A 72089-nucleotide genomic window follows, 5' to 3' on the forward strand; every position below is an offset into this window, starting at 1 on the left:
AAGAAGACTTGTCGTTGCTTGTTGTTGATGCTGCTCGTGGCTGCCGCCACCATCGTTGAATCTGGTGTGTGTCGCTAGATCTGCTGCTACTGCTGCTTGTCGTCGTACCTGCCACCATCACTGGTGTGTTATCTGTTGCTACTACTCGTCGACGTCACTGTTGCAGTCACCTGTAACTTATCTTCTCCAACTGAACAAAGCTCCCACATCTAGTTCTTTCTTCTCGCCTTGAGCAGCTGGGGGTGGGGAAGAGATAGCGAGAAGAATTCAATCGCAAACATTAATGAGGCATTTCAAGGTTGTCAAAAATTTAGTGAAGACAAATAACGATAAAGAGCTCTACTGGAGTCCAATTTCTGGAACATTCTCGCCACAAATAGCTTTGGCAAGCTGAAGATGGCTATGCTAAAGATAGCCTAATAACTAAGGAAATAAAGAGAGAGAGAGAGGGCACACAATGGGTAAAAAAGAATGGGGTTTATTGGAGGTCGTGCCTTTCCTAAAAATCTAATAATTAATAAACATTTAACAATTAATGATGAATGATGGGTTTTTTAAAGGGCCTCTAAACTAAAAATTTAATACATAATAATAAAAGATGATATATGTATGTATATGTATGTATATGTATTTATGTTTAAATAATATATTTATAATAATAATTAAATTTATTAATATAATTATGAATAAGTTTGTTTTGGTGAATTAATTGTGAACCTTTAATTGGTCTATTTGCGAGCCTCCAATCAATATAGCTTGCAAGTTAACGAATTGAGTTTTACTGAATTCAAGTTTAATTCTGTAACGCCCTATTTTTCAAATATATAATGAAACTATATGATGTTCATTATACGCTAATAACAATCTCAAACGTTATTGAAAATCCTTTATCAACGGAAGTAAGGATCGAACCTATAATGCTAATTAGCTAGGATTTCCACTAAGTAATATAAACATCACATCTTTTTCTTGTTATTTGTAGTACAATTGTAGAACGCACCCATATCCATATATTCTCTCATTATGTATCGTAGTTGCTAATTAAAATATAACTCTTTAGATTACAAGTTCGTACAAATGAATCCAAGAAAAGAAAACTAAACGTCCGCCATCTCTTCGTCTTTGCTTGCGTTAAAACTTGGAATACCTATCACGTTTTGACATATCTGAAACGTTGAATATTCCAAGGGTATTAAACACCCAAGTTAGATAGTTATATCTAAGTGAGTGGTACAAGAAAGGAAATAATGTATGTGAGAGTAATATGCAGTTATACCAAGAAATATGCAGAAATAAGTACGAAATCTCTCAAAATCATGTTAATATAAAACCTCCTATGTGGTAGCCATGCTAGGATGTTGCCATGTTCGAACCTCTCGGCCTTCTTACACAGGCACAAGATAACTTCCTTACTTGCCATGTTTGGACCCCTTAACGCCCTTACACAAGCTCGAGGTAGCCCCCTTACTCAAGCCCACGTGGTCAACCCTCTTACACAGGCCATCATGGTAGTTCACACATGACAAGCCACCAACTAGCCATAGTCACCAAGACGACAAGATATATGAAAAAGTAGAAAAAATATGATATGCAAGTCACAAGCCACACACGAAGATTATCGTGTTCAAACCCAATGCAACAAAATAAAAAGGATATGCTCGAAATAAAGAAAACATGAGACGTAAGCAACAAACTATCCACAAATGAAATCAAGAGTGATCAAGAGGAAGCAAGAAGCATGCATAAACCACTCACCTTGACAGTTTACCTTTCCGGTGTACTGTTCGCGCTCGTCGGGTTAGGTTTTCTATACAAAACACGTATTTTCTTAAACCAAAATCCAAATATTTTACATAAGGTTGTAGAACATTAAATTAGGAGTAAGTTTGAAAATTTTCGTGGAAAAATAGTGTTTCATGCGTGGCCCCTTCTCGGCGCGTGAGCCTCATGCGTCGTTCTTATTTTTCGGCTAACTTTGAGCAATTTTTCGTATTTCAGCCATAACTCCCTCGTTTTAGCTTCGATTCGATCTCCGTTTTTTTCCTACATGCTTCTCTTTCATCCCCCTACAAGAATATAAAGTTATACCAGACTTACCTTGTAGATTTCCTAATTATTCGGCATGATCTTCGAGGAAGATCCGAAAACTCCAGCAAAATTTGTTCTCCCTCGTTTCTCCATTGATTCCGCTCCTTCTTTTTGCAGAAGTTCCTCCCCGCTCTCAAGAACAAGATCCTCACATTTGATTCTCTCAAAACCACCCTAATCTAGTTCAAAACTCATTTTGAATGCTTTGAAACCTTTCCCCCAAAGCCTTTATTTATAAAACTCGTCGATGAATCATCTTGTGCCACGTGTCACCTCGAGATTTGAGCCCACCATTACTTTTTCCACTTGTTAAGCCACTTGGACCTTTGGGATGCGTGCAGAACCAATAGTTTTTAGCCACGTTGAGGGGTTATTTATGAGGTTTTATCACGACTTTTCAAATAACCAATAGTTTTATGACACCTAATCACCCTCATCGTGACTTCCCCATATGCAACTAATCAAAAGCTTCCAAATTTACACTCTTATTATGACCTCCCATGTGTAACCAATCAAAAGTTTCCAAATATTATGCCAACTCAAGCCTTGGTTTGTGTGCCTAATCATTACTTTTTATGTGTGGCCAAATCGTCTTATGCCATATGTCCCAAAACTAAATTGAAATGTAATTTAAAATGCAAATCTATATTGGAATGTGATTTGAAATCCAATGCTACATCTAAATGTGATTTGGAATCCAAAGCTATATTTAAATGTGATTTGAAATTTAAAACAATCCAAAACTATATAAAGCTTCACATCCGCAACCTTTGTGTTATTGCTCTTTACCCCGCACCTTTCAAATATTGCACTTTCACCATGAACCTTTCGGTAATTGCACTTAGACCCTTTGCAACTTAGTCCCCAAGTTGTCCTAAAATTTTCTTTATGCCCCTAGATAGAGAAAGGGTTTATTACATTAATACCCTAAAATTTTAGTAAATTACACTTGTACTTCGAGGTTTTCAAAAATTGTACTTTTACCTTAACTTCAATAATTACGATTTTGTTCTTAATTTAAAAATTGAACTTCTATTTCAAGGCTTTCATAATCATTTGAAATGTCCTATTTCTTCAAATATTTAAACTTAAAAATCTCAGGTATTACAAATTTGTTTATAAATTAATATTTAAAATTATGATTAATTTTGATTTATTTATCTTAATAAACAAAAAATCAAATCGCTCACAAACTACTGACTAATTTACGATGCTAGATAAATGGACGGAGCAAGTCAAGGTTGCCATGCACATTAATATTAATCTATGCACATATATATCTGTGCGCGTGCGCATCATCTAGTGGAATGGAATAAGGAAGCTGTTGGACGCATTTTTATATAAAAATTATGCTATTAGTACATTATTTATGTACTTTGGGCTACACAATATATAGAAATGACATAAATATCTCTTGTTTCACCGTCTTAAATTAGGGCATTTTAGACATTAATATCTATATAATAAGGGATAACAGTTTTTGAATTGTCTCAAATTATAGACATTTGGACAGTTGAGATTAGTTTATGATAGATTAATGGTTATAATTAAAAATTTTCTCGCCCAACAGCAACCATTAAAAATCTCACTTGTCTCTTTCTCTCTCCCTCTGTCTTTCTTTCTCTCCCTCCCACCCACCCATCCCCGTCTCCAGGCCTCTTTTCTCTCTCTCTTCCTCCCACCCACTCATCCCCGTCTCCAGGCCCCCTTATCTCTTTCTCTCTCTCTCTCTCCCTCCCACCCACCTACTGATTAGTGGTTAATTTTATAAAAATTTTGTTATAATTATACCCTTCTTTTGATCTTAAAAATAGTTTAAATTAGATATTAATATATATTTTATGGTTATATGCAAGTTTAAATTGAAAAATGAATGAAATGAAATTTTAAAGTAAAATTTAATAATAATAATAATAATATATAAAATTATATATAATACATATACATCATTATATGCATTCATGTAATATATATAATATAATATAATATATATATGTGCCATGTCTAATACATATATATAATATATAATTTATTAATAATATTAAATTATTTTTATTTTTTTTAGGCATGAAGAATTAAAGCCCATGAAGACTTAAAGTCCATGAAGAATTCAAGTCCATGAAGAAATCAAACCCATGGAGAAATCAAGCCCATGAAGAATTCAAGTCCATGAAGAAATCAAGCACATGAAAAATTAAAGTCCATGAAGAATTTAAGCCCATGAAGAATTAAGGCCCAATTTGAGCAACCCATGGAAGATATTATTTGGAGAAGGCCCAAGGATTATTTTTAATCCTAATGAAGATTAAAAATCAATTTATAGAAATCTATTTTTATTTTTTATGTGAGAGCTTTATTAGGTGTGTTTTTTTAGCTAAAATCCACTTAACTATTAGGTGGATATTATAGCTAAAATCCATTTAACTTTATGAATGCTTTATTAGGTATGTATTTTAGCTAAAATCCATTTAATATTAGGTGTGTATTATAGCTAAAATCCATTTAACTTTAAGTGTGTGAGTGCCCATTAGATATAATTATGTCTAGTTGAATAATTGAAATTGTGTGGTTTGTATTGCATCTTGTGGCCTATAAATAGATCACTTGATTGCATTTGTAAGTGTGATTATTATTCTTGAATCAAAGTTTAGTTATTTCCTTAGAATTCTCTCTTTGAGAATTGCTTTTGTTCTCTCTCATTTTCTTTAGTATTTTCTCTTGTGATCTTACTTTCTTCCTTTCTTCCTTTCTTCCTTTCTTCCTTTCTTCTTTTAAATTCTTATGTCATTTATTATTACTTTATTATTCACCGCCTAAATGGACGGTTAGTTTATGCCTTTAAATTCTTGCAATTTTAATTCTTGTATTTTAATTGTTCACCGCCTAAATGGACGGTTAGTTTCTTGCCTTTAAATTCTTGCAATTTTAATTCTTGTATTTTAATTATCTACCGCCTAAATGGCCGGTTAGTTTCTTCTATTTTAATTCCTGTCATTTAAATTCTGTTATTTAAATTATGTCATTTAAATTGTTGTCAATTAATTTAATAGAGATGAGTAGCTAAATCTAATCTTGGGTTAAGGCAAGGACAGTGTCTAACGCCAATGATTCCCAAAGAAAGCTACGCTTTAAATGAGTAACATTGGTTTAAACTTCAATATGAGTGTGTTTTGATTATTGAAAAATCACTAGGTTTGGATTGGAGCGTAAGCCTAAGAGCTTTCATGTCACGCATGAGAGTTACTAGAACTGGAAACGCTATCATACCCAAACCCGGATGATTAATTTAGTTGTTTTGTGTATTAATTGTAATTGAATTTATGGTAGTTTCTTAAATTAGAATCCTGCATATCATGTATGGGGATTGCTTAAACTAGAGCTATCATTATCTTTAATTGCATTTAATAACAAATCCTCATATCTGAAATTAAATTAATGTTGCTAATCTTTTATGCTAATATTTGGGAATCAACGGGTTGGCACTGAAATTGTCTTAACTCAAGTACTTTCCAATTTCATATTCTCACGTTTAGTATTTATTTCAACTTCTGTCTTGCTTTATTTTCTAGTATTTGTTATCTAAAAAAATCATAAAAAAATCATGTTATCAATCCATCTAAATGCGTGTGCGTGTGTGTGACATTCTTTTTTTCTTTTGCCATAAATAAATCTCTCAGTGGACGACCTGGACTTATCCAGAAAGTATAAATTTAAATTTGAACTACAACTGCACTCGTACACTGACGAGTATAAACCTCTCGCCTAAATAAATAAATAAAATATAAAATTTTTATTGTGTTTTGTTTTGTGTTTTAATTGCAGGGTGAGAGTGCAGCCAAATTTTGGCGCCGTTGCCGGGGAGATTGAGGCAAAAACAAAAAGAAAAAAAAAAAAAAGAGAAAGAAGAAGCATCTCCTGATAAATTCGGTAACTCTGTTTCTTTTTACTTTATTTTTGTTTGTCCATTGTGTATGATACTTAGGTCTGGTAGAACTGTAGAAAATCAATCGCTCATGTCTCAACACAATGAGAACATACCACTTGCACACAACATGTCTGCACGTGGTAGTGACCACGGTGACCCTGATCCCATTGATCAGGAGATGATCAGACCCCTCAGAGAGTATCTTCATCCTCCTAGGCAGACAACCCCCTCTTGTATTATTCTTCCCATCAACCACCATAGGTTTAACTTCAAACCTGGCACAATCCAATTGTTGCCAACTTTTCATGGCATGGATTCTGAAAATCCATATACTCATATGAAAGAATTTGAGGAAGTATGTAGCACTTGCATGGACCATACAGTAAATGAGGATGTCATCAGATTAAAACTCTTTCCATTCTCACTGAAAGATAAGGCAAAAATATGGTTAAGCACTCTCTCACCTAGATCTATAGGAACTTGGAGAGAAATGCAAACAACTTTCTTAAAAAAATACTTCCCTGCCAACAGAACTGCTACTCTTCAAAGACAAATCATGAACTTTGCCTGTAAACCAAATGAGAATTTTGCTCAAGCGTGGGAAAGGTTTAAAGACCTTCTTCACACTTGTCCGCACCATGCTTTTGAGCAATGGAGAGTGGTCAGTTTCTTTCATGATTCACTCACTCCACAATTGAAAATGCTAGTTTCTACAATGTGCAATGGAGAATTCTATGAGAAGACTCCAGAAGAAGCTTTCCACTTCTTTGACACATTGGCTGAGAATACAAGAAACTGGGAAGTTGGTCCAACATCTGCTCTTGATTCAAGAGAAAATCCACAACCTAGAGGGAGATACCAACTAAGTGAGAGTGATGATTTAAATGCAAGACTAACTGCTTTAACAAAGAAAGTTGAAAACATGCAACCCAAAAAGGTGCAATCTGTTAATCAAGTGGAAGTAAAGTGTGTTGTGTGTGATGCAATAGATCATTCAACTGAAGAATGTCCTACCCTACCTGCTTTCAAGGAGGTATTGTATGGGCAGACTAATAACAATCATTCACACAACTTTGAGGGGAGACAAAATCAAAATCAGAGTGGAGCCTATTATGGGAATAATCAGAACTACAATTCATACCATCCCAATAATAGAAATCACCCCAATTTTTCTTGGAGAAATGATTTTGGAAATCATTCTCAACCTCCCTTCCCTGCACAACAGCACACTTTCCAACAAAATCAAGGTTCTTCATCCAATACTTACCAACCTCCTCATAGGAGATCTTTGGAAGATACCTTGCACCAGTTCATCCAAAGTCAAACAGGTATCAATAATCAGGTTGCTCAGCTTGTCAAAAATCAAGACCAAACAAATAGAGCTGTAGAAGACATTAGGAGCCAGTTGACCAAGATAACACAAACATTGAGTGTGAGAGAACCCGGAAGGTTTCCATCCCAAACTAATCCTAACCCAATTAGACAAACCAACCAGGTAGAAGTTTCAAATAGTGAAACCAACACTCATGAACAAGTGCAAGCAGTGACTGCCCTAAGAAGTGGAAGAATAATTGAGAAACCAACTGATCCTAGGATAAACCAACATGCTGATGAAGAAAAAGAACCAAAAGATTATGAATCCACCGTGGAAAAAAATGAAAAAAATGAGAAAAATGAGAAAAATGAAAAAAATGAGAAAAATGAAAAACAAAAAGAAGATGAGAAAGAAATTCAATACAGGCCCAAACCACCTTTTCCACAAAGGTTGAATCATTTGAAAAAAGAGCAACAAAATGCAGATATATATGAAGTGTTTAAGCAAGTGAGAATCAACATCCCGCTGTTGGATGCAATCAAACAAACACCTTCATATGCAAAGTTTTTGAAAGATCTGTGCACTGTAAAAAGGAAAACAAATGTGCATGAAAAGGCATTCTTAACTGAACAAGTCAGCGCCATTCTCCAATTGAAAACTCCTCCCAAATACAAAGATCCAGGCTGTCCAACCATTACATGCATCATAGGAAGTCAAAAGGTTGATCGGGCACTCTTGGATTTAGGAGCTAGTGTCAATTTGTTGCCATACAGTGTGTATCAACAGTTGGGATTAGGTGAGCTTAAACCCACTAGAGTGACCCTTCAGCTGGCTGATCGATCAGTCAAAGTTCCACGAGGAATTGTGGAGGATGTTCTGGTACAAATCGATAAGTTCTACTTTCCAGTAGACTTCATCGTTTTGGACACCCAGCCACATCAGGGTCCTCAACCTCCTGTGCCAGTCATCTTAGGTCGACCATTCCTTGCCACATCAAATGCCATCATCAACTGTAGGAATGGTGTGTTAAAGCTATCTTTTGGGAACATGACTGTAGAAATGAATATCTTCAGGGTAGCCAAACATCAGGACACTGAGAGTGAAGTGGAGGAGGTAGACTTGATCCAAACACTGACCAATGACTGTTTTGAAGAGTTCATGAGAAGACCCAAAGAAGGAAATCAAGATCTTGAAGAAATAAAAGAAGTGGAAGTCATAAGCAAAGAAAGTGAGAAGCCTACATGGATGCCTGGTTTAGAGCCATTAAGAAACTTGGACAGTAAGCTCATGGCTCCTGATAGCCATCAGTCCACGCCTGAGAGAAAGCCATTACCCAGTGATTTGAAGTATGTCTTTCTAGGAGAAGGGGAAGCATTCCCAGTGGTGATATCTTCAAGTTTGACACCTCAGCAAGAGCAACAATTGATAGAAGTTCTAAAAGCACACAGGAAGTCATTAGGATGGACCATTTCAGATTTGCAAGGTATTAGCCCTTTGATATGTACTCATAAGATATTCTTGGAAGAAGGAGCAAAACCAGTTAGGCAAATGCAAAGGAGATTAAATCCCAACATGAAAGAAGTTGTCAGAAAAGAAGTGCTTAAGCTATTGGATGCTGGAATAATTTACCCAATCTCTGATTCTAAGTGGGTAAGTCCAACACAGGTAGTACCCAAAAAGTCTGGAGTCACTGTTGTAAAAAATGAGAACAATGAACTGATTCCCACGCGCATCCAGACAGGATGGCGTATGTGCATTGATTATAGAAAGCTCAATTCTGTGACAAGGAAAGATCATTTTCCTTTGCCTTTCTTGGATCAAGTTCTGGAGAGAATAGCAGGCCAAGCCTACTATTGTTTCTTAGATGGGTACTCAGGGTACAATCAGATAGAAATTGCACTAGAAGATCAAGAGAAGACAACTTTCACATGTCCATTTGGGACATTTGCATACAGGCGCATGCCATTTGGGTTATGCAATGCTCCAGCCACCTTTCAAAGGTGTATGATGAGCATTTTCAGTGAAATGGTTGAGCAAATTGTTGAAGTGTTTATGGATGACTTTTCTGTTTATGGAAGTAACTTTGAGGCCTGTTTGGAGAATCTGAAAAAGGTTTTAGCAAGATGTGAGGAAACAAATCTGATACTCAATTGGGAAAAATGTCACTTCATGGTGAAACAGGGCATAGTCTTGGGGCACATCGTTTCATCTAGGGGGATGGAGGTAGACAGGTCAAAAATTGAAACAATTCAAAAACTCCCCATCCCTAGGAATGTGAAAGACATCAGAAGTTTTTTGGGACATGCAGGGTTTTATAGGAGATTCATTGCTTCCTTTAGCACCATAACAAGACCCTTGTGCCATTTGTTGTCTCAAGATGTTCCGTTTGAATGGAGTCCTGCCTGTCAAAATGCTTTTGATAAATTGAAAGATGCACTCATTTCAGCACCTATCATTCAGTCCCCTGATTGGTCCCTCCCGTTTGAACTTATGTGCGATGCTAGTGATTATGCGATAGGAGCTGTGTTAGGGCAGAGGAAGGATAAGAAACCTCATGTGATATATTATGCTAGCAAAACTCTTAATGAGGCACAAAAGAATTACACCACTACAGAGAAAGAGTTACTAGCAGTTGTCTTTGCCCTGGACAAGTTTCGATCTTACCTCGTAGGGTCACTAGTGATCATTTTTACTGATCACGCTGCTCTGAAGTATTTGTTCACAAAGCAAGATGCAAAACCCCGTCTGCTCCGATGGATCTTACTCCTGCAAGAGTTCAACATTGAAATCAGAGACAAGAAGGGAGTAGAAAATGTGGTGGCTGACCATTTGTCAAGGATTCCAAGTCAAGATCTCACACAATTTGATGAACCAATTCATGACAATTTCCCTGATGAGCAACTGTTTAAAGTGAATGTTATTCGTGCATCATCTGTTGTCCCTTGGTATGCTGACATTGCGAACTACCTGGCAACTGGTCTGATCCCAGACCATTGGAGTAAGCAAGATAGGCATAAATTTTTCAGAAAAGTCAGAACCTTCTTTTGGGATGAGCCCTACCTCTTCAAGTATTGTCCTGATCAAATCATCCGTAGATGCATACCCGATCATGAGCAACAAAGTGTCATCAATTTCTGTCATACTCTTGCATGTGGAGGCCATTTTTCTGTCAAGAAAACAGTTGCAAAAATTTTTCAGAGTGGATTTTATTGGCCGACATTGTTCAAGGATGTGTACAAGTTCTGTTCAAATTGTGATCGATGTCAAAGGATAGGAAGTCTGTCAAGGAGAAACATGATGCCATTACATCCGATCCAAGTTTTAGAAGTTTTTGACTGTTGGGGTATGGATTTTATGGGCCCATTTGTCAATTCATTTGGTCATGAATATATCTTACTTGCTGTTGACTATGTGTCCAAATGGGTAGAAGCAATCCCGGCCAAAACAAATGACCATAGGACTGTCGTGAAATTTTTGAAAGAAAACATATTCAGTCGATTTGGGATGCCACGAGCAATCATCAGTGATGGGGGTTCCCATTTTTGTAATAAAGTTGTGGCAGGATTAATGAAGAAATATGGTGTACTGCATAAGGTTGCAACACCATACCATCCCCAAACCAATGGTCAAGCCGAGCTAGCCAATAGGGAGATTAAGCGCATATTGGAAAAGACTGTTGCTGCTAATCGTAAGGATTGGTCCTTAAGACTAGTAGACGCTCTTTGGGCATACAGGACAGCTTACAAAACAATTTTGGGAATGTCTCCCTATAGGCTAGTATACGGTAAATCTTGTCATCTGCCGGTGGAAATTGAGCATAAAGCATATTGGGCAATTCATAAGATCAACAAGAGTCTAACTGAAGCAGGCTTATCCAGGAAGCTCCAATTGAATGAACTTGAGGAAATTCGGAATGAAGCATTTGAAAATGCACGATTGGCCAAGGTTCGCATGAAAGAGTTACATGATCGGCACATCATTCGAAAAAGCTTTCAGGTAGGGCAACAGGTACTCTTGTACGATTCTCGATTGCATCTATTCCCAGGAAAATTGAAGTCTCGATGGGTCGGCCCTTTTGTAATCAAGTTCATCTCAGGATATGGGTCATTTGAGATAGAAAATCCGGAGTCAGGACAGCTTCTAACAGTCAATGGTCATAGGTTGAAACCATACCAGGGTAGTGTTGAGGAGAATGAAGGAGTTATGGATTTGGATGATCCACCATCATCTGATGAATAAGGGAAGTTTCATGTCGTCTGGGAATCTGACGTTAAAAGACCACCTTTCCATTTAGGTTAAATGGATGTTTATAGATCTGAAAAAAAAATAAAATAAAAAAAAAAATAAAATAAAAAAAAAATAATAATAATAATAATAATAATAAAGAAGTATATATATAAGTTGTTCATTTTCTGCATTACTTAATTAACTTTGATTCAAATAGTGTTTCTCTGTATGCAGTCTAAATAAAAATTTTTCCATACGAGTTCATGTATTGAAGACCGTCAGGTATGCCTATCTTCTATCCTTTTATTGCCGATTGAGGACAATGCGCAATTTAAGTTGGGGGGTAAGGTGTACTTATTGATTTATTAGTGAAATAATTTTGATTGACTTGATAATATTGTCTTGTGTGATATATATGATTTTATTGGGCCCCTACTAAAAAAAAAATAAAAAAAAAAATAAAAATTTACCACAAAAAAAAAAAAAAATTAAAAAAAAAAAAAAAAAATTTGAATTGAGAGAGACAGAATTGACGCTGGTGGTAGCTATCTTTTCTTAGGCAGTGCAATCACACTGCCCTATAAAGGATAAGGCACACTGCCAAATGTTGAAAAATGAGGCACCAAGCGTTGAAAAAGAGACGCCAAGCCTGACCCTGTAATTGTGACATGTCTCGACTCGAGTGTAGAATAGTGATGACCGTTGCTCTATAAGAGACTCCATATCTGTATGAGGCAAGTCACCCTTCTTGAGCTCAATCTTCTCTCCTTTGTGTTATCCTCCGATCAGGTACTCTCATCCCTTTTGCAAAGTTTATAGTTCTTTACTTTTTTTTTCTTAGTATAGTTAAAAAAAAAAAAAAAAAAAAATGGATCTTTATCTCTCAAAAATTCACAAGTACTATCCATCTCTCCCGCAGAATGATTTGAAAAAAATTTATGTTGCTAGGTGTGAAAGACTTAGGTTGTTGATGCTTAATAACATCCCTGAAGATATTCGTTGGCTGATCGAAGCAAAAGTTCGATTAGCTGGTGAAACTTCACCTAGTTTTAAGCATTTTCCAGGCTTAGGGAAGAGTAGTTTTGCGAAGAAAAGAAGAGCGAAAAGAGTGAATGGTTGTTACAAATGTGCTCGATGGACCTGTAACACACGATGCAAATCTGTGGGGTTTACGTCCATAAATCGAGAAGATAAAATTAGTTTCATAAAGGATGGACTGAGTAAGGAGTCTCTGGATGATATCCGATTGACTCTTGAGACGCATCCGTGTGGAATAGTGCAAAGAGAACTTCTTGCTTTATGGACCCAGTTTAGAAGTGACCACCAACGCTATAGTCTTGGGAATCTGACTAAAAACGACCCTGTTTGCCAATCTATAAGAAAATTGGATGGGAAGCTTATCCCCGCTTCATAAAAAGTGTTTAAGCCGTTTCTGGACGTAAAACCAGAGGAAGATGTGAGCCACAATCACAACTACTTATACATACGCATGATTTTTGTTTGTATTTATTTCTTGTTGAATTGTTGTATAGCTACTTTTGATCGCTAAATCTCTTTCCAGGGCATACAAAAGGAACAAACATGGAAGGTCAGTTAGTTCGTCGAATCAAAACCATATGTGTACTTTGTGGCTCTCAACTTGGGAGTGATATTTGTTACGCACTTGCAGCAAGCGAACTAGGCAAAAAATTAGGAGAGAAAAAAATTAATTTGGTATATGGAGGGGGAAGTCGTGGATTGAATGGTTATGTTTCACAAGCTGTACATCTTGGAAATTCATCTGTGGTAGGTGTAATGCCATTCCCTTTAGCTGAACCACATATTTCTGGGATTACACGCGGTCAACTTATAGAAACGACTTCTATGTCTGAGCGTATGGCTTGTAAGATTTATCAGTCAGACGCCTTCATTGCTTTACCAGGAGGTTTTGGAACACTTGAAGAAATGTTTTGTATAATCTCCTGGGCCAAGAGTAATCTCCATACCAAACCAATTGGACTTTTAAATGTTAACCATTTTTTTGATGGGTTGCTCTCTTTTCTTGATCAGGCTGTGGATCAAAAGTTCATTTCTCTTTCAGCAAGAAAGATTCTCATTTCCGCATCCACCATTGATGAGCTGCTAGAAAAATTACACACTTATGTTCCACAGCACGATCCTTATGAGCCTTGGATAGACTGGTCTAAGGCAATTAGTAACAAGCGCCAAAGGGGTCCGATTAATTTAGATTTATCACTGTGAGAAATGCTCTTTATTAAGATGGCTGAGTAAGGAGTACTTTTTGTACTCTTGAGACGCATTTTAAGTATTGAACAACTTGCAGGATTTTTCTTGGTTGTGTTCTTAAAAAAAAAAAAAAAAAAAAAAAAAAAAAAAAAAAAAACTGTGGAATGTTGTTAGGCAAAGTCTTTGATAAGATGGCTGAGTAAGGAGTACTTTTTGTACTCTTGAGACGCATTTTTTTATCTTATGACTTGCATGGAATTTTTATTTTGGTGTGAAAATATAAATATATATATATATGGTATGCTCATTTGTTGTTTAAGTTTTAGCAGTTCACAGCAAATCTATGGACTTGTGGAGTTACAGGTATTCCTAACAACCCTAGTTTATTACTGCAATTCAAGTTGGGGGGTGTAAGGTCTAATTATGAATTATCTGGTTCATATTTAACTGTGAGTTTGCTATTGCTAGTTTGTAGTATTGTGTGATTTTGATTATCTTTATCTGCTCTTATTAAAAAAATAAAAAATAATAATAATAAAAAAAAAAATTATGTGTTTTAAATAATGCTATTCCTAAAGCTTGAAGTTATGCACTGATAGCCGGTTAAGTTTGCAATACAAAACATGAATGCATTGATTTCTTATTTGAAAACGTATATGCATTAGAATAAGTAATTTGCATTCATCGGGGATTCAAAATTTAAAAATTAGTTATCGGTCATAAAGTCAAAGGTAACAGTAATTAGCTGATTAGTACACTGTATGATCTCTCAACAAAAGTGGAGACTATTACCCAAGTGAGTGTTTGAGCCTAATAACCGTTAATTCTGAGTGAAATAACACTTACTCTAAATATGCTTTATTGTTTATCTTATCTTTTCAATGGCTTCAAAACATCAATTCGCATTGAATGTCTAGTATGATAACGGATAAGTTTGACTGGTTTCAAACTCTGAATTAGATGACTGAGTATCATCGTTTTGTAGAAGCATGATAAGGGGATCAATTTCTTTCATTTTGAGCTTATTAAACCTTTTTCTTTCTTTAAATTAACCTCCTTTGGTAGCCCTTTTGAGCCATTTGTAGTACAACTTTCTTCGCTACCTTCGTTTTACCCAAAACAATATGAATTTTGACCAACCTGGTGTGTTTTTGGGAATTAATCTGTCTATCTATTTTCATATTTAAAGAGAAAGAAAAAGAGAAAAAGAGAAAAAAAAAAAAAAAAAAAGAGAGAAAAAAAAAAAGAAAGAAAAAAAAAAAAAGTGAAAAAAAAATGGGGCAACTTCTCTTAGCTATTCAGCATAACTGCTTAAAAAAAAAAAAAAAAAAAAAAAAAAAAAAAAAATCCCGACACACACACTTTCCATAATTTACCTTTTCTTTGACAACCCGTATTAACCTCATAGCCCCATTACAACCCAGTCTGGTCCCATTTTATGCTATAAATCATGTGATCTCAGAATTCGAGTTTGGAGTAGGGAATCATGTTTAAATTCAGAAGTTACTCATCTAGAGCATTATTCCAATCATGAAGCTATATCAATTTCCTTATTCTTTCATGAAAATACGTTCCTTGTATTTGGGATGACACTGAGTTTTGAACTTGTTCTGCATTTACTCTTATAACGGTGCACCCCCTTGTGTGTACACCTGAGAAATCCTTTTTATTGGAGGGAAAATCCATAGTGAGATTTGAGTCAAAACTTCAAGAGAGTAAGTCTGTGTGTTGGTCATCCTAATTGCTATTCCTGAGATTGTATGATCTTTAACCAAAAATCTGATTTAGAATGCTAAATTATTTATTCAATTTTATGCATTTCGATTTCAAATTTGAAATTTTTACATTCATACAGTTATTAAAACTTGGCATGTGTATAGTCTGATTGCTAAGGGACTAGCAATGTTTAAGTTGGGGGGTGTGATTAGTGGTTAATTTTATAAAAATTTTGTTATTATTATACCCTTCTTTTGATCTTAAAAATAGTTTAAATTAGATATTAATATATATTTTATGGTTATATGCAAGTTTAAATTGAAAAATGAATGAAATGAAATTTTAAAGTAAAATTTAATAATAATAATAATAATATATAAAATTATATATAATACATATACATCATTATATGCATTCATGTAATATATATAATATAATATAATATATATATATGTGCCATGTCTAATACATATATATAATATATAATTTATTAATAATATTAAATTATTTTTATTTTTTTTAGGCATGAAGAATTAAAGCCCATGAAGACTTAAAGTCCATGAAGAATTCAAGTCCATGAAGAAATCAAACCCATGGAGAAATCAAGCCCATGAAGAATTCAAGTCCATGAAGAAATCAAGCACATGAAAAATTAAAGTCCATGAAGAATTTAAGCCCATGAAGAATTAAGGCCCAATTTGAGCAACCCATGGAAGATATTATTTGGAGAAGGCCCAAGGATTATTTTTAATCCTAATGAAGATTAAAAATCAATTTATAGAAATCTATTTTTATTTTTTATGTGAGAGCTTTATTAGGTGTGTTTTTTTAGCTAAAATCCACTTAACTATTAGGTGGATATTATAGCTAAAATCCATTTAACTTTATGAATGCTTTATTAGGTATGTATTTTAGCTAAAATCCATTTAATATTAGGTGTGTATTATAGCTAAAATCCATTTAACTTTAAGTGTGTGAGTGCCCATTAGATATAATTATGTCTAGTTGAATAATTGAAATTGTGTGGTTTGTATTGCATCTTGTGGCCTATAAATAGATCACTTGATTGCATTTGTAAGTGTGATTATTATTCTTGAATCAAAGTTTAGTTATTTCCTTAGAATTCTCTCTTTGAGAATTGCTTTTGTTCTCTCTCATTTTCTTTAGTATTTTCTCTTGTGATCTTACTTTCTTCCTTTCTTCCTTTCTTCCTTTCTTCCTTTCTTCTTTTAAATTCTTATGTCATTTATTATTACTTTATTATTCACCGCCTAAATGGACGGTTAGTTTATGCCTTTAAATTCTTGCAATTTTAATTCTTGTATTTTAATTGTTCACCGCCTAAATGGACGGTTAGTTTCTTGCCTTTAAATTCTTGCAATTTTAATTCTTGTATTTTAATTATCTACCGCCTAAATGGCCGGTTAGTTTCTTCTATTTTAATTCCTGTCATTTAAATTCTGTTATTTAAATTATGTCATTTAAATTGTTGTCAATTAATTTAATAGAGATGAGTAGCTAAATCTAATCTTGGGTTAAGGCAAGGACAGTGTCTAACGCCAATGATTCCCAAAGAAAGCTACGCTTTAAATGAGTAACATTGGTTTAAACTTCAATATGAGTGTGTTTTGATTATTGAAAAATCACTAGGTTTGGATTGGAGCGTAAGCCTAAGAGCTTTCATGTCACGCATGAGAGTTACTAGAACTGGAAACGCTATCATACCCAAACCCGGATGATTAATTTAGTTGTTTTGTGTATTAATTGTAATTGAATTTATGGTAGTTTCTTAAATTAGAATCCTGCATATCATGTATGGGGATTGCTTAAACTAGAGCTATCATTATCTTTAATTGCATTTAATAACAAATCCTCATATCTGAAATTAAATTAATGTTGCTAATCTTTTATGCTAATATTTGGGAATCAACGGGTTGGCACTGAAATTGTCTTAACTCAAGTACTTTCCAATTTCATATTCTCACGTTTAGTATTTATTTCAACTTCTGTCTTGCTTTATTTTCTAGTATTTGTTATCTAAAAAAATCATAAAAAAATCATGTTATCAATCCATCTAAATGCGTGTGCGTGTGTGTGACATTCTTTTTTTCTTTTGCCATAAATAAATCTCTCAGTGGACGACCTGGACTTATCCAGAAAGTATAAATTTAAATTTGAACTACAACTGCACTCGTACACTGACGAGTATAAACCTCTCGCCTAAATAAATAAATAAAATATAAAATTTTTATTGTGTTTTGTTTTGTGTTTTAATTGCAGGGTGAGAGTGCAGCCACCTACCCATCCCTCTTTCATACACACAGGCAAACCCCCTCTGTCTATCTATATATATATATATATATACAGTACAGAGAGCAATGGAGCCTGAAGCATGCAGTGAACTGGGTGCGACGGTCGAAGGCACGACCAATGGCGGTCGAATGCGGCGAACGACGATGGTAGTTCGTGCGGGCAGGCAGATGCGCGGGAGGTGCCCCGCAGCAGCGAACGGCTGATGGTGGCGGTGGGGCGTTGGCCGTGCGTTGCTGGAAGAAGAAGCGGGAGGAAGAAGATGAAGGGAGAAGGAGAAAAAAATAAAAGAAAAATAAAAGGAAAGAAAAGGAATGTTGTGCTGAAAATACTTAATAGACTAATACCCTGCTCTGCTGAACCGAACTTAGTTGATTATAATTTCTAGTTAATGTGCTGAAAATTCTGTTGGAAGCTTCAGAATTTGGTCAATGTCTCATAGAAAAGAGAGAATGCGAGATCCTGAAATGAAAAGTTGGTTTGTGGTTTATGTATGTATATGTTGTAAATTTGGGTTTGGGTCTAATTGAATGGTTGATCCATGGAGGCTTCAGTATTCATTCATCCTTTGGGTTTAGGTTGCATTTTGTTGTAGGGAAATGAGCCCGCTGCATATCAATGCATTCTGAAGTCATTCCTCTCAACGATGGAATTGAAATTTTTTTGGATTTTTGATTTTTAAAAGCAATGTTGGTATTGCAGCAAGCAAGCACATGTGATCACTCAATGTGATAGTTAAAATTTATATAATCGATTATAATGGAAGAATTGAAGAGTTAAATTTTTTTATTTTAAAGACATAATTAAGTTATTAAGAGTAATTATATATATTTTTATTTTTTTGCTCATTCATTATTTTTATATTTTAAATAAGTCTTCACTAAAGTATAAAAATGCATAAATTCATTTTATATAGAATTTGGGTGGTAGTAAATATTATATTGGATAAATGTATTATATATAAATTTTTTAGAATTTTATTTTCAAAATAAATATAAATGATGTCTTTTCTTAGAATTATATTTTTATTAAATTCAAAATAAAGATAAATATAGTTATAATAACTATTTTTTTCTTTTATATATACTAGCGTATATCCTTGCCTGAAGGCATAGTGTAAATAATATTAACGGTGAGGGAAGGTGGTCGTCAATGGCGGGCCAGGGGGGGCATTGGCGGCCGCCCATGACGGTCGTTGGGTTCGAGAAACGTTGATAGGTGAGGAGGGGTTGGTGGCAGCCATCAACGACTGACGGGCGAGGGGAGGGGGCGTTGGCGACCGCCCATGGCAGACGCTGGGTTTCGGGGAACCTGGGTTCCTCGAACCCCGAAAGTCATGTAGGACGATTGTAAACAACTAAAAACAGTCTTATATTTTTATTTATATAAGACGATTTCTTATTTTAAAATGTCATTATATTCTATAAAATTTTCTATACTTATCTATCCTCATATATTTTAAAAACTTCAAACCCAAAACCAAGCAAATCATTTGCTCAGAATATGTTAGTAATAAAGCAAAGAAAATGAGTATGGCACTGAGTTCAGTTATGATTTATTGTTTAATAAAAAATTAAATTTATCATATAGGACGATTGTAAATAACTAAAAACAGTCTTTTCATAAAATAAAGATAAAATTAAATATAAAAAACCCTTATAATTTATCTAGGACGATTTCTCTATTTTTTGATTTCTTATTCCAAATTTAAAATGTCACTATTTTATGTTAAAAATAAAATTATTATTATAATTGTCATCTATATAATAAAGCAGGAGAATATTTAAAAATATGTAAAAATATTTAAAAATTAAATTTATCAATGGCTCAGATGAATTTTAAATATATATCAATGGTTGAGATTGGCTAAGATGAATGATGTTCCCGCCCATTCACTCTCTCACACACTACCTTTCTCTCTACCTTTGTCTTTCTCTCTCTCATAGATCCACCCACCCATCCCTTACTTACTGCCTCTCTTTGTCCCTCTCCATTTCTCTCTCTCACAAACCTACCCGCCCATGCCATTGGCAGGTGCAACGACGGTGGGGGAAGGGAGGCCCGACGGGTACAACAACCACTCACTCCCTCACTCATTGTCTCTCACTCTCTCACTCACAGACCTACTTACCCACGCCATCGACAGGTGCGACAACAGTGGGGGAATGGAGGGTCGACAGTGAGTAGATGTGATGGCGGTGAGAGGGGTGGGAGGGACGACGGCAAGTGGAGGGCCTACGGGTGCGACGACCACTCACTCACTACTTCTCTCTCCCCTTCTATTGCACCATTTCTCCCTACTACCTCACTCATTGCCCCCCTTCTCTCTCTCCTCTCTCTCTCTCTCTCTCTCTCGCATACCCACTCACCCACGCCATCGGTAAGTGTGATAGCGTAAGGGGGGAAGAGAGGGTCGACGGCGGGTGAGGAGGCATGCGGATGGGGGCAAGGCGTTGCGAGGGTTGGCAGGGGCGCAATGGCGGTCTGAGATGACCTGCGGGCCCCCAACTGGCTGCTCTTGGGGGCTCCAAAGGTCCCCGACGATGGCTGGTATATATTGTTTGATATTTAATTTTTAATTTAATTTATTCAATAGAGCACTTACTAATGTGCTTTATTATATAGATTTAGTAATTTTTTTTATTTTAAAACGTTAATAAGTATATAATAATTTTAATTTCTATTTTTTGTTCAATCTTTATAATTGTTTTTTGTAATATTAACAAACATTATTATATTTTAATTTTAATATTATTTACAAAGTCACATGTATACACTAGTACTAAATATGGTAAAATATATATTTTAAATTTTTTAATTGCACCATTTTTTTAATCTAGATACTTGAAATTTTTTTTTTTTTTGTTGTTGTTTTGAAGACAGAAGTTACAATTTGATTCAATTTTAAATTAATTACACTTCTAATTTTTTTTTATTTTAATTATACTTTTAAATTATATAATTTTGAATTAATTATACATTTGATAAATTTTTTTAAAATATAATTGAAAGAATAAAAAATTTAGAGATGTAATTGACTCTAAATGACATAATTTAAGGATACTTTTGAAATAATAAAAAATTTAAATACTTAAATAAAAAAACATATATAAAATTTGCATTTGCGCTCAATCTATATAAGAATGTACCATAACACATCGATTTCATTGAGAGTCACCTATTTATTCAAAGCGCATTGGTGGTGATCCATCAATAGTGGCCACAACCAATAATATATTTTTTTAAAAAATTGAAATATGTTGGAGCAAGTGATGAACAATATTTTAATTAAATCAAAATAATTAAATTAAATTAATCGAAATTGCTAATTTGATTTTTTCAATTTTGCTCGATTTTTTTATCAATTTATTATTTTTTTAATTTTTTGATTCATTCCATTTGAGTATCTACTTAGTCTGTTCAATTTAGTTTTTAAAATAAGTTTGATCTATTTAAATTGAATAATTCAATTAGTTCTATTACCGTTCACCCCTACGTGAGAGGGAAGAAGAAGATATATATAAGAATAAAATAGTTATTTTATTTTATTTTTATCTTTGAATTTAAAAAATAATTAAATAATAATAAATATATTTTATCTAAAAATAATACAAAATATATTCATTAACGTTTAAGTACTCTTTTTAACATTACCAACTGATGTAAAGGTCAAAAATACTCACGCCAAGAGTTTGAGCCTTGACACATGGGTTTTTGACTTTGACCTATATTTCCCTTTCTTGCTATCTTCTTCTTGACTTTTTAATTGAGACTTACCCCTCATCTTGTAGATCTCGCCATATTTTTTCTCACTTTCAAGTTTCATTTCTTTACTCCTAAGAGAATCTATTACAATTTCTGGTGTTAGAGTATCCATACTATACTTAATGACATTTTTTACCTTCTTAAAGGCATCAGGAATGGCATTCAAAAGAATTACAGCCTTATATTCCTCAGACACTTTTTCACCACAATTCGTGATATCTTGAACCAACTTATTAAAGACATCTAAGTTGTCATCTAGGATCCTAGAGGGGTCAATCTTAAAACTAAATAAACTTTCAAGCAAATAAAAGCTTATTAATTAGGAGTGGATTTCTTAACATATAATTTTTTCAATTTTTCCCGAAATTCTTTAGTTGTGTTAAGTTTTCCTACTTTTCTTAACACTAATTAGAGAGATGCAAGATTATAGAAGTATAGACAAGTTCATCTATTTCTAATTTTCGTTCAGCTGTTGTGTTTTCAGGATGTTTGTCATCTATAACTTTTGATACTTTTTGTTGAACTAAAATCTTTTTTATTTTCTGTTACCAAATAGAAAAATCACCCTTCCCATTAAAAATCCTCATTTCATAATGTATAACCATGTTCACAAAGAATATGCTCAACACACAAACAAGTAGTGCAATCTACAAAACACTAAGTTTTTCACATTGTATCCTAAACAATTAGTATACACAAAACAGATTCAATCAAAGGGCAGATTTTTAATAGGTATAATATTGATTTACTAGGCACAATTTTAAAGCATAAAGCAGTTAAAATAGCCACAAATAAATCTCAAAAATAATTTCTCAATATAGCAGCAGTAAAAAAAAAAAACACACACACACACAAATACGATGCTACCTAAGTGGACTTTCAAAAACACAAAGTTTCAATTTAAAACCTAGGTAGCAGATTCACTTAGAATCAGTTCCAAAAAAAATAAAAAAGAGTACCAAAATAACACAGGTTTACTCGGCAATATCTAAAAAGGCACTAAGCAATTTAGATAACAGTAAATCAAAACAGACAACCCACAAAGAATCAGACCAGGTAGAATTCACACACAATACTAAGCAATTGATTTTCTAAGTGTTGGTCCCTTAGAGTATGGCCACTCAAAAGGGGAGATGAATTGAGTGATTAAAATTTTTTCCCTTTTAATAAATATTATTGATTAAAGATTTTAATAAAAAATATATTTGATAAATATAATAAATTATGTTTAAGATTAATAATAAATGCAAGCTACAAGATATAAGAAAAATAAATAATATGAGGTGACTGCACTCTCACCCTGCAATTAAAACACAATAAAAACAAATCATAATAAAACTTTTATATTTTTTTTCTTTATTTAGGCGAGAGGTTTATACTCGTCAGTGTACGAGTGCAGTTGTAGTCCAAATTTAAATTTATACTTTCTGGATGAGTTCAGGTCGTCCACTGAGAGATTTATTTATGGCAAAAGAAAAAGAATGTCACACACACGCACACGCATTTAGATGGTTTGATAACATAATTTTTTTATGGTTTTTATTTAGACAATAGATACTAGATAATAAAGTAAGGCAAAAATTGAAATAAACATTAAACGTAAAAATATGAATTTGGATAGTGCTTGAGTTAAGACAATTTCAGTACCAACCCGTTGATTCCCAAATTTTAGTATAAAAGATTAGCAACATTAATTTAATTTCAGCTATGAGGGTTTGTTATTAAATGCAATTAGAGATAATGATAGTTCTAGGTTAAGCAATCCCCATACATGATATGCGAGATTCTAATTTAAGCAACCACCATAAATCCAATTGCAATTAATACACAAAACAACTAAATTAATCATCTGGGTTTAGGTATGATAGCGTTTCCAGTTCTAGTAACTCTCATACATGGTATGAAAGCTCTAAATTAGGCTTACGCTCCAATCTAAACCTAGTGATTTTTTAATAATTAATACACACTCATACTGAAATTTAAATTAATGTTACTTATTTAAAGCGCAGCTTTTTTTGGGAATCATTGGCGTTGGACACTGTCCTTGCCTTAATCCAAGATTAGATTTAACTACTCATTTTTATTTGAAAGTTAATTGACATAAATTTAAATGACAAAATTTAAATAACAGAATTTAAATGACAAGAAATTTAAAGGCATAAACTAACCGGCCATTTAGGCGGTGGATAATTAAATGACAAGAATTAAAATTGCAGAAATTTAAAAGCATAAACTAACCGGTCATTTAGGCGGTGAATAATTAAATGACAAGAATTAAAATTGCAGAAATTTAAAGGCACAAATTAACCGGCCATTTAGGCGGTGAATAATAAAGTAATAATAAATGACATAAGAATTTAAAAGAAGAAAGAAAAAAAAGTAAGATTATAAGAGAAAGTACTAAAGAAAATGAGAAAAAACAAGAACAATTCTCAAAGAGAGAATTATAAGGAAACAACTAAACTTTTATTCAAGAATAATAATCACACTTACAAATGCAATCAAGTGATCTATTTATAGGCCACAAGATGTAATACAAACCACACAATTTCAATTATTCAACTAGACATAATTATATCTAATGGGCACTCACACACTTAAAGTTAAATGGATTTTAGCTATAATACACACCTAATATTAAATGGATTTTAGCTAAAATACATACCTAATAAAGCACTCATAAAGTTAAATGGATTTTAGCTATAATATCCACCTAATAGTTAAATGGATTTTAGCTAAAAAACACACCTAATAAAGCTCTCACATAAAAAATAAAAATAGATTTCTATAAATTGGTTTTTAATCTTTATTAGGATTAAAAATAATCCTTGGGCCTTCTCCAAATAATATCTTCCATGGGTTGCTCAAATTGGGCCTTAATTCTTCATGGGCTTGAATTCTTCATGGACTTTAATTTTTCATGAGTTTGATTTCTTCATAGGTTTGATTTCTTCATGGATTTGAATTCTTCATGGACTTGATTTCTTCATGGATTTGAATTCTTCATGGACTTTAAGTCTTCATGGGCTTGAATTCTTTATGGACTTGATTTCTTTATGCCTAAAAAAAAATAATAATTTAATGTTATTAATAAATTATATATTATATATATGTGTTACACATGGCACATATATATATTAGATTATATTATATATATATATATTACATGCATGCATATAATGATGTATATGTATTATATATAATTTTATATATTATTATTATTTACTTTAGAATTTCATTTCATTCATCTTTCAATTTAAACTTGCATATAACCATAAAATATATATTAATATCTAATTTAAACTATTTTTAAGATCAAAAGAAGGGTATAATTATAACAAATTTTTTATAAAATTAACCACTAATCATACCCCCCAATTTAAACATTGCTAGTCCCTTAGCAATCAGACTATACACATGTCAAGTTTTAATAACTGTATGAATGTAAAAATTTCAAATTCGAAACCGAAATGCATAAAATTGAATAAATAATTTAGCATTCTAAATCAAATTTTTGGTTAAAGGTCATACAATCTCAGGAATAGAAATTAGGATAACCAACACACAGACTTACTCCCTCAAAGTTTTGACTTCAAATCTCACTATGGATTTTCTCTCCAATAAAAAGGATTCCTCAGGTGTACACACAAGGGGGTGCACCGTTATAAGAGTAAATGCAGAACAAGTTCAAAACTCGGTGTCATCCCAAATACAAGGAACGTATTTTCATGAAAGAACAAGGAAATTGACATAGCTTCATGATTGGAATAATGCTCTAGATGAGTAACTTCTGAATTTAAACATGATTCCCTACTCCAAACTCGAATTCTGAGATCACATGATTTATAGCATCAACAGGGACCAGACTAGGTTGTAATGGGGCTATAAGGTTAATACGGGTTGTCAAAGAAAATGTAGAGTGTGCAAAGGGTATGTCGGGATATTTTTTTTTTTAGCATTTATTTTGAAACAGTTATGCTGAATAGCTAAGAGAATTTGCCCCTTTTTTTTTTTTCTTTTTCTTCTTTTTTTTTCTCTTTTTTTTTTCTCTTTTTTTCTTTTTCTCTTTAAATATGAAAATAGAAAGACAGATTAATTCCCAAAATCACACCAGGTTGGATAAAATTCATATGGTTATGGGTTAACCGAGAGTAACGAAAGAAATTGTACTACAAATGGCTCAAATGGGATAGCAAGGGAGGTTAATTTAAAGAAAGAAAAAGGTTTAATAGGCTCAAACTGAAAGAAATTGATCCCCCTATCATGCTTCTCAGTCATCTAAGTCGAAGTTTGAAACCAGTCAAATTCATCCGCTATCATACTAGACATTCAAAGCGAATTGATATTTTGAAGCCATTGAAAAGATAAGATAAACAAGAGAGCATATTTAGAGTAAGTGTTATTTCACTCAGAATTAATGGTTATTAGGCTCAAACACTTACTTGGGTAATAGTCTCCACTTCTGTTGAGGGATCATACAATGTACTAATCAGTTAATTACTGTTACCTTTGACTTTATGACCGATAACCAATTTTTTAAATTTTGAATCCCCGATGAATGCAAATTACTTATTCTAATGCACATACGTTTTCAAATAAGAAATCAATGCATTCATGTTTCGTATTGCAAACTTAACCGGCTATCAGTGCATAACTTCAAAACTTTAGGAATAGCATTATTTAAAACACAATTTTTTTTTTTTAATAAGAGCAGATAAAGATAATCAATTCATACAAGACAACAAACTAGCAATAGCAAACTCACAGTTAAATATGAACCAAATAATTCATAACTAAACCTTACACCCCCCAACTTGAATTGCAGTAATAAATTAGGGTTGTTAAGAATACCTGTAACTCCACAAGTCCATAGATTTGCTGTGAACTGCTAAAACTTAAACAACAAATGAGCACACCATATATATATATATTTATATTTTCACACCAAAATAAAAATTTCATGCAAGTCATAAGATAAGCAAAATGCGTCTCAAGAGTACAAAAAGTACTCCTTACTCAGCCACCTTATCAAAGACTTTGCTAACAATATTCCACAGTTTTTTTTTTTTTTTTTTTTTAAAGAACACAACCAAGAAAAATCCTGCAAGGTGTACAATAACTAAATGCGTCTGAAGAGTACAAAAAGTACTCCTTACTCAGCCATCTTAATAAAGAGCATTTCTCACAGTGATAAATCTAAATTAATCGGACCCCTTTGGCGCTTGTTACTAATTGCCTTAGACCAATCTATCCGAGGCTCATGAGGATCGTACTGTGGAATATAGGTATGTAATTTCTCTAGCAGCTTATCAATGGTGGATGCAGAAATGAGAATCTTTCTTGCCGAACGAGAAATGAACTGTTGGTCCACAGCCTGATCAAGAAAAGAGAGTAACCCATCGAAAAAATGGTTAACATTTAAAAGTCCAATGGGTTTGGTATGGAGATTACTCTTGGCCCAGGAGATTATACAAAAGATTTCTTCAAGTGTTCCAAAACCTCCTGGTAAAGCAATGAAGGCATCTGACTGATAAATCTTACAAGCCATGCGCTCAGACATAGAAGTCGTTTCTATAAGTTGACCGCGTGTAATTCCGAAAATATGTGGTTCAGCTAAAGGGATTGGCATTACACCTACCACAGATGAATTTCCAAGATGTACAGCTTGTGAAACATAACCATTCAATCCACGACTTCCCCCTCCATATACCAAATTAATTTTTTTCTCTCCTAATTTTTTACCAAGTTCGCTCGCTGCAAGTGCGTAACAAATATCGCTCCCAAGTTGAGAGCCACAAAGTACACATATGGTATTGATTCGACGAACTAACTGGCCTTCCATGTTTGTTCCTTTTGTATGTCTTGAAAAGAAGTTTGGCGATCAAAAGTAGCTATACAACAATTCAACAAGAAATAAATATAAACAAAAATCATGCGTATGTATAAGTAGTTGTGATTGTGGCTCACATCTTCCTCTGGTTTTACGTCCAGAAACGGCTTAAACACTTTCTATGAAGCGGGGATAAGCTTCCCATCCAATTTTCTTATAGATTGGCAAACAGGGTCGTTTTTAGTCAGATTCCCAAGACTATAGCGTTGGTGGTCACTTCTGAACTGGGTCCATAAAGCAAGAAGTTCTCTTTGCACTATTCCACATGGATGCGTCTCAACAGTCAATCGGATATCATCCAAAGACTCCTTACTCAGTCCATCCTTTATGAAACTAATTTTATCTTCTCGATTTATGGACGTAAACCCCACAGATTTGCATCGTGTGTTACAGGTCCATCGAGCACATTTGTAACAACCATTCACTCTTTTCGCTCTTCTTTTCTTCGCAAAACTACTCTTCCCTAAGCCTGGAAAATACTTAAAACTATGTGAAGTTTCACCAGCTAATCGAACTTTTGCTTCGATCAGCCAACGAATATCTTCAGGGATGTTATTACGCATCAACAGCCTAAGTCTTTCACACCTAGCAGCATAAATTTTTTTCAAATCATTCTGCGAGAGAGATGGATAGTACTTGTGAATTTTTGAGAGATAAAGATTCATTTTTTTTTTAAAAGAAAAAAAAATTATACTAAGAAGAAAGTAAAGAACTATAAACTTTACAAAAGGGATGAGAGTACCTGATTGGAGAATAACACAAATGAGAGAAGATTGAGCTCAAGAGGGGTGACTTGCCTCATACACATATGGAGTCTCTTATAGAGCAATGGGCATCACTATTCTACACTCGACTCGAGGTATGCCATAATTGCACCGTCAGACTTGACGTCGTTTAGCGTCTCATTTTTCAACATTTGGCAGTGTGCCTTTTTTTTTTTCAACGCTCGGCGCCTCTGTTTTCAACATTTGGCAGTGTGCCTTCTTTCTTTATAGGGCAGTGTGATTGCACTGCCCAAGAAAAGATGGCTACCACCAGCGTCAATTCTGTCTCTCTCAATTCAATTTTTTTTAATTAATTTTGTTTTAATTTTTGTTTTTTTTTTAGGTAAAATTTTGTAGACACCTTACCCCCCAACTTAAATTGCGCATTGTTCTCAATTGGCAATAAAAGGATAGAAGATAGGCATACCTGGTGGTCTTCAATACATAAACTCGTATGGAGAAATTTTATTTAGACTGCACATAGAGAAACACTAGTTAAGTAATGCAGAAAAGGAACAACTTATATGTATATATAAAATTATTTTATTATATTTTTATTTTTTTTTAGAATTTTTTTTTCTTTTCTTCCAATTAAGGATCAAATGAGTGATTGCCCACCTAATCGTATAATATCTCCCATTCACTACACCACTTTTAAAGTTATTTTCAAAATTATATAAATTGATTTTTCTCATGAATGCACATATATATTTTGAAAATATATCGTCCGGAGGTGTTGGTTTTATTATATCCGCGTATGGCACATTAATTTGCACAAACATCTCACACGTGTTTGGTTTAATTTGATCCTCAATAATATCGACTAACCTAAAAGATAGAAATTGAGGGGTAAATGTGGATAAACTTATGATTTTTTCACATTTTGGCTCTCGAATTTTATCCTCTTCTTCCTCCCAGATTTCTTCTTTTCTTACATCATTTTGGTCTTTTTCTTCCTCCAAGGCTTCATTGACATCTACCTCACTGTGATCAACCACTCTCTCTTCTTGCACCAAAGGGTGTACTGTCCTAGGGGCATCAAGTTTCTCAATTATTTCTCCATTCCTTAAGACAGTTACTCCTATGTCCTGCTCCTGACTTTCACCCTGCAATTAAAACACAATAAAAACAAATCATAATAAAACTTTTATATTTTTTTTTCTTTATTTAGGCAAGAGGTTTATACTCGTCAGTGTACGAGTGCAGTTGTAGTCCAAATTTAAATTTATACTTTCTGGATGAGTCCAGGTCGTCCACTGAGAGATTTATTTATGGCAAAAGAAAAAGAATGTCACACACACGCACACGCATTTAGATGGTTTGATAACATAATGTTTTTATGGTTTTTATTTAGACAACAGATACTAGATAATAAAGTAAGGCAAAAATTGAAATAAACATTAAACGTAAAAATATGAATTTGGATAGTGCTTGAGTTAAGACAATTTCAGTACCAACCCGTTGATTCCCAAATTTTAGTATAAAAGATTAGCAACATTAATTTAATTTCAGCTATGAGGGTTTGTTATTAAATGCAATTAGAGATGATGATAGTTCTAGGTTAAGCAATCCCCATACATGATATGCGAGATTCTAATTTAAGCAACCACCATAAATCCAATTGCAATTAATACACAAAACAACTAAATTAATCATCTGGGTTTAGGTATGATAGCGTTTCTAGTTCTAGTAACTCTCATACATGGCATGAAAGCTCTAAATTAGGCTTACGCTCCAATCTAAACCTAGTGATTTTTTAATAATTAATACACACTCATACTGAAATTTAAATTAATGTTATTTATTTAAAGCGCAGTTTTTTTTGGGAATCATTGGCGTTGGACACTGTCATTGCCTTAACCCAAGATTAGATTTAACTACTCATTTTTATTTGAAAGTTAATTGACATAAATTTAAATGACAAAATTTAAATAACAGAATTTAAATGACAAGAAATTTAAAGGCATAAACTAACCGGCCATTTAGGCGGTGGATAATTAAATGACAAGAATTAAAATTGCAGAATTTTAAAGGCATAAACTAACCGGCCATTTAGGCGGTGAATAATTAAATGACAAGAATTAAAATTGCAGAAATTTAAAGGCACAAATTAACCGGCCATTTAGGCGGTGAATAATAAAGTAATAATAAATGACATAAGAATTTAAAAGAAGAAAGAAAAAAAAGTAAGATTATAAGAGAAAGTACTAAAGAAAATGAGAAAAAACAAGAACAATTCTCAAAGAGAGAATTATAAGGAAACAACTAAACTTTTATTCAAGAATAATAATCACACTTACAAATGCAATCAAGTGATCTATTTATAGGCCACAAGATGTAATACAAACCACACAATTTCAATTATTCAACTAGACATAATTATATCTAATGGGCACTCACACACTTAAAGTTAAATGGATTTTAGCTATAATACACACTTAATATTAAATGGATTTTAGCTAAAATACATACCTAATAAAGCACTCATAAAGTTAAATGGATTTTAACTATAATATCCACCTAATAGTTAAATGGATTTTAGCTAAAAAACACACCTAATAAAGCTCTCACATAAAAAATAAAAATAGATTTCTATAAATTGGTTTTTAATCTTTATTAGGATTAAAAATAATCCTTAGGCCTTCTCCAAATAATATCTTCCATGGGTTGCTCAAATTGGGCCTTAATTCTTCATGGGCTTGAATTCTTCATGGACTTTAATTTTTCATGGGGTTGATTTCTTCATAGGTTTGATTTCTTCATGGATTTGAATTCTTCATGGACTTGATTTCTTCATGGATTTGAATTCTTCTTAGACTTTAAGTCTTCATGGGCTTGAATTCTTTATGGACTTGATTTCTTCATGCCTAAAAAAAAATAATAATTTAATGTTATTAATAAATTATATATTATATATATATGTGTTACACATGGCACATATATATATTAGATTATATTATATATATATATTACATGCATGCATATAATGATGTATATGTATTATATATAATTTTATATATTATTATTATTTACTTTAGAATTTCATTTCATTCATCTTTCAATTTAAACTTGCATATAACCATAAAATATATATTAATATCTAATTTAAACCATTTTTAAGATCAAAAGAAGGGTATAATTATAACAAATTTTTTATAAAATTAACCACTAATCATGAGGCACAACATAATTTATAATGGTTCGGTGTTTTCACATACACCTAATCTACTCTCCCAATGTCTAACCACCATTGGGGTTCCACTAAATCAAAATCACCAAGTTTTTCACACTAACTCACCTTGAAAATTGGATGCACACCTAAATTACAATGGATTCCAGGCAACCACTACACTAAGGTTTTTTTCTTACCTTACATTGGAAACTAGATTCACCTAAATTTTAACGGATCTAAGAAACCTATACAATACTCGATAATAATTTAAATATTACAAATAATTTATCTACATTTGGACACAAATAAGCAATTAAGAACAAATTATATAAGGTAATAATATTGAAATAAATAAATAAACAGTGACCTCAGTTTGAATGGAGAATATCGGATTCGGCTTTGCGATCTCTTTTTCTCCTCTTGCCTTGTGTCTTTTCGGTGGATGAACAATGAATATTTCAAAGCCTTGGAATGCTTGAAAATTAGCTTAAGAGCTTTGGGGAGTTTTGGATATGCAATATGTGCAATGGATATTCAAAAAATGAGTTTGGGGGTATTTATAAGTATTTTAGCCATTAAAGAAATTATTAATATAAAATTTAAAATTCAAAAAATGTTTAAACTTTCTCAAACAATAAGAAAACATGTCTCACCTTTAATTCAAAATAAATTTACTTTTTGCATGAGAAATCAAGATTTGAAAATTTAAATATAAGCTTTTAAAACATAAATGATTAAAATAAGAAAACATGTTTAAAAGTAATTTCTTTTAATTCAAAATAAATTTACTTTTTGCATGACTAATAGAAAACATATCTAAAATCAATTCTCTTTAATTCAAAATAAATTTACTCTTTGTATGAAAAAAAGAAAACATGTCTAAAAGTAATTCTCCTTTAATTCAAAATAAATATACTTTTTGCATAAGTAATAAAAGTATTTATCAATAAATAAAAATTCAAACATAAACTTTTGAGACATAAACAATCAAAAGAAGAAAACATGTTTAAAGAGAATTCACATTTAATTTAAAATAAATTTACTTTTTATACCTACTTTTAATTCAAAATAAATTTATTTTTTTATACGAGAAAGAAATACATTTATATCATAAAAATATTTTTGTTAATCATCAAAACTTAATTAATATGAGCAAGTTGGCTCAACACTAAGCAAGACTTAACAACACCAAAATAGGTTATGCTAGCACAAAGAAAATCACAGATAATCCTAATTCTAGCAATAAGTAATGGTTACCACCATAAGATAACCCCAAACTTAATGGCCACCCCCACACAATGACTTGCTAGTTGCTACAAATGGAAATAGAGTTTGGAAATTTCTCACCGAGCGGATTGTTTTTAACAATCCGTAAACAGAAGATGGTTGGAACCACTGCCTCTGCCTGCCTCCACGCCTTGCAGCTTGCAACTACACGCACCGTTGCAGGCCGGTGAGTAGGCTGGTACGCACCGGTCAGGGAGATGCTACTTGGTCGGACGATCACGAATACGGGGTTGGTTTACCTTGAATCACCCACTGCACAAAGCAATTGAAGATAAACGATTCGGATTCAACATAACCCTAAAACTCTTACTGTGTAAAATTGACCGAGAAAACCATAGAGTTTTCCTAATTAGGTGTTGATTTCGCACAACCCAAGAGCCACACGAGGCTCTGATACCAATTGTTGCAAAAAATCTACTAAAAAACAAACGGGTTAGTGCAATCAAAAAAACCGAACCAGATTTAACCAAAACAAAGAACACAAAGAACAGAATGTTAAACTCCTTGTTTTGGCTACAATGGCAGTCATGAAGACTATTCCAAGGCTCAGATCTAGGCTTGTTCAATCACTACTTAGGCAACAACCAACGAATAGGGACACCAAGCCACAAAAGAGCCCAAAACTCCCAAGAATCGAAGCCCTCAAACCCCCAAATCTCTCGGCCGATCGACATCCCTCACCCAAGCCACACAAACTTCCACACACAGTAGGATCCACTAAGGAACATAGAGTAATCACGAAGATATGGGTTCAACAATAGCCGAAAAACTTACCCAAGGAGAAGACATCAACTCAAACTAAATAAACGTCGCAAATGCCATTGATGGACAGCCTCAACGCACAAGTAAAGTGCGGCACTCAACAAGGAAAGAAGCATCGGACCGAGAAGGAAAGGCAACCATGGAGAATCGACTAAGCATGGAAAGGGAAGCAAAGCATGATCGGCCAAATAGGAGATGAGGGAGAACACAATCGGCTGCCACACACATAGGGCACAAAAAGGGGAAAGAATAAATCCTTTTATATTAAAGCCTTAGGGCACAAGAGAAATGGGCTAATGGACTTGGGCTTCCTCCCTCCCTTGTGCAAATCTCCTCTAAAGAGAGGGTTAAAGACTTATGGCCCAACTTCTATTTGGGCTGCCAATAAAGGTGTTTGAATTGTCGCTTCAATCCCGGGCCAAAACCTATGAAGCTAACCCAAACCATAGCCATCGCCTTGGGCCTCATTAGGAAACACAAACCCAACACCCTGGTTGAGATTTCCTCCAACCCAATGCTTGTTCTTCTACGAATTACCCTCTCATCTTGGCACGACCACTGTTTTCTCCGTCACCGTTCTTCCAAGATTGAAGCAATCCCTCTCTCTTACCCTCCAAACTGGTAATCCAATACTCCGACGGCAATGTTGTCTCGCTCACCGTTGCCCAGTTCGGAGTCGATTTCCACCATCTCTCTGACAAATCCAGCTTCCGTGAAGCGACAGAGTACCATTCTCATCTACTAGACCTTCCATCTTCTCACCCGAGAGTTCCAGCTCTGTCTTTGCAAGTCACTCTTTTCTCGAACTCGGGGTTTTCCGTTGGTTACAGTGCGCACCACTTTGTGGTGGACGGGAAGACCGCAACCATGTTCATGAATTCGTGGGCTTCGATTTGTTCGTCTTCTAATTCCATGGCGGATCAACCATTCTATGGCCGGGCCTTTCTCTCTGAGGATCAAGAAAGAGCTATGCTAAATAGGGTGCTGGATCAAGGCGGACCAAACAATAAGAGTCTCATGCTCATGGACTTGAAATCTCCGGGTGATGACGCCTTTGTCACATTCCAACTCACACGTGCCAACATAGAGACCCTCAAGAACTGGGTACCCTTGGATTAATTAAGCCATAAAATATTCATTGTTTCAAATGATCACATGTCTATTCAAACATTATCAGAGCCTCCTTGGTTTCTGTTTTGAGTCCTATATTCATTCTAACAAGTACGAGCCAGACTGGAGAGGAATCAACAGACTGATGTTCATTTGTCACACTTCACAGCAATCAGTGCTTTCGTTTGGGTTTGTTTAATCAAGCTCCATGGAATGCGAGGAGGTGAGAAAGCTCAGCTTCTGTTCGCTGCGGATTGCAGGGCTCGATTAAACCCTCCTGTGCCTTCAACATATTTCGGGAACTGCGTTGTGGGTTGCTGTCCAACCGCAGATGTGGATGGCTTGCTAGGAGAAGATGGAGTGGCCATGGCAGCCAAAGTAATCGGTGAAGCCATAGATGATCTGAAACATGCAAATTTGAAAGCAGCCCAAGATCTTATATTTGGTAACAGGGGCGGATCTATATGTGAGCTGTCCTGGACAGCCCACAACCAAAATAAAATTTGTAGAGTAAATATTTTAATTATTTAGTATTAGCCCACCCAAAATCATTCCAGCCCACCCACTTGCCTGCAAGCCACGCCTCGCTCGACCTCTCTTCTCCTTCCTCTCTCGATCTCGCTCTCACTCTCGCTCACGGCTCACCTTCGCTGCCTCTCGCTCTCTGCCTCCTCTTCTCTTGTTCGTCCGCTCGTGCTTGCCCTCGCTCTCTGCCTCTCTCTTGCTCTCGCTCGCCCTCGCTCTCTGCCTCTTTTTCTCTCGCTCGCCCTCCAGCTCTCGCTGCCTTTCTCTCTCTCTCGCGCTCGCTCTCGCTCGCCTTCACTGCCTCTCGCCCTCGCTCTCTGCCTGATTGCCTCTCTCTTGCTTTCGCTCGCCCTCGCCCCCATGCTCGCTCGGTCAGTCGGCTTCGCCCTCTTGCTCGCTGCCCTGCCTCTGATTCTGGTCTTCGTTTTACCCCCCCAAGCTTCCAGATTTGCTTCATTCGAGCCCAGCTGCCCAGGTATGTTTTCTATTCTTTCTATTGTTTGATTCTCTCGATTGATAGCTAAATGTAGATAGTTTTTTTATTTTTCGCCCATTTTTTTTTTTTTTTGTTTATGCTTGATTTGTTGTTGAAATCACTGCCTTTTTTCAAGTTTTAAGTAAGTAATTTTTTGCTAATTTTGTGTCTGCTTACCTATTTGACTACTACATTTAGTTAGGATCTTAGAAATTGGCTTGGCTGGAAATCTGAAATTTGTTATTGGAAGCCTAAAATTTGTTATTGTGAATCTGTTATTGAATATTTGAATCGACCATACTTTTGTCTTCTCTTGTTTAAACTCTAGAAATACAGTTGTTGTATTAGACTTTCATTTGCCTCAAAATTTGAATTAAATATTTTAATTGTTAGATTATTAAATTGTGTTATTTTTTGTTTGTGTATCCTTAGAATTTAGAATGAAACAATAAGAAAGGAAAAATATTATTATTTTTTTTCAAAAAAGAGAGATGATCACACTAGTAAAAATATTTCAATTCATAGTGAGCAAAATCAATTTAACATAAGTTTAATAAATTTTTTGTTTTAAAATCTCGTCGAGCACAAGTTTAATGTTGTATTGACTTTTTAATTACATAAAAATTTTATTACATTAATTTTTTAAATTTCAGCCCCCCTAACCTAAATTCCTAGATCCGCCCCCTGTTTGGTAGACCATCATCTCCGATATCGATAGATAAAGTTTTCTCCATTGCAGGTCACCTCGGTTTGAGTTCTACAAGGTCGATTTTGGGTGGGGGAGACCGAGGAAAGTGGAGGTGACGTCCATTGACAGAACTGGAGCTTTCTCTCTTTCAGATTCCGAGGATGGCACCGCCGTTGTTGAGATTGGATTGGCCCCGAAGAAAAATAAAGTTGCAGGTTTTGCTTCTATGTTTGCTAGTGGCCTTGAAGCTTTTGGAAGGCCATAGAAGTTGCATTACTATCTAATAAAGTTAAAATAGTATTTAATAGAAATATATAAAATATGCAATAATAACACCATGTCTCATATATAACACTTAGGAAATGTTATTTGTATGTAGAGCTGTTATTCTCAATAGGTTTGGCAATTGATTTAGGCTAATACACTCGTTAGATTTGGTGATCGATTTAGTCCAAGCAAGCTCGGACCTATAGCCAATTTCAAGAGCCCATTATCTCAGGGCCCATGATTTTGCCATATTTAGGGGGCCCATAAATTTGAAATAAAATTACTATTTTGCCCCTTTGTCAAAATAGTAAATCTCTCATCAATCCTCCCCTCAAAAAAATCTGTTGAACGCAGATACAAAAATTTTTGGCGAACAACTTGATTATGTAAATTTGATTAATATTTTTGCTTCCAAAATTGTAAGGAGAATAATTTTTAATTGATCAGTTATAAATTTTTTAATTTTATTCTCATATGATATGAATATTTTTTTTATATTTTATTATGAAAAATAAAATTTGAATGTACACTATGATTTGGGGGCCCATTTTTTACATTTCGACTCAGGGCCCTGAAATCTCAGGTACGGCACTGAGTCCAAGCCATCTTTATCATCTTTTCTCCAGATGCAACAAATGATGAAATCGGTCGGAGAAGATAACTTCCAGATACGACAACCAACAGATTCGAAAAAGACAAGTTGCAGGCGTGGCAAAAGATGAAATCAGGGAGAAGACTATCGAATCCTAGAGTGATAGTGACCAACAGAGGTATTGACAATGACAACCAAAATGAGCGACGTGTTGTTCATCGTTTTGCATAATCAAAATTGGGTTTGTGATTTTGGTGAATTTTCTATTTATTTGTGTATTGGAAGAGTGATATTGTATGTGGTTATTGATTTGTGTATTTGATTATTAATTTTGTTATATGTGTATTTGATTATTAAAATTTAATATCATAATATTAATTAAATAATATATTTTTATTATTAAATAAATAAAATAGTGTGTTAAATAAATGAAAGAATAAAAAGTGTAGTTGGAACAAATATAATTTTTAATTTAAAATTAAAATGAAAAGTTAATTATTTATAATATAATAAGTAACAAAATAAAGAATTAGAGTTAGCCCTATGTATTTATTAAATTGAATTAATAAAATAGGACACTTAAACCCGTAAAGAAAAAGCAGCACCAATTGACCGTTTTAGACGAAAAACCTCATCATCTTCCTATAGCTTCTACAGCTGCAGTCCGTCATGGTCGAACCCCCGTTCAATTGCACTTGTGTTCCGCGCCATTGGAAGGTCATGGTCAACTGTGCAAAATCCCACACAATTGGCCCTAGTAATTTCAACCATTGCATGTGTACCCAATACAGCATCGTATTCTCCTAATTCGATGACCCAAAACTCTACTGGGAATTCACTACCTTGTGGTCAGATAATGGCGCTGTGAAACCGCCCCACACATTGAATCTTCTCACCATTCGATATACCATCACTTTCAGGCACTCACTTTCCTCACTCCTTATGCCGCATGGTGATACCCAAGCTTTGTTTATGAAGCTATGGGAACTACCAGTGTCAATTAACATCATCAGAGGACGACCCTGTATGTGGCTTGCACCCGCATCGTTTGCGGAGTCGAGGCTCCTGTCATTGCATGAAGTGAAACTTCAAGTTCATCTGGAGTGCCGTTTGCAGCGATGTCCTGGTATGTAAACTTCATCGCAATCGTAACAGAGGTTCCTGTGAGCCTGTGTTCTTGAATTTCTGTAGGAGAGAGTCGTTTGATGGTGGGTAAAGCTAGGGTTGGAATTTGGTGGTGGGGAAGGGTTGATTTTTGCCAGATATTAGGCCGTTGAGGGCTGTACAGATCTTCTGGGCTCCATCGTGAAGACAATTTTCTTGGTATTTTGGTATTTTGGTACTCGCTTTCGAAGATCGAGAGGTTCGATCTTCCTTGGGGCCACTCACATGGCAACTTACAACTGTCCAGCGCGGGGAAGAGGAAGATCGAACCTCTCGATCGGCGTATTCCGCGGTTGTTTGGCTTACCGTTTATTTTTACGATTTATAAGCGTTTTCGCGGCTGTTTGGCTTACGGTTTATTTTTAGAATGTATTTAAAAGTTATATAGCATTTAAATTGATAACATATTTGTATAAATATAATTTAAATTATTATTTATATAGTTATATATTTAAATTAAAAAAATTAATAAATTATTGAAACTTAAGGAAAAAGATAAAAATATATATGTTATTAAATAATATAAATAAAATTTATAAAAATAAATGTTAATAAATTATATATAATTATTAAAAATATATTAATATAATATTTTATGTTTAAATTTAAGTTTAATTTATAAAAATGTTAAATATATTAATACAATATACTTGAATATATATTAAATATATATGTTATATATATAGGGAACAGAGAAGGGTATGGCAGCGACAGCAACAGAGAGAGGAGGCGATGATGGAGATAACGAAAGAGAAGATAGAGGCGACGGTGATGGGTTGGAAGGGACAGGTTGGGGAGATGGCGATGGAAGACGACATTGGATGACGGATGACGACGACAACAGACATAGAGAATGTGGCGATAGAGGCTGGAGGTTGCGACGATAGAGAAGACAAATGGATGAAAAGAAGAGTATAGTGTTGTTAGACCGAAAGGTGCTATGGCACACACCAAGAGGGGGATGAATTGGTTATTTTAAAAACTTAATTGAACTTGAAAAACTTTTTTATACAAATTGAGATTTTAGTAATTTAAAATGTGAAGCATATAAAATAACAAATGAACAAAGATAAGTATGTGAAACAAGGATTTATAATGGTTTGGCTAAATTCAAGCCTAATCCACTACCTTAACTCCTCACTAAAGATTTTGCAAGCAATCCACTAAAACCTCTTACTTAACCAAGTAGGCCCTCTAGTCCAAGACTAGGAAATTATAAATCTCTAGTTTATACAAGCAAGTCCTCTAACACCTAGTTAGGAATTTCAACCCCTTGTTTCAAATAACAAGTCCTTTAGGACAACAAGTTAGGAAAATAAAAATGATACAAATGAAAGAGAGAAGTTAAGAGTTAACACTCTTAGTTACAAGTTTTCCCACAATGAAAATAAGGCTTAAGAATATATTAACAATAAAAGAACGAAACCTTAGAGAGAAAAATATAACAATGAAAGCACAAATACTGTAAGCTCGAATAAAAAAATTTGTAATCTTTAGATTAACTCATTCCCGTCCATTAGCCTTCTCAAGTTCATCCAGGACTTGTATTTATATGCATCCCAAGAGCTTTGCTCGAACTAGCCATTTTTGAGTCGTTGGAGATTTCAAAAAAACTAGCCGTTACAAATTTCTGAGAAACAAATTGTCGACAGACAAAAGAGGTTAGTCAACTATATTTTCAAATGAAACTAAGGCATAGTCGACTGACAAGTAAGCATAGTCGAAAGTTGTCCAACCAAATCTACTGATAGTCGACAAATACTTTCACATAGTCGACACATCCAAAATATGAAGAAAATTTATAACATCATACACATACATAGTCGACAGAAGAAATTTTATAATCGACAGAACCTGCACAATAGTCAACAGAACGAAACATAGTCGACAAAAGCTTGGCCATAGTCGACGTAAGCTTAGCACATAGTTAACTATTCACAGACATTGTCAACAGAGCATAGACACATAGTTGACTATTCACATACATAGTCGACATAGCATAAATACATAGTCGACTATTCACAGGCATAGTCGACAAAGCATAAATACATAGTTGACTATTCACTTAGAAAAACTGAACACTTAACATATCCTAACTTTGTTTCTTTTGAGAGCAAGTTAAGATTATCAAAAAGATATTTTGAATTTAAACACTCGACCTTACTTCTTATAGAGATCAAGATTGATTTTCATAACTTTGCTTCAAACTCATTCATATAGATTTAAGGGCTATTAGCACCAAAAAATCAAAAGTTTTCGAGTTTTGGCAATTTTATCCAATGCTTTCAATTTTGGCAAGAAGAGCTTAATTTCTGAAATTAGTTGCAATTTTAGCCAATGCTAAAATCAATTTTGACCAGCGTATGACTTTGCCCAGGTGGCATGCCATTTGGCATTTAATTTTTTTCTTTATTTTCTAAAGAAAAATGCTCTATCTTCTCTTCTTTGCACATACACACAACATATATATATACACACACATAACAACATATATATATACACATATAGCAACATATATTTATATACACACCTCGCAACATATATATACACACACATACATAAATGTTTACACACAGCAACATTTATATATATAATCATATACACACAACAACATATATATATATACACACAACAATATATATACAGTGGCTGACGATGGGAGGGAGGACGACAGACTGTTGATTGAGCAGTGGTAGGGGTTACGGCAGCACTGGCAAGAGAGAGAGGGGGTGAAAGAGAGAGATCGATGATGAAATTCGACGGCCTTCATCAGAGAAATTTGATTGGAATTCTCCGATTGAACTTCTCTAATTCGACTTCTACAGCCTTCATTATCGAATTTTTCCAATCAAACTTTTTCGGCCATCATTATCGGACTTCTATGGCCTTCATTATTGGATTTTTTTCAATTGGACTTCTTCGATCGGATTTTTTCACCCTTCATTATTAAACTTCTATGGCATTCATTATCGGATTTTTTCAATCGGACTATTCCAGCCTTCATTATCGAACTTTTCCTATGTGTGTATATGTTGTTGTGTGTGTGTGTGTATATGTTGTTGTATGTGTATATATTTTTGTGTGTGTGCGTGTATATATATATTTGTTAGTGTGTATGTTAAAAAGAGCATTTTTTTAAAAAAATAATGAAAAAAAATTAAAAAATAAATTAAATGCCAAGTGGCATGCCATCTGAGCAAAGCCACATGCCGGTAAAAATTAATTTTAGCATTGGCTAAAATTGCAACTAATTTCAGAAATTGGGCTCTTCTTGCCAAAATTGAAAGCATTGGATAAAATTGTCAAAACTCGAAAACGTTTGGCTTTTTTATGCTAATAGCCCTAGATTTAAAGATTGATTTTTATAACATTTAGATATTATCAAAATTATTTTAATTTCCAAGAGTAAAATATCAAGATGTTCCTTCATGACCAAAAGAGGATGATCAGAGGCATGATCGCAATTGCATGGAGCGGGCTCCAACGACGGGTCCGTCCAGGGTGCGGCTGGCACCTGTAAGCACTTCGACACTCGAGTGAGTAAGAGAGTAAGGAAATGAAAGTGTATCAGTAGGTCAGAGGTCAGAACATACCTTGGCTTTAAGAAGAATTGACTGATATATGAGGATGAGACATCTTCCTGGATGCATGCATCGTGCGTTTGCAGGTGATGAGACTAGCTATCCGGCGCCGGTGGAGGTACCCAGGTGATAGCATGGTGGCCACAGGACCCTCATTAATGTGGATGGGATCAACTATTAATGAGGATAGGATTTTAGGCGACCGCGTGGATACCCAACGAGGGTTGTAACGATGCCGTGGCAGGCTGGCGCTGGGCCGAGGTTGGGCCCAGAAAGAGAACTAAAATTGGGCCCAATGAGAGGAGACCGAGATTAAGCCTAAGGAGAGGGCCAAGATTGGGCCCAAAGAGAAGGCCGAGATTGGGCCTAAGGAGATGGCCAAGATTGGGACCAGAAAGGGGGCCGAGATTGGGCTCAGACAGTCTAGTATCCACCAAATAATATGAACCAAGTATGAACTTATAAATATATTCATTTAAATTTTAATTCTTACTCGATATAAGTTTTGAGATCCGCAGTATTCATCAAGACATATAATTTGGTGACTTCAAACTCTTTCCTATCCATCCACCTGATTTTCATTACACCAACAATACGGCCTAAATAATTGAAGACAAAAATTTGTGGATATAAAGAATCTTCCCCATCATCATTTCGATGGACTCTCGTCCTTTTTGATAAAACATTTGGTATAAAATAATATGAACCAAATGTAAACGTCTCCTCAATTAAATATGTCTCACACATAGATCCTTTTGCATGAGATTTATTGCGAACCTTCTTTTTTAAAATGTTAAGGAACCTAAATCAATCAAAGATCTCCTCAATATAGGAAAAAATTATTTTTTTAAAAATAAACAGTTCAAATTATGTCAGACATACTTTTCAAAGAGATACATCCATTTATATTGTACTGGTCCCCCCATATTTGCTTCATAAACTAAGTGTATTGGCTAATGCTTCATTGGGTTAAACCATCACGGAGTAAATACACGCTATAATTTGCATAAAAAGATCGGTATGTTTTATTCCATTACATCTAGGTGTTCAATCCTTAATACAGTTGAGCAAATGTCTTTGAAAAATTGGCATAACTCAGTTACCAGATTCCAAATTTGATCTGGTAATGCTGCAAATGCCGTTGGAAGTAATCCCTCCATGAGAACATAACAATCATGGCTTTTCAATCTAAATAACTTTGCTTTTCTCATATCAACACATTTACCCAATCTAGAAGCATATCCATCAGGGAGCTTAAATTCTTTTATTCACGTCAAAACACTTAACTTCTGCTCCCTTGTCAACGTGTGTTGGGCCTTGGGTTTCCAATACTTACCCTCACCACAGTATATTAGTTCAAGCTTTTTTCGTCTACAATATTCTTTAAGGTTCATTCTAGTCTCGATATTTGTTACAAGTATTTCCCGCATTACTTCTTATGGGTTGGGCTTGATCCAACAGGCCAACCTAATCACCTAAAGCCCAATAAGCTCGAGCTCATTAGAAAAGAATCACACATCGCTGAAACCCGAGCTCAAATCGCAGAACCAAGTGAGCTTCCAACAAACTCCTAGCGAGCTCTAAGCGATATACCCAACAAGCTACTAGCGATACTTCTAACTCGCTAGCCTAACCGTACAATTCGCCGGTCAAACCAATTCAGCTCGCATAACAATAAGAATGCGGAACAATCGGAGGAAGGGACCCACTCACTTTATGTGAGGCAAATCGGATCCTTGGTAATACGGAACCCACTCTTGATTTTATGGAATTGATAAGGACACTTTGTCCCCACAATATCACTTTTGCACTCTTAGAAATTATGTAATTGTAAACACCCCTTACTATAAATAGGGGTCAAAAATAGCATTGTAGGGGGAATAACAAGAAGAATAACATATTGTCACTTTGTCGGAATACCCAGAGAACAGTCGTGGAGTAGGCATCGTTCTGGTCGAACCACGTAAAATTTTCTTACGTTCCATTTGTCTTTACTTTTACTTTGTTCTTCCTCTTGGTGTTTGGGCTTATTTATTCATTGCGGGCCTATGAATCGCGGTCGGCTAATTCTGAACCTCAACAGTATTATCCTTACTTTTACCCTTCAAATCCATTATTATATAGAAAAGATTGTCAAAAATATTTTTCTCAATGTGGATAACATCTAAGTTGTGTCAGATCATATTATTTTTTCAGTATGACAATTCCCAAAAAATGCTTGATTTCGTCCAATTGTGCTCCACACCATACCCAGATATCGCACAGTCTTGTAGTTGCAGGATAAATGAAAAATTACAGACTCTTTCAAAAACGTTATATCCAGTTAATCATGGTGGTGGAGAAGAATTGTTAACTCTATTTTTTTTGAAATGCATGCACTTGTATTTTTCTTCGAAAAACGTGATCCATTGGAAAGAATTGCCTATGATAGTAAAAAAAAATGATGTATTTCCACCATACTTGAGGTTGAAAGCATTAGTTTTCTCAATACAATACGGATATACTAATCTACCCAATGTCATCTAACCAGATAATATTTCATATGCAAGAAAATCATTGACGGTCCACAATAGAGCAGTCTTCATCAAAAAATTATTCTTTGTTGATATATCATAAGTCAGAACTGATTCGTCCCACAACAATTTAAGTTCATCAATTAAAGACTGTAAGAAGACATTTATCTTATTTTTCGAATTTGATGGATCTGGAATAATAGTAGTCAGAAAAAGAAACTCTATTTTCAAACACAATCCATGAGACAAGTTATATGGAGTCACAACGACTGACCAAAAAGAATACGGGAGACTCGATTTACCATACGGAGTGAACCCATTTGCACGAATACCAAGTCTCACTTTTATAGGATAGACGAAGAAGTTAAGATATTTCTTACCAAAATGTTTCCATGCTTCCCTATCAGACGGGTGAGACAATACACCGGGCTCCTTCCGATTTTCATGATGCCATCTCATGCTCGCAACTGTAACCGTGGAAGTATATATTCTCTGCAGTTTTGATATGAGAGGCAAATACTTTATTATTTTATAAGAAATTTATTTAAATTTTCCCTTTCCACTTCTTACAGGTTTGAAACGAGGATGATCGCAAAACTTACAACTCATCTCGGATTCGTCATCCTTATAATATATCATACACCCATGTGAACAATAATCAATCTTCTGAAAACCGAGCCTAAGATGGGAAACAAATTTCTTGGTATGATAAAAGTTAGTGGGCACAAGATTATTGGTGTCAGACTTGAAATTAAACGTGTGATGGTTGATGGGAAGAATAATGCATGAGGGAGTTGTCTGCCTAAGAGGATGAAGATACTCTCTAAGGGGTTTGATCATTTCCTGATCAATGGGATCAGAGTCATCGTGGTCACTACCATGTGTAGACATGTTGTGTGCAAGTGGCATGTTCTCGTTGTGTTGAGACATGATTGATTGATATTCTATAGTTCTACTTGACCTAAGTATCATACACTATGCACAAATAAAGTAAAAAGAAACAGAGTTACCAAATTTATCCGGAGATGCTTATTCTTATTTTTTTTTCTTTTTATTTTTGCCTCAATCTCCCCAGCAACGGCGCTAAAATTTGGCTGTACTCTCACCCTACAATTAAAACACAAAACAAAACACAATAAAAATTTTATATTTTTCTTTTCTTTATTTTGGTGAGAGGTTTATACTCATCAGTGTACGAGTGCAATTGTAGTCCAAATTTAAATTTATATTTTCTGGATGAGTCCAGGTCATCCACTAAGAGATTTATTTATGGCAAAAGAAAAAGAATGTCACACACACGCGCACACGCATTTGGACAAATTGGCAACAAGGTTTTTATGGTTTTTTAGACAACATATACTAGGAAATAAAGCAAGGCAGAAATTGAAATAAATACTGAACGTAAGAATATGAAATTGGATAGTACTTGGGTTAAAATAATTTTAGCGTCAACCCGTTGATTCCCAAATTTTAGCAGACAAGATTACTAACATTAATTTAATTTCAGATATAAGGGTTTGTTATTAACTGCAATTAGAGATGATGATAGTTTTAGTTTAAGCAATCCCCATACATGATATGCGGGATTCTAATTTAAGCAACTACCAAAAATCAAATTGCAACTAATACACAAAACAACTATATCTGTAAGCACCCCCGCCCGGATATCTCCAACCACCCGGACTACCCGAACGGGAGCACCTACGGGAGGAGAAAAGTAATAAACACAGACAAAGACCACCCTGGCATGCATACACAAAATAAGAACAGCGGGAGCAAAGCTCAAGACATGCGTGCACTACGGGTACCTCGCTAACACAGCGGTCACAAGATAAATAAATAAACACAAACTCATGTGCCGACATACACCAGACTCGAGAAAAGACCTGGCACAGTATAAAATAATACAGTAAATTCTACTTAGACATCAGAGTGGATAGGGATTGACAGGACTGCCTATATACCATACCGACTCTGCCACCGAAAGCTAACTCCCTTGCCATGGCCCACGTTGCCACTACCTGGAATGATGGAAAAACAAAGTGAGTCGAGAGACTTAGCAAGCATAAAGAAAAGAAAGGCTGTAGGCTGAACATAACCAGAAAACTCTTCCCAAAATAAACCCCCAGGTACACACAAGCCATGAGACGCTACAACACAATAGTAGAGCGTAATAAAAGCACATACCGGTCCTTGGGGCCCACACAAGACACACAGCACCCAAGTCCCATACCAACCTGCCGCTGCCCTAAAAGGCAACAAATATCTGCAACAAACCTGCGCGCACAATCCCAGGTCGATACTCCCGTCACCCGTATCCATCGGTGCTCCCGACAACCGAGCCATAGGCTCCCTCAGAACGGTACTCCCGTCCGAGAACTAAATACTACCAGTATCCATGCAATGCACATAGAAATGCAATGGCGTAGTGAGCATCAACGTGATACAAGACGCCCATACATCCAGGCATCAGGCCATGCTCCGCCCACATAGTAAACCACACGCCATGCATATGCCGCGCTGAATGCAACCTAACCAAGCTAGAATGTCTGTGTCCAAGCATTCTCAATAAATGAATATCCCAACATGCATCCCGTACCCATGTGCATACCAAATCATGAACAATAATACAATGCATCTACTCATGCAGTAAATCACATACCGGCAGAGCTAGTCAGCAATGCCCGGCACCGGTCAACGACCAGTGACTAAGGGTGTCCACCCGACGATCCACATCAGGGCCGTACCATAGTCTACCCCAACGTCACCAACAATCGACCCTTGCCCCACTACTCGATAGCTCTAACCGAACCATAAATAAATCTGAGAAAAACTGTAAGTAAACCCAATAAAATCGTAAATAAACCTTCACGTCTAGGAACCTAGTCCCCAAACTGGTTCAACATCATTCCCGAAAGGAGTGGGGGCGGTACAAACCCCCGTAGGCACACAACAAATAAAACTCTAGAAGTCTCGGATTTAATTTAAATTAAAACAAATGAATAATAATTTATCAAATTAGGTTAGGTGCCGAATTAGAGTAAGAGAGGTGATAAAATATAGAAAATCACGGGGTCTTTCACGGGAATTAAAGATCAGGAAGAGAGGGTTGAGAGCTTGCCTGAAACCAGCTGATTCTGACCTCACTCGAGCTCCCGATGCAAATTAAATCATTTCCTAACAAATAACACAATCAGAACCCAAATTAATTAATTTTAATCACGAAAAATTTATAATTTAAACATAACGTGCTTCTACTAATTTTTACCCACGTACCTGATCACTTCCCACGCCGAAATAATTCCAAAATCCCTTTATTTCACTTATTTTCTTTTCTTTCCTTTTCTTTTCTTATTTTCTTCTCCTCCTCCTCCTCTTCTTCTTCTTTTTCCTCTCCCTGCGTCTTCCTACTCCTGCAACTCCATTCTTCTTCTCCTTTCCTTTCCTTCTTCTTCTTCTTCTTCACGCCGCCCCTGCACCTACCCGTGCTGCTGCCTGGCCGACGGCTGCTTCGGCCACTGCCTCGACCAGCTGCCATGGCTGCCACACCTTCCTCCCGCCATCGTCGGCCTCCACCAATGGTTGCGCCTCCGCCGTCTGCCACTGCTTCGCGCCGCCCCCCACTGGCTATTGCCGCGTCGCTGCCATGGCCGAGCAAAGCTCGGCCAGCCTCCCATGGCTGCCACCTCCTTCTTTCTCCCTCGTTCGGTCTTTCTCTCTCTCTCAATCTCTCCCTCAGCCGAGCCCTCTCACTCTTCCGATCTCTTGGCTCCCCCTGCTCTCTCACGAATCCTTTCTTCCTCTCTCTCTGTTCCTTCTCCTAGTGGCTAGAAGCTTCCATGAAACAAAAAATATCAAATCTTGGCCACTTGCTTAACCCCTACGCACACACGCACAGCCACAAAATTTTTAAACAAATTAATCAATTTAATTAATTAAATAAATTTAATTTAGATAAATTTAATTTACACTTATATTATTTTTGGGATATTACAATATCAATCATCCGGGTTTAGGTATGATAGCGTGCGTAGATAGGGCTTTCTCTCCCTTGAGGCAGTGAGCCCAGGCAAAACATTCTGTGTGTGTGTATTTACATTTTGTGTACATTCTGCTGTGTGTGCGTGCGTATTTTGTGTGTATGTATTTAGTGTGTGTGCGTGTAACTGTTGTATATTATAAAATGTGTATACGCGTATAAAATGTTGTAACTTTTGTATAGATGTATACATTATACACATTATAATTTTAATAAAATAAATTTTATACGCGTTGTAGCAAAATTTTTAGTGTATGTATATGCGCTGTGTGTATATCTAATGCAAAATTTTGTACCCATTCTGTGTGTCTGTGTATACGCATTGTAGCAACAAGATTTTTCTGTGTATGTATACACGTTGTATATTTTTAATCATTCAATCACAGCCATTATCAAAGCATGATGAAGAAGGCTCTCATTGAGGGCAATTAAATGTCACTGAAACAAAGATTGAGACCAAAAGCATAACAGTCAATTATATGTATATGTCTGTGTAATATTTATCATCATCATCGTGATGGTGTTACTTATCAACATTCATATTTTGTAGTCATTTTTTTATTTGTATGAATGGGTATGATGTACTCTAAAGGCATTTTGTATGTATTTTTATATTTTTTTAATATAGTTATATAGAGGCCCAACACAAAGCCTGTCGCTTCTTGGACGACCCAACTTGCTTGGGCTTGGCATGGTCTAACACAATCATGTAAAATAAATTTATAATTATTTAAAATTAATTATATAATGTAAAATAATAAATACGAATTCATAATAATTATATTTCAAATTAGTAACAATTTATAATAATTTGTAAAATGAAATTAAAAATTTAATAATAAATTAAAATAAATTTAGGTAGTGGGCCATTTGATCTAATTCAATTAAAATGAATGAAATTAAAGTTGTTTAATTAAGTACCTTGGTCAAACGTCATGTATATGTGTATTAAATTTAAATTGTAAATTAGTGTCATGTGTATGTGTATTAATTTTAATAATAAATTAAATTTAAATTATAAATCAGTGTCATGTGTACGTGTATTTGTATCCATGTAAAAATTGTAAATTGTAACTTTTGCCATCTTTATAGAGAAAGGAAATTTAGTATTGGAAGCACCAAAAAATATAACAAAAGAAAAAAATTATGACATTGGGTACACTTTTATTCAAACATTTATTCAAAAATTTTAATTTTAACAATTTCTAACATTGGGTACAATTGAGTTGGACCCAATTATACAATTTTATCTTTTAAAAATTTTAAGGGATGAAAATGAGTTGGATCCAATTATATAATTTTATTTTTTATTTTTTTCATATGTTTATGTAGGTCCCATTCTTATAAAATTATGTGTTTATACAATTTTATTTTTTTCATGAGTTGGAACCAAATATATGTGTTTATTTTTTTTTATATAATTATAACTTATAAATTATAACTCATTTGAGATAACCCGTGCTTAAAGTCAAAAATTATAACTCATATGAGTAGTGTACGTAAATTATAACTAATTGAGAATTATAAATTTAAATTAAACAACTAAAAACAGTCTCTTCATGGAATAAAGATAAAACTTCAACCCAAAAACCAAACAAATCCTTTATCAAGACCCAATTTGTTTGGAAACCCATTTAACCCAACATCAATGGTAATTCATGTACCAGAACATAATAAATGCTATTTTATTTTTAATTTTATAAAAAATTATTGGGTGTAAAAAATTAGGGTCGTCATCTTCCTTAATTTTACTTTCCAATTATTTCTCTTAGACTTTTCAAGTAATAATTATTCATACCAGGTTTTGATTTTGGTTTTAATTTTATTTCTATAAAATCAAACTACGATTTTAATTTTATCATTTCAATGTATAGGATTGTTAAAATACATCTATTCTAAACATTGGATTGGCTTTTTATCATTTTGGTTTATATTTTTTTTTTCTTCTCACCATGTATTCTATCAATGGTAGTTATTTATTTAAATAAAATATTTAATTTTATTATTTGATTTGGTATCAACTGATTTGTTTTTTAGGTTAAAGTGCAACAGTTATGGACAATATTATTATTTTTGGTCAAGTAAAATTTTTTTTCTTCATATAAATTTAATGTAAAGCCTTTTTTTAAAAAAAAAAATACTTATTATATCTAATTTTTTCCTCATACTTTACAAGTGGATGGAGACTTACACCGAACCGTAATATCGACTTCGTTTACTATTTTTTTTATTTATGTATATAAAGTTTTATTTATTACTTTAAAGTGTTTACATATATATGTTCGATTTCTTCAAGAAAGAAATGTTAATGTTGTTATTCACGATGAGCGTGACCTTAACACTATTGGCATTCGTGAGGTAAGCCTAAAAGTCACTTCAACATTGAACATGCATTTTCTTATCATTTAAAAAAAATTATAAATATGGTCTACTTATTTTTTATTATTATAGGCAAAGGCAAAAGAAAAAGAAAAGACTACATTTTCTGGCAAAGAGAAGAAAAATGCTCATCTCGTGGTATGGTTTCTTAACAATTTTTAAAAATTTATTTTTCGAAATGTCCATCCCTTTGGGCAAACACATGTTTGAAGACATGTTATTGAAAGATTTTTTTTTGTAAATCATACATATTTTGGAAAGTTTAACCCATATTTTGTAAAGTTTTAACTACTCTTTTCGTATATGACAATATAATATTTATTTTTTTAATTGATGTGCATTTTAATTTTAATTTCTTTTAGATTGTAGAGTATTAACTGGTGTGTATTATTTGATATTTAATTTATTTATATTTGATTTGTTTGGAATTATATAATACAAGCTAGTATTTTATTGTAAAATACATGTTTATATTATTATATTTAAATTTATTACAAGTTTTTTCATAAATTTCAATAATATACAAGCCCAGTATCCACTTTTTGACATTTTTTATTTAATTGAAGTTATGATATTAAAAATATCAAATAATTTTTAATTTAATATATATAAAGCGACGTGAGTTTATACGTGTGTTTTAGTTCAGTGCTTGATTATTTTGTGTTTAAATTTAATATTTATTTATTTTTAGTTGCGTCATGAAGGCTCGGGTTATTCCTAGTTAATATATAAAGAAGGTGAGAGGTATGGATGTCAAGTGATATATATATATAATAGACAAGGTGAGACACCTTAATTAAATAAGATGGAAGACTGAGACTGTCATGCGAGACTACCGACTAAAGACTAAGATTATCACGCCCGAGGCCGTCGACACGAGACTGTGGCATGGCTGGGCGGTGCGTAGGGCCCGAGGCCGTCGACACGAGACTGTGGCATGGCTGGGCGGTGCGTAGGCCGTATGGTGAGACGACGACCCTGCATTCCTTTCCTCCTCAAGGTCAGTTCTTCACTGCGATTGCACGCGAATCAACATTGACTGAGACTGTCATGCCTGAGACCACCGACTAAAGACTAAGATTACTGAGACTGGCCGACTTATTTAAGTATCTCGTCAAAACCAATTCGCACAGCCAAATCAAACTACAACAACAACGATTGCCATCATTCCTTCACAAATTCTTCTTCTCTAATCTCTCTAATGGAAGCACAGCCAAATCCGGTGAAGATTGTTGAGGTATGCAGAGTGGGTCCAATGGCGCCGGCCTCATCTGCGCCCAGCTCAGTACTTCCTCTCACCGTTTTCGATCTTCTCTGGTTGAGATTTCCTCCAATCCAACGCTTGTTCTTCTACGAATTACCCTCTCATCTGGGCACGACCGCGGCTTTCTCCGAGACCGTTTTTCCAAGATTGAAACAATCGCTCTCTCTCACCCTCCAGATCTGGCCTCTTCTCGCCGGAAATTTGGCATGGCCTCGGAATTCCGACAAACCTGTAATCCAATGCTCCGACGTCGATACTGTCTCGCTCACCGTAGCCGAGTCCGGAGCCGATTTCCACCATCTCTCCGACAAATCCAGCTTCCGTGAAGCGACAGAGTACCATTCTCATCTACCAAATCTTCCATCTTCTCACGCGAGAGTTCCAGTTCTGGCTTTGCAAGTCACTCTGTTCCCGAACTCGGGGTTTTCCGTTGGTTACAGTGCGCACCACGCTGTGGTGGACGGGAAGACCCTAACCATGTTCATGAATGCATGGGCTTCGATTTGTTCGTCTTCTAATTCCATGGCGGATCAGCCATTCTATGGCCGGGCCTTTCTCTCTGAGGATCAAGAAAGAGCTATGCTAAATAGGGTGCTGAATCAAGACGGACCAAACAACAAGAGTCTCATGCTCATGGACCTGAAATCTCCGGGCGATGCCGCCTTTGTCTCATTCCAACTCACACGTGCCAACATAGAGACCCTCAAGAACAGGGTACCCTTGGATTAATTAAGCAATAAAATATTCATTGTTTCAAATGATCACATGTCTATTCCAACATTATCAGAGCCTCCTTGGTTTCTGTTTTGAGTCCTATATTCATTCTAACAGGTACGAGCCAGACTGGAGAGGAATCAGCAGACTGATGGTCATTTGTCAAACTTCACAGCAATCAGTGCTTTCGTTTGGGTTTGTTTAATCAAGCTCCATGGAATGCGAGGAGGTGAGAAAGCTCGGCTTCTGTTCGCTGCGGATTGCAGGGCTCGATTAGACCCTCCTGTGCCTTCAACATATTTCGGGAACTGCGTTGTGGGTTGCTGTGCAACCGCAGATGTGGATGGGCTGCTGGGAGAAGATGGAGTGGCCATGGCAGCCAAAGTAATCGGTGAAGCCGTAGATGATCTGAAACATGCAGATCTGAAAGCGGCCCAAGATCTTATATTTGGTAGATCATCATCTCCTATATCAGTAGATAAAGTTTTCACCATTGCAGCGTCACCTCGGTTTGAGTTCTACAAGGTCGATTTTGGGTGGGGGAGACCGAGGAAAGTGGAGCTGACATCCATTGACAGAACTGGAGCTTTCTCTCTTTCAGATTCAGGGGATGGCACCGCCATTGTTGAGATTGGATTAGCTCTGAAGAAAGACAAAGTAGCAGATTTTGCTACTTTGTTTGCTAGTGGCCTTGAAGCTTTTGGAAGGCCGTAGAAGTCGCATTTATATCTAAAATTAAAATAAAATTACGATGACAGCAACTCTTTTTACCAAATATAGCAACCCTCTCTCTCTAAGTCATTTAAATTTAGTATATACTAAATATGGTAAAATATATATTTTAAAATTTTCAGTTGTACCATTTTTTATTTAGATACATAATTTTTTTTTTTTTTGTTTTAAAGGAACTTACAATTTGATTCAATTTTAAATGAATTATACTTCTAATTTATTTTTATTATTTTGATTATATTTTTAAATTATGTAACTTTAAATTAATTACACATAAAAATAAAAAATTAATGATGTAATTGATTCTAAATTACATAATTTAAGTATGTTTTTGAAATAATAAAAAATTTAAATATTTAAATTTCAAAAAAAATTCAAATATTTAAATAAAATATATATATATAATTTGCATTTGCATATAAAATTTGCATTTGCCCCCAATATATTTTGAATTAATTATACATCTGATAAATTTATTAAAAATAATAAATTTAAGAATATAATTAAAAGAATAAAAAATTTAGAGATGTAATTGACTCTAGATTACATAATTTAAGAATATTTTTTAAATAATAAAAAAAATCAATTATTTAAATAAAAAAACATAAATAAAATTTGCATTTGCCCTCAATATATATAAGAATGTACCATAACACATCGATTTCATTGAGATTCACCTATTTATTCAAAGCGCATTGGTGGTGATCCATCAATGGTGGCCACAACCAATAATATATTTTTTAAAAAAAATTAAAATATGCTAGAGGAAATGATGAGCAATATTTCAATTAAATCAAAATAATCATATTAAATTAATCAAAATTGTTAGTATGGTTTAGTTCAAATTATAAATTGGTTCGGTTCAGTATCCATATTTAAGTGTTTTGAATTTTTTTTTGTTCAATTCAATCTCTATATTGAAAAAATCAAAACAATTAAATTGTCCAAAATGTTAGAAACACCATTGTTTTTTTAATTTTTTTCAATTTTGCTTGATTATTTATATATATATATTTTTCTCGATCAATTCAGTTTTTTTTAGTTTTTCAATTTATTCCATTTGAATATCTATTTAATCTGTTCAATTTAGTTTTTAAAATAGGTTTGATCTATTTAAATTGAATAATTCAATTGGTTTAATTACTGTTCACCCCTGGGAAGAAGAAGATATATATAAGAATAAAATAGTTATTTTATTTTATTTTTATCTTTGAATTTAGCAAATGATTAAATAATAATAAATATATTTTATCTAAAAATAATATAAAATATATTCATTAACGTAAAAGTACTCATTTTAACATTACCAACTGATGTAAAGGTAAAAAATACTCACGCCAAGAGTTTGAGCCTTAACACATCCCGCATTCCTTCCACAATCAAAATATATTTTATTTAATTTTTAATGTATAAAATATTAAAATTTAATATTTTAATTATTAAAATTTATTATTTTAAATATTTGCCGTAACGAAACGTTAGTGCGTGTATGAACGCACTCGTTTTGGTAAGTGACTTACCGCGTGGAAGATCAATTAGTAGTATTTGAATAGATTGACGATTTATTATATTTCATAAATAATTAAAAAATTGACGTATGATCTCTAATGTATAGAAATATCAAAAATTTACATATTAATTATTAAAAATTATTATTTTAAATACTTACTCTAAAGCACAAAAAGAAAATATAAACAAGAGACTGCGAGAGCGATAATACCAATTTAAACAAAAAAAAAATGATAGAAATTAGTTTTGTTATATTTTGTGATTGAAAATAAAAGAATGTAGCATTTTTTTAATTAGTGATTTAAAAATTTAAATGTTTAGAGTTTAGGGTTTATTTTAAGTTATGGTAATTTAATCTTTTTTTCATCGAGGTAAATTTTAATTTAACAAATCTCTTTAATATGATTTTTTTATAACATGGTGTCAACGTTTAGTTTCAATTGACCCCGATTTGTCTTGGACCGCGGTGAGTAAGTCCAAAGTGCCAAGAAGAAGAAGACAAAGATTTCAAACGTGAATCGATACCAGAATTTTTACGTGGTTTGGCCAGAATGATGCTTACTCCACAACAACACTCTAATTATTTTCTCAAAATGGCGATATCTGATTATTCTCTTTGTCCCTACCCCTTATAATATCTATCATTCTTATTTATACTAAGGGGTTTTTATAATTTAGATAACATATAGAAATACAATGATCACATAATGGGGGACAAACAGTTCTTATTTTCTACACAAAATCGAGAGTGGAATCCTCATTACAAGGGGCATGGGTTGTTGCAAGTAAAGTGAATAGTCCTTACCTCTGACTTCTCAGTAGCTTTACCAATTATACGAGCTTACGATTTTAGGCCAGCGACCTAGGCGATCCAACGAACTGAGAGTTTTTATAATAAGCCTGTTAGTCGATCGTTGAGAGCTCGCCAGGGGGTTTTACCAGGAGCTCGCAAGATGCTTGCTTTTACGGGTTTCGGTGGTGTATGAATTTCATTTGATGAGATCGCCGAGATTTTTCGAGCTTTAGGTGATTGGGCTGGCCCATTGGACTGAGCTTGGCCCATAAGGGATGATGCAAGAATAACGTATAACACATGACAATTTTTGTTTTTTACGTATATGTTTTACGTGATATAAATAATAACTTTATTAACTCTAAATTAGGATAAAAATTTAAAATAATATTTTTTAATAATGAAAATATATAATCTTGATTTTTTATATATTAAAAATTATATATTTTTATTATTAAAAACATAATAAATCAGTTAACTTATTCAAATACTATTAATTGGTTATTTATGTCATGTGTTAAAAAAATAATTATGTTCATATACGTATTAATATTTTATTATATTAAAAATTTTAAAAAATAATATTTAATTATTAAAGAGGCTGCCAGTTTATAATGTCGAAGTTCGGATGGAATTTTTACTGAGAATTGGACTAAGGGGAGTATAAATATTATTAAAAACTAAATAAATAAAGGTAAGTGTCTAATATCTGAGTGCGATTTTGTGCACCACCTTCTTTAACGAAGGTGCACGTTACCTTCGTCAATTTGGACGGCAAATTCGTCAATTTTCCAGCTTTCACGTCTTCACCTTCTTTCAATTTTCGAACAAAACAAATGGTTTAATTTCGCGCGGCCCAATCTATTTGCCCGCCCGCCCGCCCCTTCTTCCTCGGCCCAGGGGCGGATTTAGGAATAGATCTGGGGGAGGGCTGGCCCCCAGATCCATAACCCATTTCAGCCCTCCTCCCTTGTAAATCTGGGGGAGGGCTGAATCTTGGGGGGGGGGGGCTGCAGCCCGTGCTGCCCCCCCTAAATCCGCCCCTGCCTCGGCCACTTTCAATCTTGTGGAAGAAGAGCTATCTCAATTTTCTGGAGGGACTTTCCTTTGGTTTCCATCACGTTCCTCTTCACGAAAACCAGTGCGATCAAGCAGAAAGTGGTGAAAATAGAGATCAAGAGCTGCTGCCCGAGTGGCTGGCTGGGGGTGGTTTCCCTTTCTCTCTCAAGGCCTCAGAGGGTTGTGGGTTTCTGGGTCGTGCGACTGGCGGCGGCGGGGGGTTTCGTGGCCGGCGGGTGGGGGCGACCGTCGTGAGAGAGAGAATGAAGGAATGAATGTGAAAGAAGGTGGTCGGCGGGCAAATACATTGGGCCGCGCCAAATTAAACCATTTGTTTTGTCCGAAAATTGAAAGAAGGTGAAGACGTTAAAGCTGGCAAATTGACGAATTTGCCCTCCAAATTGACGAAGGTAACGTGCACAAAATCGCACTCATAATATCTTAAAGTTTACTCAAAGACTCGCATTTCACGCGACCATTAAATAATTGTTACTTAATAGCAGTGTCTCTCTCTCTCTCTCTCTCTCTCTCTCTCCCCCCTCCTCCACCACTCTCCTCTGCCCGATCCGCCACCGCAACCACCGTTCTCCGCCCCTCCTAAATGCCGAAAATGCCCTTCACGGAGGTCCTGGCCGCCGTCTTCTTCTCCCTTCTCCTCGCCCCCGCTGCCGCAGAAATCAAGACTCTGAAGATCTCCTCCGACGCCCGTCCCATGATTTTATTCGAGAAGTTCGGATTCACCCACACCGGCCACGTCGCCGTCACCGTCTCCGGCGTGTCCGTTGTCTCGTCGCTGGCCAATCCCGAGCCCTCCCGCCTCGGATTCTTCCTCCTCTCGGAAGACGCCCTTCTGCAGGTCCTCGTCGAGCTCCAGCGCCAAAACCCTAATTTCTGCGTTCTCGACTCCAGTTACATCAAGCACCTCTTCACGTTCCGTGAGCTTTCTCCGCCGCCTCACAGCAGCTTCAACCAGTCCTATCCTGTCAGCGCCCCTGGCGAGTACAGCCTCTTCTTCGCCAATTGCGCCGCAGAGAGCAAAGTCACCATGGACGTCCACACCGAGGTCTACAACCTCGATGACGGCGGCGTGAAGGACTATCTGTCCGCCGGACGCACTCAGCTTCCCTCGATCTTCTTCCTCTTCTCGCTCTGTTACTTAGCTTTCTTGTCGCTCTGGATCTACATCTGCCTCACGAACAAGCGATCGGTTCACCGGATCCATATCCTCATGGCCGGATTGCTCTTGATGAAGGCCTTGAACCTGATCTGCGCCGCTGAGGACATGCATTACGTGAAAGTCACTGGAACGCCCCACGGCTGGGACGTGTTGTTCTACTTTTTCCAATTTATTAGGGTTGTGTTGTTGTTCACTGTGATTGTTTTGATCGGAACGGGTTGGTCTTTCCTGAAGCCCTTCTTACAAGAGAAGGAGAAGAAGGTGTTGATGATTGTGATTCCGCTTCAAGTTTTAGCCAATGTGGCTTCGGTTGTGATCGGCGAGACCGGGCCCTTTATTAAAGATTGGGTTACCTGGAATCAGGTTTTCTTGTTGGTGGACATCATCTGCTGTTGCGCTATTATTTTCCCAATTGTCTGGTCAATTCGGTCTCTCAGAGAGACGTCTAAGACAGACGGGAAGGCGGCGAGGAACTTGGCAAAATTGAACCTCTTCAGGCAGTTCTACATGGTGGTTATTGGGTACTTGTACTTCACCAGGATTGTCGTGTTTGCTCTCAGGACAATTGCAGCTTATAAATATCAGTGGGTGAGTAATGCTGCTGAGGAGATTGCTAGTCTTGCGTTTTACATGATAATGTTCTATATGTTCAGGCCAGTTGAGACGAATGAGTACTTTGCTCTTGATGAGGAGGAGGAGGAGGCGGCCGAGATGGCCCTTCGGGATGAAGAGTTTGAGCTTTGAGGCTTTTGTGAAGCGGATATGTTGATTAATTAGCATCCTTCACACATTTGGCTGCTCTTACACCTGGACATCGTGAATTGTCTGCTGAATTCACAGGTAGATTTTGCAGGATTACCTGGTTTTACCCTTTCGTTTTCTTGTCATAAGATCATATGATCTTCGGTGTTTATGAATAGTTTCCTATCTATGATTGATGGAACCTTGTCATCAGTTCATTGCTCATGATTTAATTCATTCGTAATTAGTTCAAATGTAGTTATCTCAAATCAGTTGCAGCTTTCCTTCATTTTCTCTTCTGGTTCATTTTTATGCTGTTGTGCTAATCTCTGTAATTAGGCAATTGTATGAATATAATCTAGTTTCTCTTTTAATTTTATTAGAGAGTTTGTTGACACTCTGTCTTCCTCGTATAGATTATTCGATTTGCTTTTTCTGACTAATCCATACAAGCTGCTCCGTGGTTTGAGAATGTTTTTATTTCACATGCTTATGGTATCACACAGTAGATTATCCATAGAAGGACAATAGTTTCCTTCGGCTAGTTCTTGAAAGAAATCACTTTTCTTCTGCAAGCAATGTGCTCGAAGAGGGAGATACAACTCCTTACCCTGACAGGTCCCCAGCTGGGGTTGTATTTTGTGTAGCATTTTGAGGCAAGAATTTAGTTTGAAGAGTGGGAGCTGGTCATCAAATTTTCTTATTGCTGGCAAGATGACGTCTTAGGGACATTAGGGGCATACTTCTTCATGCTCTCATATAATATTTTGATCTTAACCAATATTTCTCACTATTCTATCATATTTTAGTTGTTCTGTGGAGTTATTCAAGAATTGATTTATTCAAAACCTACTAGCCAGTTGCCCAGAACCTTGGCCTCTGTCCATCTCTTGGCATGAGAACCTGTCCTTATTGCAGTTTGCATTGGGTTGGAGCATTGCCCTCTGTTGTGCTATGTGGCCTTTGTGGAGGGAGCACAATAGGAGGCTTTCAAGGTGTTAAAAGTCCCTTGCTAATTTGAAGGGATCTGTCCCCTCTTCTGGACAAGGGAGGAGAGTGATGAGAGTCCTTCATGTCCAAAGCCTGTTGTTCTTTCCATTGATAAGTTGTCCCATTCTCTAGATATACAGGCTTCTTTTGGTTTGGGGTTTCTTACCCTCTGTTTTTTCTAGGTTTTCCTTGAAGCCTCTTTGCTCTTAATATATTTTCTTATCAATTAAAGAGGAAGTGTCCTGATTCCCCCTTAATTGTAATTGTACTGACATTTCTTAATAGTATTATTGAAGGAAAATTAGTTCTTAGATCAATCAAACAATTTTTTTGGAGTTATGTCATGACCCAAGGATCCATAGAAGGGCAATATAGTAATAGGTTGATAATAGTTGTTAGAAGATATTTTTGTATTTGGTTAGAAGCACATGGGTGCTGTTATGCAGTTAGTTAGGAGCAAATATGGCTATGTAAACGGATGGGATTTTCATGATTGAATTGATGAAATGAAGATCTGATTTCTCTCCACAATCTCCCTCTTGTTTCTCCCCCCTTTCTCTCAATATCTCTCCCTCTTTCTAGTGATTTCCCCTTTCCTTCAATTCTATTTCTTCCCCCAATTCCTATCACAACCCTAACGAACCCTAGGGTCGTGACAAATTGGTATCAGAGACAGGTTCCTCGACTGTGAGTTCTGAAATTTGATGGTTGTCCTTGTCCGATCTGATTATGAAGTAATCGAGCCGATTAAAAGTAGAGCAATACTTCTTCGGTTGTGGTTCATACAATTGTGGGTAAATTGATTCTGATGACTTTTGTCGGAATTGATTGAGTAGTGAATTTTGCGGGTAGTGTAGAGAAGTGGTTAGTGATTGGGTAAGCAGAAGACAAGTTGCGAGAGCTCCATCAGAGTGACGACATGTGTGAGGAAGGCTATCATAGCCAGGTCAAGCAGAGCCAGTAATTTCGAAGCCTACGATGATCGCGATTGGATCTTGTGGACTGGCCGAATCAAGGCAATTGCATGTGGGGTTCCAAGTATTAGTGGTCATGTGGGTGTCGCTATTTGAACTCAGGAGTGACGCAATATAGTGGGTTGGACTCGAGAGTGTCACGATACGGTGGGTGTAGCAATTGTAGTAGTAATGAGTTCTGGTGATTTTTGGAATCAGAAGCGATTGCAAATTAGGCTAGAACTCAGGCAGTCATCGGCCTTACCCAGACCTCCGGGCGAACCAATTGAACATCAACCTGATCGAAAACACCAACCAATTGGGTTGGGAAGGATTCGAGTAATGGGAAGAAGCAACGACTAGGTGGGACATGAACTGAGGAGCATTCGCGATTGGTGTGAAAGTCTGCCGAAGGAGGTGATGCGGACAGCTAGGAGGGTCGCGATTGGAGTGAGCGACTAGTGCAGGAGTTCCAAGTGATCGCGGTTTGGTCAGTCAAGGAAGTGGGTGTTGCAACCGAGTTAATTGCAGTAGGTCTGGCGATTGTGTAGCGGGTTTTCTCACGGCGGTGCAGTGGGTGTCGCAGCCATTTTCAAATTACGGTCGGTGATTGGGCAGAACTAGCGAAAGGATCTAAGGTGAGTCCAGCAGTCTGGGCGAACGAATTGAACATCACCGATCGGAAATATCGCCCAATAGGGATTGGAAGGAGTTCCACTAACGAAGGCTGCTGAACGCAAAGGATCACAGGAAGCAATCCTGGACACAAGAAGGAATGGATTGAATAGCTGAGTCGATCCATTTGGGAGGCTGTGCTGGAGGCGACTTGGCCATGTGATTCTGACAGTTCATTTGGTGACTCTTGGTTTGAAATTCAGTGAGTGTTGGTCAGAACTTGTGGACGAGCAGACAAGACGTCCCTGAAGGAAGGTTCGACCATTCATCGAAGCGGAAGGGCAGGTTGATTTACGATTGATTTTGCCGAGGATGTTGCAGGTGCTATTAGTAAGGCAAAGCAAATTATTCCACCGAGTTCGATTGCTGATCATAATCGAAGGGGAGAAGTAACTGTTGGCTCCGAAGTTGCACTTAGTTTTAACTGAAATTTCAGACAACAATAGAGGGATGTACAAAACTCCTGCTTCTTGGTCTTTGCAGTGTTCTATTGGTGAGAAGTCGACCATGGGGAGCAATTCATGCACGAGACAAATGGAGTCTCAAGGGCAGCGAAAGAAGGCTGCATTTTCAGCTGGGAACAATAGGAAACATAAGGAATTCGGCCAAATGCTATATGAACAATTGCAGGAGTTTGCAATGATACTTACTAAAAAGTATCATTACAGCTTTCTTACAGAATTCTTTGAGGATTATTATGGAAGTTTTAATAAAGAGTACTTCCTAAAAATGGAGCAACCAAAGGAGAAGTCAAGATTATGGAAGAGCGATTCATTGCTTACTTTAGATTTTGAGCTGAAAAAGAAGTATTCTGATTTCAGCAACAATAACAAAAAGGGTGACTACAATATCGGAAATGGTATTGGTGGTGAATGACATTATCCAAAGGGAATCGGTAACAATCAGGTGGATAGGATAGCAGATGCAAAGGTACCATCAAATACTTTTGAAAAAGAAGTTCATATAGAGGAAAAATCCAGCATACACAAAGAAGAAGAGGTTGCTGGACTGCCGACAGGGAAGCAGAAAATTCTGACAGAAAAAGTAGTTAAGATTGTTTTGCAGCCAAGGGAAGAGTTAATACATTTGGATGTGCCTAAGGAGGGTTGGCAGGTCACACTCGCGGAAAAGAGAGATGTTGATTTCTCTTTCATTTATAGGAAATCTTCTACGAGTTATGACTTTGAAAGTAGTTCTCTCCACCTGCAACAGATTCAAAATGGTGAAGAATTTTGGAAACCAATGGTAGCTGGGGAAAAGCTAAGGGAGGTAGCTGAAGAAGTCAAAAGTGTTATCGAAGAGAATAAAACTCTTGCTGTTATGCTGTTTTTTACTTCCACTAGCGAATCCAAGTTGCTGTCTACTGCATTGAGGGATGAATCGTTGGTTGGAATTGAAGTTGCGGCAGCTCCTAATGCTAATGCTCCCAAACAGCCTTGGTATGAGTATCCAAGGCAAGTCAACAATCCTCCATTGCTGCATTTTGAGGATGCTGTTGATATTTCTGCAACAAAGCATAGCTGTGGGTTGAAAGGGAAGATAATAACTGCAACTATGGATGTAGATCTGCCACCCTTATTTGTATTGGACAATAATGAACTACTAATGGAGGTCACGGACACGGATAGTCTTTACGTTGGACTCCAAGTTTCAGCTACTAGGTATGTCTGTCTGGAAGTTGTTGATCATGTTCATAAATGGGAGACTAATCTTGATTGGATAACTATTATAGGGAGTGGTTGTATTGGGCTTGAATTTAATAAAGTTTCTCCTATTGAAGTTTTGGGGCAATTTAGGCTTGGGATTGATCTTAGGCACTTACGAGCAAGGAAGAAGAAGAGACCTAGGAGAAAGAAGGAAAGAAGGATGAACCAGATAGAGAAGACTGGAATTGGATGAAGAGCCATGGTTACTTGTTGCAAGTTCTTGGGGACAAGAACTTTTTCAAGAAGGGGGGAATTGTCATGACCCAATGATCCATAAAAGGGCAATATAATAATAGGTTGATAATAGTTGTTTTTAGATATTTTAGCATTTGGTTAGAAGCACATGGGTGCTGTTATGCAGTTAGTTATGAGCAAATATGCCTATATAATGCTATGTAAACGGATGGAATTTTCATGATTGAATTGATGAAATGAAGATCTGATTTCTCTCCACAATCTCCCTCTTGTTTCTCCCCCCTTTCTCTCAATATCTCTCCCTCTTTCTAGTGATTTCCCCCTTCCTTCAATTCTATTTCTTCCCCCAATTCCTATCACAACCCTAACAAACCCTAGGGTTGTGACAAGTTACCACTGTTTTTTTTGGTGCCAAAGGTATGGGTCGTCCTGGAAGCAGGATGGGTTCAAAGTTCAAACCTCAGACCCAAGAGATACAAGAGAACTCTTAATGATTTCCCTTGATAGTCTTGACATTGTAGACCATAGAGAGAAAGGATGAGAACAGAAAAAGAAGGAAAATTGAAAGGCAAAAGAGAGAAAAAGATAATCAAACAAGAAGAAAAGGGAGAAAGAAGAGATCAATAACAAGTATTTTCAATGAATTAGAAGTAAGCTTTTTATACATCTCTTTGCTATTTATGAGTATTAGACTAATTCAACTAGAAAAGAACCTAAATAGAGTGAATTGAAGATGAAAAAGTTATTAGGCAGCTAACTTTAAGAGGAAAAATAAGTAGAAAGAGTACTTGTTATACCTTATTGATTCTTCCTTGCTAAAGACAACTCCCTTCTATTCCAATAATGGCATTTTAAGTTGGTGAAACTTCTTTTCTGATCCAAAAAATGTCTGTTTGGATTATTTCCTAATGCACATGCACCCTCCTCGAAAAGAAGGTATTTCATGCTTTGCAATAAATTCTTCATTCTTTAAAAAGAAGCTATGTCATGCTTCCCAATAATATTGTCGTTCTGATCATTAGGGGATGGAGTAAGGGGCAAAAGTTGAGGCACATGCATTGAAGTTCAAGGAAATGGAATTCGACTTATAAGTTTACTGACCACTGACAAGTTAGGAGGGTCAGAAGTACTTCATGAGAAAATAAGTTCTTCATAAAGGAGACAAGACTAGCAACCATATAGTGAAGTTGATTTATGATGGGGGGAGATTCTGCTAGAAGCTTTAGGAGTCATTAATGATGCCTTCAACTATTGAAGAACAAGCTCTGGATAATTTTTGAAGGGCTTCCATTAAAGTTGATCTTGATCATGCACTTTTGGTGGATGAGGCTGTTCAGTTAAATAAAAAGGAAATGCAACTAGGAAAGGCTGGTGGCAAGTTTCTTTTGTACACTTGCAATTGGGTCATGCTGTGTGGTTTGTTGGCACATTGGCCATTTCAGTTCTGCTTGTGTAGGAAAGAGAAAGCACTTCCTGGTCATGATATTTGCCTTGTATTACTGTAGATTCTATCCAATCTATATGGAAAATCCTTTATTGCCTAATATAGGTATTTGGGGGCCTGGGTGTGCTCAAAGTATGCTGCAACTAGAGGACTATATCATACTTTAAAATTGCAGGGTACTAACGCATATTGGAAAGGGGAGGGACATGAACTGAATCGTCAAAAATGGCGATCTCAAATGTAAAACTTTAAAAGTGACTTGGTAGCCCAAATTCAAAGGTCTAAACTGATAAGGAAGTTTCACCTTATCATTAAGCTTTTGAGATGACTGTTAGCTTTAAATTTGTTATGTTACCATTCAGTTTTTTTTTTTTGGTTTCCTATTTCTGGTCCTACTGTTAGGGTCATATGTTATTGCAGGCTTCCTTTTCGTTAAATTGGACCTTACTTTCATTACAACATCTTATGAATATAACAAAAATTTTCCTTTGAATTTTAAAAGTGTACTGATACATTATTCAAAGCAAACCACGAATCAAACTAACCTACCAACTACTCCTACCCCAACAAATTCAGTAAAATGGTCAAGTCTCCGTTTAGGTAGTTGGTATTCATTCTTCTTTTATGCGTTCATCTTTCTCCCATGCTTTCCGCTGGTCAACAACCAACAAAAGTTATTTATAGTTCTTCACTAAAGACATTTTTCCTGTCTGGAGGGAATCATTTTTTTGCAAGCCAACAAGGGACTTCCTAGCTGCTGCTTCGAAAGGCTTATGCCCCTCTCTACAACCACTGGTACGAGTGACTTCCACGTTTTGTATAACTATGGATGCGCAAGAGTGATCTCAAGATCGACCATAAATTATTATTCTATAAGATGCTTCTTTTGTTTTGCTGTATTTCGTGTCTTTTTTGTTATAATTCTGATATTCTTCGGGTGCCACTGAAAGGAAGCGCAATGTCGATGTGAATGCATGGGCGTGGAATATGCGACACTTTATGGAGTGAGATCTTGTCCATCCATAATCCTCCATGCTCTCTGAGGGAGCATCTCAGCTTCTTTGTATGACATTTGAATTGTCCAATGGCACTAGTACTGTTGTTTTCTGGTTAGTAGTGCGTATTAATGCAGTGGCATCGTATAATCTGAAACTGGCAATCTAGAATAACTTTTTATTTTAAGGTGTATTAGGGTGGGGGAAAACTGTATGGTAATTGGGTTGATTTGGTACTGGCCCTCAATTGTATCCATGAACCGTTCTTATTTTTAAGGTGTACCTAGGGTGGGGGAAATTGATATTATTGTTTCTCTCATTCCTTTCTGTTAGGTTTTATGTCGATAGAAAATGTTTGATTGATGTGGACCATAATTATTGCCAAAAAAGTGAGCCTATCACCCTAGTCGGATTTGTTTCCAATAAGTGGGTTTCATATATAACTTTAGAAAAGCGAGGGGATCTCTCTATTAACTAAGCCACTAGCATGGCATTGTTGTTTCAATTGTCATTACTTGGAATTTTAAAAAGCAATTGTTGTTAAATGCGTCTGTCTGATCAATGTTATGCACTCATGGCATCCATCTCCAATAGGGTGGGACCTAACAATTTCTTCTAACTAATCAGGTGAATTGATATTCCGTGTCTTGTTGATTTCCACTTTTATTGGGAGTGGACGGGGTTTCTCGAACAAGGCTATAGATGTAATAAAGGAAAGACACATTTGGGTACCATTGGTGGTGAGTCCAACCCAGTAGAGAGTAGGCCCAACCAAATAACCAAGATGCTAGATAAACAAACGTTACAAGGACTGGTACACCATTCTAAATAAAAATAGGTAATGGGCCACAATAGAATTTCATTGGCCCAATAAGAGTGGATCCACGTGACCTATATATATATATATATTATAGCCATTCTTATCTTTCTCAGCAGTGTTACTGATAATTGTGTGAGAAGAAAAATAATGCTTTCTATTGGATTTTTTTTTTGTTTTGATCTGAACTTATATTAGAAAAGATTATAATAGAATATGATGGGCGGCATGAAATAACACTTGGGTTGTTACACACAACAAGTCAAAGTGAATTCATACCAAATCCATTGATTCTCTCTAAAGTCACTGATTAATTAATGTGACTTTAGAGAGAATCCAAGGCGCAATATTATTGTGGCTAATAAATCACAGCCGTGCGGTGCCATTCATGACGAGTATAAGTCAAAAAAGACAACTTCACCTAAATCAGTATTAGTTGAGCAACTGACCTGATTGATCACATTACCTAATTACCATTCTTTCCACCGTCACTCCATTCCCATGAAGCTACGTCCTACAACTAACGGCTATTTATTATTTTTAAATAAAAATTATATAGAATATTCTTATTAGGCTTCAATGATAACATTATCATTATCATACTTTTAAAAACCCAAATAAACTTGACAAAGAGATCCTCTAAAAACAAGGATAAACCAACCACTCACCAAGAATACAAATATCTAATCACAAGTTTTTAAGTAAAGCGATGATATTCCATTCGACTTTAGAGTAAATATCACGATCAAAAAGAATAATAACTTGGGCACCCAAAATTTTTAAATCCAAATTCGAAATGAAAATCATTTTCCGCCAAGTGATATTATATGAAAAAAAAAAATACCCAATCTTATAAACCTAAATAATATGACTTCTAAGCATATGTATAAAAAATTACGCTAAAAGAAAAGGGAAAATTAACACTCCTTTCATATCTTGAAGTTGCAAAATATATATATGATAAATTTGGGAACAATAAGAACGGACGCAGCCACTACTCACTGATTAATTTGACGTTCTACAACATCTACGCTAGCAGAGCAAGCGAGCAGCCTGAGGAAGATGGCGCAGAGGGCGGCGCAAGATACCCTCTTCACCACCACCAGCCGCTTCCTCATGAGTGGCCGGAACCCCCTCTTCCTCCTACCACGCGCAGACGCTGCCACCCCCTCTTTGACCCGATCCGAGCACTTCTTTCTCCGCCGCCGTTGATCATGAGGGCGTGCTGTTTCCTTCGAGGAGAAGCTCTGGTTCCTGAGACACAGTCGCCGGCAGGAGAAGCCGCCGTCCACCACCCTTGGACGACGGTGATTATGAGCATTCTCAACGGAGTTGGCGTCGGATTCCGGCCACTCGTGGAGGTTCACGTAGCCGGCTCGGGCTGGGATGCAGGCTGAGCTAATCATCCTTTTGCTGGTTCTGGTGGCGAGTGGGTTAGAGACAGAGAGAGAGAGAGAGAGGCGGTTTATATAGAGAACTAATAAGATATTCATTTTGTCAAACCAAAGAGAAAATCTCAAGGAAGTGTAATTCGAACTTCATGGAATTCAATTTTTACAATTGAATTTTATAATTTTTTATTTTAAATATAAAAATTAAATTAAATATAAATTTCCCAAAATTTTGAAAATTCATTCAAAATTTCAAACCAACGGTAAAAACAACCCATAAAAATTACTTGCCCGCCCATTTAAGTTTTGTTATCGTTCCAACAAAATGATAAATTTATTAATTAAAACTACGGTCATCAACTCATTTAAATGTCTCAAGAAATAATTAAATGCTGTAAGATAGTCTTTATTATAAATATTCTAATACTTAAGTAAAATATTAAAAATTTGAATAATAATATTAAAATCAATATTGGAGACATACTCTTTTTAAAATAAGAATTTATATATTTATAGAAAAATATAGAGTTTTGTGATAAATATTCTTGATACTTCAAGATCAACTAGAATTATGATTATTATAAATTATGTTTATCCTTTTTCATAACTCTTGAAAAAATTTTGAATATCAAAATTATTATATTTACATTTTATTCAAGACGCCCTATCAAAGAGGAAATTCATGAGACAAGCATTAAGATGGAACTTAATTACGATCTTCAAAAGACACTGATAATCCCCCAATATAGGTCTCTCAGAGATTGTATTGATCTATTGGCTTTCGATCTTTGAGAGACCGTATTGGTCTCCTAACCTTCTGTATGATACCATCTTAAACACGTAAATTATTTTAAATTTTTAAATTTTTTTATTTTTTAAGTGGATCTTTGTCCATAACACACCAAGTTCATCAAGATCGGATTAATTAGTCCGATCCTCCATGTCCCAACTAAACTATCACCTTGGTGGTGTTAATATTTAAAATGAAACATAAATAAAGTCTCTCCTTTAAATTTTAAACGTTATATGAATGAGATGATTTATTAACTATAAATGAGTGTTAAAATTATTCATAACCAAAGAAAATGAAATTCCATTTTAATATAAAATTTATTTGGGCTTTTCTATGAACGGCTCGTCGGAATCGGGGTTAGTAATGTAATTACGGAGGTAGTGTGCTCCAGCTCAGCGATTTGTCGAATGATTTTCGTAAAGCAGAGGGTAAATTTGACATTTCACATACCAAACATTTTCTAATAAAATGTGAAATTCCACAAACGGAAATAATATTTTCAGCTCAAATTTAACCCTTTATTTAATATTAATATATTATATAATATAAAATATTATCGTAGCTGTCAAACTTAATTATCTAAATAACATTTCCTTTCGACATAACCATGATTTGGATTTTTAATTGTTAGAAGTCAATGTAAAATTTGTCCAAGTACAAAGTAAAAGTTAGGGGTGAGTATTTAGATCAAATAATCAAATTGTTCAAATTGGATAGACTAAATTTATGTCAAAAATTAAATCAAACTAATTAAATAAATTTTTAAATTGAAATAATAAAATATAAAAATAATATTATTTTTGACATTTTGATTATTATTATTTTTTTAATACGAATATCAAATTGAACTGAAATAATTAAAACTGTCAAAATTAAACACAAAATTGAACCAGCTTACTACTTGAATCGAAACAAACCAACAATTTCATGATTCAATTCAAAATTTTACAACATAAATTCTAAAAAGAAATAGATCACGAGAGTACCCTTAATTGATTTATCATAAACAATTAATATTTGTAGAGCATTAGAAAATTTGGAATTTTTTTATGTAATTCCACCACATTAGAGAGGTAATATTTGGTAACTATAAAACTCTGCTAAAATTAAGGTAGCATGTATGAATTCCGATGCACAAAAATATTTTTCGAGAGTGTCGTTTTGGTATTTTCAAAATATTTTTTGTATCGAAATGTCGAGGAACATTAAAAAATATTTTTAGACCGTTTCTGTAATTTTGAAAATGTCTTGATCTCGTTTCATAATATTAGAAGAATATCGTAAATGAATTTTCAATTTGGAAATGTATTTTCGGTCATGAAAAGATTAGAGATGGAATTTATTGTTTATTTTTAAAAGTAAATAAAATTTTAAATTTATTGTTTATATTATGTTTGATTTTTTAATTTATTATTTATTTTTAATTAATAAGTCATTGTTCATGATAGAACTTATGCATATACTTGTTTGAATATATTATGAAATTTATTGGTTGCTGTTAAAAGTAAATAAATTTTTAAATTTATTATTTATTTTCAATTAGTAAATCATGGTTGATGAATGATTGAATGTGTCATATAATTTATGTTTATTTTTAATTGAATAACTATTTTTATAATTTTTTATATTAAAATTATATTTATAAAAATACCCTTATATATTTTTTATTTATGCATTTCTCTGCTTTTTTGTTTCTTGATTTTTTTAAAAATATCATTTTCCTATTTTCATTTTATATCGTATCCGTTTTTCATTTTTGTTTCCGTACAATCTAGTGTATAAATATATAAATAATATTATTTAGTCTTATTTGATACTGCTAAATGATAGTTTTATTATATGAAATATTTAAAACACCCTTTCAATATTTTTAACAAACTTTTAAGACTATGCACCAAATTAATAAAATTATTTGTGATATATTGTTGTATCTAACGTTTTCACTATGTTTGGAAGAAAAGTGGAGTAGATAACCTAATGATACATAATGAAATGAAGCATAAGGGTAAAATAAAGAAGGTAAATTTTGTTAACTTTCTATTTGTTGTTGTTATTGTTGTTGGAATATAACAATCAAAATTTATAAATTTTGGGAGAGATCAACAAAAGGCTGGAAAGGCTTAGCGAGAAAATAGTGCAAGGACTATGCTGAAAAGGGCTACGAGCCATTTGGGGGATAGCTTGATCCATTGTCTGGAAAAGTAAAAGAGTATGTTGGGTGAGACTCGATCTACTAGTTGCCCAGAAAAGCGAGAGAAACACCCTATGAATCACCCTGATAAAGTCACCCAATGAAGGTCTACTCGAAAGGTCTTTGAAGCTGAAAAAATCCAAAAGGTCTTTTGCCTTGACACTAGGAAAATGGTGTCTTCGGGAGAGTTCCAAGACTCTGAAGAAAGGGCTCGAAAGCTTTAAAAGGCCTTTTGGAAGAGTCTTCACTATCCAAGAGAGTTGATGGATGTCCGAAAGAGATGTTAGTGTTTGGATCTGCAAGACATGAAGTTATTAGAAAGCACATATGGATATTTTGTCGCATGGGCTCTTTGATGGTTAAGTTAGGTGTTGCCATCAAAAAGAGATGTTGATATAAATGTTGTAACACCTGAAAAATTTAAAAAGGACTTGAGTGTAATTTATCTCGGGCCAAAGTGAAATCTTCAAAAGATTTGGACTATAACGTAATTTTCGATACAGTTATGAATGATTGAATCGACTGCAGGAGTGCGCTCGAACCGAGATATCTAAGGAAAATGATACGACATTGACGAGAATTTCGAAACATGATTGATGACATCGAAAGAAATCGGATCAGAAATAGTTTTCGGTATAGCTATGTTTCAGGCTGAAAAATCGAATGGCCGTAAGAGACTTCCAGGAAGTCAATGGAATCCTGAGAAGGTTCATATTTTGCATAAGGAACAACCTTTAAGTGATTTCAGAGTAAAACGAAAGAATTTACAGCCAAATTATTCACTCGGGCCAAAGTGTAATTTTTTAAAATTACCCGAAGAGGTCGAAATGACATTATTCCTAAATCTTCATGGTATAAATCAAGAGATTAGAACTTAAGGGCCTTAATGGAAATTTTGGAGAGTTCAGGGGCTTTTGGAAAAGGCTAAAATGCAATTTCAAAATGTGAAAGGGCATAAGTGCAATTTCAAAAAAGACTGACAATGTGAACATTGCCAATCGCACTATCACTATCGACCAAGGGGTCAAGGACGTGCTCCAGGTCATGATGGATTGATCTATGGTGGCCAATGGCTGAGCTTGACCGTGATGTGATCGAAAAATTAATGCGATGTGATCGGAATTGTGGCAAAAAATTTTAGAAGAGATTTGGCGTGATTTAGCTCAATTT

The 72089-nt window shown here is 35.2% G+C and overlaps 3 protein-coding genes across 6 annotated transcripts; all 3 read left to right on the plus strand.

Moving 5' to 3' along the window:
* Positions 1-32717: 32717 nt before the first annotated feature.
* On the plus strand, positions 32718-36510 carry LOC127790112 (phenolic glucoside malonyltransferase 2-like). The gene is made up of 4 exons (XM_052319403.1): positions 32718-32851; positions 34155-34551; positions 34762-35030; positions 36297-36510. The coding sequence occupies exons 1-4, from the start codon at positions 32718-32720 to the stop codon at positions 36508-36510; spliced, it is 1014 nt and encodes a 337-aa protein (XP_052175363.1).
* Positions 36511-51914: 15404 nt separating this feature from the next.
* On the plus strand, positions 51915-53597 carry LOC127790610 (phenolic glucoside malonyltransferase 2-like). Its single transcript, XM_052320186.1, has 2 exons — positions 51915-52758; positions 52876-53597. Exons 1-2 carry the CDS (start codon positions 51982-51984, stop codon positions 53470-53472), a joined length of 1374 nt encoding a protein of 457 aa, XP_052176146.1. The 5' UTR covers positions 51915-51981; the 3' UTR covers positions 53473-53597.
* A 3537-nt stretch (positions 53598-57134) lies between these two features.
* On the plus strand, positions 57135-65994 carry LOC127790425 (protein CANDIDATE G-PROTEIN COUPLED RECEPTOR 7-like). 4 transcript variants are annotated; one of them, XR_008020775.1, is made up of 2 exons: positions 57135-58868; positions 65683-65994. XR_008020775.1 is itself a non-coding variant. In XM_052319943.1 (1 exon), the coding sequence occupies exon 1, from the start codon at positions 57453-57455 to the stop codon at positions 58770-58772; it is 1320 nt and encodes a 439-aa protein (XP_052175903.1). In that variant the 5' UTR covers positions 57137-57452; the 3' UTR covers positions 58773-59166. The 4 variants fall into 4 exon arrangements, 1 of the variants encoding a protein (XP_052175903.1); XR_008020774.1 differs by lacking the exon at positions 65683-65994 and adding an exon at positions 65449-65647; XR_008020773.1 differs by lacking the exon at positions 65683-65994 and adding an exon at positions 64311-65422.
* Positions 65995-72089: the final 6095 nt, after the last annotated feature.

The sequence above is a fragment of the Diospyros lotus genome, chromosome 14 (assembly GCF_014633365.1).
Source record: "Diospyros lotus cultivar Yz01 chromosome 14, ASM1463336v1, whole genome shotgun sequence".
NCBI classification, from domain to species: domain Eukaryota; kingdom Viridiplantae; phylum Streptophyta; class Magnoliopsida; order Ericales; family Ebenaceae; genus Diospyros; species Diospyros lotus.

Excerpts from the sequence above, each read along its gene's own strand:
- LOC127790112 (XM_052319403.1), top strand. The coding sequence starts at position 32,718 with ATGGAAATAGAGTTTGGAAATTTCTCACCGAGCGGATTGTTTTTAACA. Across the intron at positions 32,852-34,154 it reads ACACGCACCGTTGCAGGCCG|CTTCCGTGAAGCGACAGAGT; the intron begins GTGAGTAGGCTG and ends TGACAAATCCAG. Across the intron at positions 35,031-36,296 it reads GGCGGATCTATATGTGAGCT|GTCACCTCGGTTTGAGTTCT; the intron begins GTCCTGGACAGC and ends TCTCCATTGCAG.
- LOC127790610 (XM_052320186.1), top strand. The coding sequence starts at position 51,982 with ATGGAAGCACAGCCAAATCCGGTGAAGATTGTTGAGGTATGCAGAGTG. Across the intron at positions 52,759-52,875 it reads TAGAGACCCTCAAGAACAGG|GTACGAGCCAGACTGGAGAG; the intron begins GTACCCTTGGAT and ends TCATTCTAACAG.
- LOC127790425 (XM_052319943.1), top strand. The coding sequence starts at position 57,453 with ATGCCGAAAATGCCCTTCACGGAGGTCCTGGCCGCCGTCTTCTTCTCC.